Consider the following 72,089-nt stretch of genomic DNA (forward strand, 5'->3'; position numbering starts at 1 on the left):
CTTTTAAGGTCCTTATTACTATTTAAAAAATAGAAATCCCTTCATCAAATTCTGGTTCTAAATATAAATTTAGGAAAGTACAAAAACAATGATCATGATGTTCTTACAGAGGTAGCCAAATCCTTAGAGGGTATATTCAGTAGGGTATCTGTAGTCATCTCAGTAAAACATTCAAAAACATTGAAACAAAGCAAGTAGATCAATCTTTACATGATGGTAAACCTTATGCTAGGTGTGCTGACTGAAGTACACTTGCAAGAAACCTCACAAATATTTATATTTTGAATTCATAGGCGATTTTTGAAATTTTATTTAAAAATTTTTTCTCTTATTCTTTCTTTCTTTTTTTTCTTTCTTTTATGCTTTGTTTTGAGATAGGGTTCTGCTATGCAGTTCAGGCTAGACTTGATCTTCCCTTGTAGTCCAAGATGACCTCAAATTCCCAACAATCCATCTGCCTTCAGAGTACCGGAATGACAGGTGTGCACCAACAACCCTGACTGTGTTTTCCTTTTTAAATTTTCTCCAAAACAAAACTACAGAGTTATGTGATATTCTTTTATTTTCTCAAGTTGATTATACAAAATTAAATCAGAAAGCACTGAAAATACACTGAGGGTGTTTCAAAATCCTCACCAAAAAATAACATAATGTAACATAAAATAGCATAGCATAGTATAGCATAAGAAAACAAAACAAAACAAAAAGCAACCACCTAACTCTGCTTTAAACAACTGCTTCAAAGACACTTTAAGAATTTCTGAGTTGGCCATACACCAGCAATATGATTCAGTAATTTCATATTTAAGTACTTTTTCTTGAAAATAAAAGCCTGTATCCACTCAAGCCTGTGTTAAAAAATGGCTGTGGCAGGTGAATTTCAAGTGCCGACCATGGAATAGAACAAAGGGCCAACAGCAGATGGGTGACAAGTCACGAAGAAGTCACATGTGGTTGGTTCAGCCCCATATTAGTGGTTTGTGGCATCAGAGGGTGAGTCCAGGACTGAGACACTGCTTGAATGAGACCAACCAAAGAGCATCATAACTGAACAGGCACAGTGCCATTACCTCTAGGAAAGGCAAACTACCCAGCAGGGACACAAAGCCAATGGTCTGTTTGGGATGCGAGGACAGGAAGTGATAGCTGTAGGTAGGAGACAAGTTTGCCAGGAGTGATACACATATGTCCTTCATCAGCATGGAGTGATGATGTCCACAGCCTGGCAAAGCCTCCCCTTGCACTCACCACCTGCTGTTTCCCCTCACAGGATGTCAGAGTACAGAGCACTACAGTGTGTGGTTGAGGTAAACATCTAAGGATGAGTAAGTAATCATTCATAGGCACGTGAGAGTAAAACTTGCTATGAATCCTCCTTCCCTGGACAGACAGGGGTTATAACATGAAACATTCACATCCTTAAAAAAATTATTATGGGTGTTCTAGGAGCATCTCCATGCTCACTATTGGAATTGAAATGAAACTATCATAAGCCCAGAAAAGAAAGTCCTCGGAAAATGTGACAGATCTGTCAGTGAAGACAGTGAACAACTCATACTCAGAGAGAATGGACACTTTGGATGGAAATGTGTGCTTGGCACAATGCCTGCCACATCTGAAGCATCTACATGTTTGCTGCATTAAAAACTTCAAAGTGTAAAACCACACACAGTTTTCTAGTTTTTCACTTTGCTGTTTCTAAGGTGAACACAGATTTGTTCCACAATAAAAAGACAAGGGTCATCAGAGGGGGAGGCCCAGCTATGGACACCAGCCTGTGACCTCATTTCTTTGGCAACAGGCCTTAACAGAACTCTGAAGGCTCTGGTCACGAGGCACCTTGGTGTGGCGACAGCCTTCACAGGCGCATAGCTCAATAGAGTGACCAGTGTATATGCTGTGCTGCTTTCCCATGCCTAGAAGCCTCAGCCGGACCCCACATGAGAAAATCACCTGGGAATAAGTGAAAGGATGGTTCACTTGGCCCAGATGCTTCAGGATGCTCTCAGAGAACTGCCCAACAGACAAGTCAGCACTGGGCAGGGCTCACTGGCCCAAGGCCCCTGGTGCCCAGACACAAGAGGGACCCCAGGACAGATGTCCCTAGGCTTGGCCACCAGCCACTCAGATATACTGAATCCAGACATGTCTCTTTAGGCCTGGCCACCACTGTGAGTCCCCCTAAACAATTCCTGCCTAGGTCATCAGTCTGAGGGAGGTTGAGGAGAGGCACTGAGGGCAGATTCTCCTGGGTAGGGGCAGGTACTGGGAATCTCTGAGCATGGGTCACTGTCATGTTCTTACCCATAGAACAAGGCTGGCAGGAGGAAAAGGGCAGTGCCCATGTTTATCCACAGCCTCCATAAACATCTCCTATGGTTCTGGGTAGAAGTCTGGGACAGAGCTGTCTGTCTTTGAGGAACATAAGATTATCTAGATTAACAACATAAAACCTGTGGTGTCTCAGAGCCTCAGGCTTCCTCCAGGCTGCTGGGCACTGCTGCTACAGTGCTGCACACAGACCATTGGCCTGGAGCTCTTCCCTGGGCCCTGTGTGCCATGTCCCTGCTCCAGATACTGGGACCCACAATTACAATAGGTATGGGCTCCGGTGCAGGGTGTGTGAGCAGAAGGGACTGTAAGGAGGCCCACAGATGACTGAGAGGAACTTTGGGCACATCGCTCCAGGGCTTGTCAAACACTGGGTCCATAGTCCTGCTACCAAGGAAGCTGGACTCCCAGTGCTCAGCTACCATATCCTCTCTACTCAGTCTCTACCTTGTCACAGACAAGATCACTCTCCACATGTTGGTAGAAGCAGGAGAAAGGGACATAGAAACAAAGTCACTTCATTTATTGTCATGATTGAATTCTACCATTGCACCTCATTGTCAGTCCTGGGCCTGGTGTCCATGGACCATTAGCTGGCTGTCTTTCCACCCTGTCTCAAGCTCTTACATATCATCACCTCATCAGAGACGTGTTCACCTCAAACGTCAGTCCACTCTGTTGATTTATCTGGCACTTGTGTCACAGAATTTTTTTCAGGCACCGCAGTTCCTATTGCAGGAGCCTCTGGGCTAAATGAGAACAAGAGAGCAGTGAACACAGCTGCTCATCTTCCATGGCTATGGAAGAGGAACTTAATTCCTTCATGGGACATTTCATCAGAAACCTGAGGAGCATTCTGTGGGCCTCATTAGTGAACTTGGACATCCAGAATGAGCCTCTGTTTTCTCATGTCTAAAATGGGGACCATCTTATTACTCATAGTTTTGTTCATGCATAGAGTTCTATTCAGCCTCTCCTCTATCAAGGTGAACTGAGCATGCTAGTATTCCTAAGTGTCCCTCATGAAAGGTAACTTTCAATATGAAATTCCCCTTTCTGTTGGGGTCCTCCTGTGAGCCTTGTACCATGAAGCCCTGTGGACCATTTAGAGTGTGGGCTTTGCTTCAGCCGCAAACCCCCGAGATGCCATGTGCAGGACATCAATTCCATGTCTCCCCACTATCTCACCACAGATGGGAACTCAGTCACCAGAGAACCTGGCAGAGGTCTGTATGGCAAGCCTGGTGCAGGCAGATGGGCCTCACAGCCTGAGGAAGCCTCTGGAGCCAGCTTTCCTGGACAGCTGGCCCAGCTCCAGCCACTTCTCTCTGGACTTTTCTAGGGCTGAATTCTCAGCCCCAGAGGCACCAAAGCTGAGGTGAGTTCTTACCTTAGCAGCCCAGAGAGACTTGACCACCTGCGGATTCAGGTCCTGGCCATGTACAAGGGACTCACTCAACCCCAGTTTTCAATACTGAATGGTGGTGTGCTGAGTGGATCAAGACATCAGGGTTCACTGAGGATGAAATGGGGGTTCCACAGTAAGTGCTTAGCTGTGGCCTTGGCTATTGTAGAGGCTGTGCTGAAGACCTATTTTAGAGGCTGTGCTGATTCCCATGGATGATCTTCTATCCCTCTCACTGACCAACACTTGGGGGAAGCAGTTCTTTTCATTGGAAAGGAGACTGGAGATTCACTGTCTGGGCTTCAGGGATTGTTCAAAGCAGGAAATCTTGAGTATAGCAAAGCATCCATGGTTATCAGATGTCATGAAAGACAAGTGTAATCAACCCACAAATGTACATGAAGACACACTGTGTGCAGACGTTTTTCTGGGTATTGACCATAATCCTGTAATCAGAGCAGGTGCAACAACTGCCTTTTGAGTTTTGATGTTCTTTGGAGTCCAGAGTCACCCTTGGCAACAGAACAGATACTGCTCACCTCAAGGCCATTGTTTTGGTCCCCACGTCTCCCAGATGAGGGTATAGACCATGCTCAAGGAGTTATACAGAGGCAAAGAGAACTGGACAATAGATCACTGCCTGAGCTAGAGATGGCAGAGAGGCAGGAGAGACACCAACTTACTCCTCACTTATCAGATATTCATGGAGTGGCAGCCCTGAGCCCTTGAGTGCAAAGACAGGGAAGGTTCCAGTTCTCACCTTCACCAAGCTGACCTGCACTGGGGAAGGGCAGGGAAGCACTGTCAGGCTTCCCTGAAGAAAGTAGACATGTGATACAACTAAGCAAGGGCTCCCTCCCATGGAGATTTCTTTCAGCCACTAAGGTCTCCTTAGGCCTATACTGCCTCACTGTGGGTGGGAGAGGGTGTGGCTGGATCCTGTACAGCCTGGGCAGGAGGCTCATACAACCTCCCTACAGGTGAGTTATGCATGTAGTGCTGGAGGAAAGACCAGGCCTCTCACTCTGCTCCTTTCTTCCCTGTACCAGGTCCACCTCTTCTGTGCTTGACTCTGCATTGGAACTCTACTCACATGTGGATCCCCAGGCTGAGCTTCTCCTAGACCAGCTAGAGACTCCTGAACCCCCCAAGGCTGAGACCCTAGGGTAAGTAACCCTGGGATGTGGGATGTGGGCTTGTGGGAGGGGATGGGCCTTGGAACTCAGCAAAGCACACAGATGCTGGGGACCAAGGAGCATGAGACTCTCAGCAGTCAGTGGGGGGATGTAATCTACAACTGTGTTGCTTGGGCTATGTTGGTGCACATGGCTCCCTCTGACAGCCAGTGGGAAGGTTTTGCCCCAAGAAACCCATCGACAGTTGGTCATCTTTTCTCTTCTTGGAACTGTTGAGCCAGTTTCAGGCCATGCAGAACTTGAACCTGCTGACCTTGTGCCAGCTCTACCTGCAGCTCCCTCACAAGCTCTGGCCCCACAGCAAGAGCAGGCACCTGGATTCCCTTGTCCACCAGCTACAGAGCTGGACCTCCTGGTGGCTCCACAGCAGGGCTTTTTTCTTGAACTCTACCTCCTTGCAGCTCTTGACCCAGACCTGCCATTCCCATCTCTTCCAGATTTATTTATCATTCTATTCACTGCTACTCTTATTTCCCAGAGATATGTGTTAGAACAAATATAAATAAAATGTAAGATTTTAGTATGGTTTAAAGTAATCAGTGCATTCTCAATGTTGTGCAAATTTCACCACTGTTCAATTCCAGAATATATTCTTCAAATTTTTTTACCCAAAGATGTTTTCTTTTCTTTCCCCTTCTGCTCTGTCCGAACCCCAACTGATCTTACATCCTCATAATTAATCTATGTTACATTTCCCACAGGAAAGTGCCCCTTACCTCTGTATATCTGCTGTCTTGTCCCACATCAAGTTTTCTTTGGCCAGAGAATGTTGGCAGTGACTTTTTAGGCTTAGAGTTAGGATTACGGTTCAGGTTAGTGTAAGGGTTAGGGTTGGGCTAAGCTCCCAAATATTACATCATTGCCCATTGCATTGATATAAAGAAAAGAAAATCCAGACAAAGCAGCACCTTGTGCTCACCATGTCTTGGCCCTGAGATGTATGCTCAGTGCAGGCAACTTTGAGAACAGTCACTGGTCGATGGATTGTACCATTATACACAAAGTAGGGCCTAATTTCCATTCTACATATCATATGAGCCATAGACCTATAACCAACATAAACAGTATACACTGTAAATAGGTACTAATAAAGTATACAATGATTTATAAACCAAACACAAAGCAAGAAAATCCACTTCTGACATGTGGGAAAAAAAGAGCAACAGATGAGAAGCCTGACACAGGAAAGATGCACTCTAGCTGGCAAGCAATGGGTGCTTCATGCAGATGCAAACCTGAAGAGCAAAGCATGAGCTTTAAGTCCTTGGTAATGGAGTCTCTGGCACCAATCTTACTATCATAGGAACATGTACTTTTATACTTTGCTCTATGCCCAACCTAACATAGACACATAGAAATCTAGATGTGTGCTGGCTGCCCGAGATCCCCAGAAGCAGTTCATTCTTGGGGAGACAAGTGAACCCACACTGCCAAAAGCTGGTGATGACTGAGTCATGGAACAGAAAGTGAAAACCAAATGCAGACAAATCTGGAGGAGCCCTCAGTGTGGCTCCCAAGCCCTGTCTCTGTAGCTCTGCTCAGACTCCTCATTTCTAGCAAAGCAATCAAAACTGCTGTCTCCTCTCTGGCCTCAGGATACAGGCTCAGAAGTGGGTCTAACAGTGACAGCTGAAAGTGCCCCTTACCTCTGTATATCTGCTGTCTTGGAGGAGAAAGCACCTTATCTTCCTCTACCTTTCTCTCCTGCCTCTCCCACCAAGTTTTGAAGGCTGAGCTAGTGCCAGGCAGTCTGGGTGGAGAAGATTAGCAGAGCCTTCAACATTCTTTTATCAGCATACTTTTTATATATGACATACTTTGTCATACACACACAGCTTGAGAACAGTCACTGGTTGACAGATTGTACCATTATGCACAAGGTAGGGCCTAATTTCCATTCCACCCATCACATGTGCCATGGACCTATCATCAAAATAATCAGTAAACACTGTAAACAGCTATTAATAAAAATATACTAATAAAAATAATTAAGGATCTCATGATGAGTTGTGAGACAGAAAGATTTAGCAAAAAGTGACAGTTACCTGGAAGGAACTTTGCACTGTACACCAAGACCCTAGCATCAATATGGTGGGGAAGGAAATATATGGGATTCTCACCCCACTCTGCAGCCACTCAGACCTCAGCCGGCCCATTGTGCATCTCAAGGATGTTTGCCTCCTCCCACTACACTTGGGTAAAGCCTCCCTGACACCTGGACCTGAACACTAGGTATTTGCCTCTGGAGTCAATGGCAGAAAAGTGAGAACACAGCAGCACCTGGCAACTAGCAGGCAAGACAGAAATGGCAATGGCCATGACCACCTTACCTGAGAGTCAGTCCCTGAGACAGTGGCACGTTATACACATGTAAGCCTTGGGCCATCTCCTGTCTGGGTGCTGTTCACTCCTGAAAGAACCAGAGACATACTAGTAGCAGAGTGATGACACTACCAGGCCTTATAACACAGTCAGTTGGTCTTGGGAAAGGACAGAGACTCATGGTAACAGTGGGGTGGAATTTGTCCCCAGACACAGTTGGGCTTGGGCACCCTTATTTCCCTCCCTTCCAATGTGTGGTCCAGATCTTTGGTCCCTGCTTCAAAGTCTGGTGCACTAAGCCTTTAGTCCCTGGCCAGATCCAATTCTGCCCACCCCACAGGAGCCATTTCAAAGTTACTGTTTCTACCTCGATTCGGCCAGATAGGAGTATCTGCATTTGTCTCCCCACATATCCAGATACGCATGCATCACATGGTAACCCAATGCTTAGGTCAGCTCCTTAGATGCTCCACAGATAGGGGTTTTCAGACTGACCTTGAGACCTAAATTCTAAGCACCATGTTCTAAGAAGAACTTCTAGATCTGGGAACCAACATTAGGGGCTCATAGTAACCTCAATCCTAGGCCCTGGACCAAGCACAACACAGGATGGATTAAGCTTGCTCTAAGTGATAACCCATCAGCCATACCTGTGGGTACAGGATTCTCTCTGGGACAAAAAGGGATGGAAGGGGCACAGAGCAGCCCCCAGGCCAACCAGGGTTAGCACAAGCCTAGCTGTGTGCTCTTAGGAGAATGATATATAACAGGAGGAGGGATGGATGCCTGAGGAATTAGGGAATAGAAGATGGAAGAGCAGAAAAAGGCCCCAAGTTTCTCAATGATGGACACCTGATTTTGTCAACCACCATACCTTTTGGGTGACAGCAGAGAACAGTGACATCTAGACTTTGGGCAGCTACACATGCAGTGCCTCCTCCTTTGATTCCATTCAAAGTTCCAAGGAAGATTGGAGTGGAAAAGGAGGGTAGAAAAAGTCTGGCAGGGGAACCACAAAAGAATTAGTGTGGAAGGATGTCTTGAGCAGGTGGCAGTGGTATACACTCTGCGTTGCCCCATTTGGCTGCCAGACACAGCCAGTGTCCACTGCCACCCTGACTCAATACCACCAGGCAGGGATCTCCCTAATTCATTCAAGAGGGCCATCCCGATGCCCTGACAGGCACTGAGGTCCACACACAGAGAAGGGCTGCCTACCTCTGTGGGATCCAGCACCTGCTCCTGCCCTTGTTCTGTGCACTTCCTCAGTGTGATCAGCTCCAAGATGGTACAATATGTTGAGAATAGATGGCTTGCAGAGTCCATGGGGAGCCACCTTCAGGAGGGGTTGTGCTAGACATGTGTTGTCACTACCATGCCTTAATGCTGTGCCTGGTTTTAACACACTATAACACATAGAAAAAGTGAGTCCCCACGGGTTCAGGGATCAAGGGAGGCTAAGATATTCTGGTAAGAAGCTCCATTGTGTGAGAGTGGGGCCAACAGACACTATTGTCCTTGGCCTCCAGCCTGGGACTGACTCACCTGAGACCATGCTCCAACCAGTCTGCTGGAGAACTGCATGTCTGCTCTTTGGGGAGCTACGTTCCAGGTCCAGGTCAGAACATTTGAGAACTTTAATGCCTTGTGGGGTACAGAGTAGGTATGGAAGTGGGGCAAATGTCTATCACATAGATCAAGAAATGATCTCCAAGGCACAGGCATGAAACTCGATCTCTTTCTAAAGTTGTACCCCACAGAGATTTGCGCCTCAGGATGTGATGAATGCCTTGGAACAGGGCACAGGGGCTGTTAATCACACACAACTTTAGTATTGTGGGGTATTAAAGTTCCCTGTGTCTGTGGTATGGGATTTTCTCAGAGTTAGGGAGGTGAATGGGTATTTTAGTGGGTAAGATGCCCAGAGAAAATAAACCACCTGAGCCAACATTAGCAATAGCAGTAAGCAAGTGTCTCTCTATATATATATCTCCATCCGTATCAGGGAATGCATTCTTGTGTACTGTTACAAGCTTCAGCATATCCATGGCTGTCTATGATAAGTCATGCTTATAGAATTGTGTTCATGCTGTTCATATGCTAATTAGTTAGGTGAGGTCCATACATGTCCTCAAAGTCTTTGGGGCTGAAGCACTGTGAAGTGGTTTCCCATATTCCACCAATTGAAAGATGAGGGAAAATGTGTTTATTGTAAGTGACCCCTAGGGTGGACTCATGCACACAAAGACCACGACAACAATAAATGTAAAGCATAATACCACTAATCCCACCACAGTGCAGCTTATGGCCATGCAGAGTCAGGTGGATCCCAAGGATTCCCATCACTGCATGAGCAGATCCTGCTGCAAGGCCTGGAGGGTAGAGAATACCAGATTCATTTCTTTTTTAAAAAATTTTTTATTTAAAGAAAATGAAAAGAAACAAAATAGAAAAAAAAGTAGAATAGAGAAATTTTTAAAATTTAACATCATAAAACCATTGGATGATACATTATATATTGTCACCTTAAAAATAGTTGTTAAAGTTACAAAAACAAAGTGTAAAAAGTGGCTAACTACTTAAACATAGGCAGTACAAACCCTTCTTTTCAATATCTCACAGAAATGTAGTAATATGGGCATCTATCTTACACATTATACATATCATTATTTCCTTTAGAACACTATTTTCCCTTTCTCCTTTGCAATATTTTATACTTTTTGGATCTCATTACTTGGTCAGTTTTTTTTATTACTTTTAACACCATAGAGATAATGTGATATTTACTAATGTGAGTCTTTTAATTTCACTAATGAGCACATTGTCAACTTGCCTACATTTACCAATAAAGGCCTCAAGATCATCCTTTTCTATAGCTGAGTAGTTATCAATTGTGTAAAAATACATTCTTTTCATCCACTCTGCAGTTAATGAGCATTTTGGTTGTTTACAAGATTTACCTATCACAAATTGTGCAATGAACATGAGTGCACATATATCACTGTGACATGACATTTTCAATTTTTCTTTGAAAATTCCTAGAAGAAAAGCAGGATTGAATGGAACTTCAAATCCTAGGTTTTTGAGGAATCTCCATACTGATTTCCACAGTGGCTGCAACAGTCGGCACTTACACCAACAGTGGAGAAGTGCAGTGGTGCACTTCACCAAGATTTGTTATCAGTTGATTTCTCGATGGCGGCCATTCTTTCCAGAGTGAGATGAAATCTCAATGCTGTCTTAATTTGGAATTCTTGAACAACCAATGATGGTGAACATTTCTTTATATATTTATTTGCCATTTGTATACCTTCATCTGAAAACTGTATATTCATCTCTGATGCCCATTTTTGGAGAGGGTCTTGGAATCTGGGGGATTTGATGTTTTTCAATTCTTTATATGTTCTGGATATGAATCCCTTGTCTGAAGGATAGTTAGTTAAAATTATTTCCCATTCTGTGGGATTTCTGTTCACTTTGTTGGTGATTTCCTTTGAAGTTCAAAAACATTTTAATAATATGAGATCCTGGTTGTTGATTTTTTGAAGTATTTCCCATACAGCTTGTGTTTTATTCATGAATTCTCTGCCTAGCCCTATGTCTCCAAGATTTCTACCTAACTTGTCCTCCAGTAGATTTAGTGTTTCTTTTTTAACTTTTAGATCCTTGATCCATTTTGACTTTAGTTAAATGTATAGTGATAGGCATGGGTCTAGTTTTAGTCTTCAGCATGTGGAAAGCCAATTTTTCCCACACCATTTATTAAAAAGGCTATCTTTCTTGCAGTGAACATGTTTAGCTCCTTTGTCAAATATAAGGTGGCTGAGTGTCTCTGTGGCAGTGTTTATATCTTCTATCTGTTCCACTGATCCTATGGTCTATTTCCTTGCCAACAGCATGCTGATTTTATCACCATGGCTTTGCAATATAGTTTCAAGTCAGGAATTGAGATGCCTCCTTCTTTGTCTTTGTTGTCCAGTATTGCCTTTGCTATTCTAGGTTTCTTCTGTTTCCAGATGAATTTGGGGGAATATTTCCTCTAGATCTGTAAGGTGTGTTAATGATATTTTGATTGGGATTGCATTGAATATATATAACAGTTTGGAGAGTTTCACCATTTTCACAATGTTGGTTGTTCCTAACTATGATCAAGGAATATCCTTTCATTTTCTAATATCCTCTTCAATCTCCTTTTTTAGAGTAGTATAATTTTCATCATATAGGTCTTTTACATTCTTGGATAGGTTGATTCCTAAGTATTTCATTTTTTTGATGCTATTGTGAAAGGCGATATTTCATAATTTCTCTCTCTTGGAGATTTTGTGTACAGGAATACTATTGATTTTTGAGTATTGACTTTCTATCCAGGTATGCTGCTGTTTATCATCTTAATAGGCTTTTAATAGATTTTTGGGGGTCTTCTATGCAAAGTATCATGTCATCTGCAAATAATAACTTAACTTCTTCTTTTCCTATTTTTATTCCCTTTATTTCTCCATCTTGTCTGATTGCTCTGCTAATAGTTCCAGAACTATATTGAATAGGAGTGGTGATAGTGCACATCATTTTTTTGTTCCTGATTTTAGTGTGAAGGCTTTCAGTTTTTGTCCACTTAGCATAACATTGGCTGTAGGTTTGTCATAAATGGTCTTTATGAGACTGAGGTAGATACCATCTATTCTGACTTTCTGTAGGGTTTTCATCATGAACAAGTGTTGGATTTTATCAAAAGATTTTTCTGCATCTATTGAGAAGTTCACGTGATTTTTATTTTTGGCTCTGTTGATGTGGAGTATTACATTTATTGATTAGCATATTTTGAACCATGCCTGCCATCTTGGAATCAATCCCAGTTGGTCATGCTACATAATCCTCTCAATGATTTGCTGCATTCTATTTGCCAATATTTTATAGAGAATCTTTGAATCAGTGTTCATTAGTGAGATTGGTCTGTATTTTTCCGCTTTGGTTGTGTCTTTCTCTAATGGTATCATAGTGATACTTGACTCCAAGAATGAGTTAGGGAGGACTGCTTCTCTTTCAATTTCATTGAAGAGTTTAAGAAATATTGGAGTCAGGTATTCTCTAAATTCTTTATGAAATTCAGCCGTGAATATATCAGGACCTAGATATTCCTTTGTTGGTAAGTTGATAAATCATTTTCAATTTCAGTAGCTGATACTGATTTACTCAGAATTGTTATATCTTCTTGATTGAGCCTCAATAATTCATGTTTCTAGAAATCTGTCCATTTCCTCTGTGTTTTTGACTCTATGTGAGTAGAGATTTTCAAAGTATGTGTTCATGATCTTTTGAATTTCCATGGCATCTGTACTAATTTCCATCTTTTCAGTCCTTATTGTGTGGATTTGAATTTTTTCTTTTTCTTAATAAGAAGGTTATTAGTTTTGTTTATTCTCTCTCTCAAAAAAAAAACCAACTCATTGATTCGTTAATTTTCTGCATTTTTTTTAGTTTCAATTGCATTAATTTCTGCTCTAATCTTTACAATTGTCTCTCTTGTATGAGCTTTGGGTTTGACTTGCTCCTCCTTTTCTAGAAACTTGAGATGTAGCATTAGGTTATTTATTTGTTGTAGGGAGTGGTGTAACTGCCCCACTGCTGTCTCTCTGCCTCTCCCTCCTATGGGCACATAATGCACCTGCCTACATTAACCATAGTCCTCTCCTACTTACGTCACATACACAGACATGATGATGACCCATCAGAGATTACCCCATAGCCTCTTCGTGTCCCACCAGCCCACCCCTGCCATATAAAACCAGTGACCACTTTATTAATAAATGAGACTTAATTGGACTCCCTTGACTTGTCTCTGACACTCTGTGTCTGGCCCTGTCTGTGTTAATCCCCATCCCTTCTCCAGGAAACTGCCCCACAGATCTGAATTGACCTGCAGGCCGGGTCAAGTGGCGCCTGTCATGGGGCTCTTGGCATGAAGGGCTCAATGAGGGAGCCATCCTGAGACACACGCATTGAAGTGAAACTAAAAGTTTTGTGACCAACGCTACGCAGGAGCCTGTTGCACCGCTAGAGTCATGGTAAGTGGACAGCAATCCTTTTCCCTTTTCTCTGGCATGGGTCAGGCATTAAGCGACCATAAATGCTTTGTATCAAGTTTAAGTAAAGCTTTAAAGACAAGAGGGATAAAGGCTAAAGAAAAAGACTTATTGCAGTATTTTCAATTTATTCATAAGGTTTGCCCTTGGTTTCCTTTAGAGGGCTCTATTGATGCAAAAAGATGGGAAAGAGTAGGAGATGCATTAAAGGATTACTATCGGGTCTTTGGCCCTGAAAAGGTCCCAGTTACAGCCTTTGCCTACTGGAACCTAATCTTGGAGCTACTTACACAGCATTGCCAAGCCCCTCAAATTGATAAAACAACCACCCAAGGTGAAGTCACTTTACACGCTTCCACTTCGCCAACATCTCTCCCTTCAGGAGATGAATCTAAACCTTCTCCAGAGAAGCTGCAGAGCGAGCAGTGGCTTCCCCCAAGCCAGAGATCCAGAGAGGGAGAAAAATAAATACTGGAAAGGAGGAGAGAACATAAGAGGGAAAGAACAGGAGGTGGATCACAGTTATTTTATGTGTGAACCTTAATATTTGCATCACATGATGTCTACCATATTTGGTTATTTAAGAATGAGTCAGGAGCTGGTGAGACAGCTCAGTGTACAATACTTGCTGACAATGCATGCAGCCCTGGGCTCAATTTCAGTGCTAATGCAAAACAATAACACTAATAATAGTAAATAACTAAGTGAGGCCCATTAGGTAGGGAATGGATTACTCACGTTGTAGCCATCAGAAAGTTAGCTGTCACCTATTGAGTAGGACCAGTCATGGGTGTGGTGACTCACATAGGTGTGAATATAGAAGCACTGCCAGTAGATTTTGGGGTGCAACTCCATCCATAGTTCTTGCTTAGCCTGTGTGAGTTCCTAACTTGAGGGCATAACACCAATACGTAGAAGAAATTGCGATATTTAGGGAACATAAAGATGACTGAATCAATGAAATTCCGCCCCTTCACAATACTACCAGGGAATACGTCCAGAAGTTGTGTGTCATTTCTGCCACCAGGCAGTGGGGGCCAGGCCTATGTGCACTGTATTCCACATCCATTGCACCCCTTCCTGGATTTAACCTCTAATTCTGTACAGTATGTCTATGTGATATCAGCCCAAAGGCATTACAATTGTCATCTCACATTGCCAATAAGGTCCCTAGGAAGTAGATGCCAGGGTAACCTCTGTAGTGCAGGAGGACACTCTGTGAAGGTTCTGAGAGGCACGGTGTCTTGTCTTAGGAAGTCAGAAGGAGGAGTTGGGTCTAAACCCAGGTCTTTCCCCTCAGAGCTGTGACCCTGCCTGCACTGTCTTTTTTCTTAGCCTTAGGGAAGCTTTGCCTACTACCAAGGGCCTGTCACTTGATTGAAGCTGTTCTCTTCATTATAAAGGACACCAGAGTGTCATTCTATTGGCTACCATGGTATCCATAGCAGGAATCTCTGGGGAATACCAGGGGGCACAATTCCACACAGACATCATGGAGGGAGCTGGTGAGTGCCTTTAATCATCAATTTACTAAGCTGTGACCATGATGCAGTGACCAGAGCAAATGTAACCACTGCTCTCTTGTGATTCCATGTTATCCAGGACACAAGTCCCTCTGAAGAACAGATCAGGTACTATCCACATTACCGTAAATGTGCCTAACTTCCTGGCCTCTGTACATTTGAACACATATTAGGGGAAGGGGTGTCCCAAGAAGGTACACAGAATGGGATGATACATCACTATATGAACTGAAGATGATGGCAGGCAGAACACACTCCCTCTGTTCACTCACTTCACTGATATTTAAGTGCACCAGCCCTGTAGAGTAAGCATGAGTAGAGTAACACTGCAGATACCATTCTTTTTCTCACAGAGACAACACACCACGAGGGTGGGAAAGGAAGATGCATTTCGTGCTTTCCTCAAGAACAGAGGACAGGTGGTCTCAGCACTATTAGGGACTTCTTTCAGCAGGTGAAGGCTTCCTGAGCCAGCACTGCCCAATTCAAGGCAGAGAGAAGGTTGGGCTGGTCTCTCTGCAACTGGAGCAGGAGGCTGGTGTTCAACTCCACAAGATGCCCCAGCTGAATTGGACCAACCTGAGCTCACTGAAGCTGAGCCCTGCCTTCAGGAGGGATTGGCCTGGGTCTGTGGGCCTCTGGGGATTGCATAAGACACTTTACATGGAGAAAGACTGCCAGACTTGGGATCTCTGGCAAGCCTGAGGCATGTACAAGTGAGTGGGTCAAGGAAGAATGAGAAACTTTGCTGGGGTGGATTTGTGCACAGAGCTGTCTGTGACAGGCACTGTGAAGTTCTCGGGCCTGCAAGGAACAAGGACAGTTGGTGATTGTTCTCCTTCTGTTGATGCAAGGCTAGTACCTGATGACCTGAAGTCGGACTTGCAGAGTTTGTGCCAGCTGGACTCCAGTGACCTCGCCAGCTCTGGGATCAAAGTGAAAACTAAGGTTAGGCACCCTTTCTTAAGGAATTTCAGAACTGGCGCTTTTACTAGCTCCATGGCAAGAATCCTGAGCTCCACTTCCAGCCAAGTGCTGCAGAGAACCTCTGTTCCCTTCCCCTTCCTTCCTTTGTACCCCTTGTATTTCTTTCAGCTTTCATTTTAGTCTTATTATCTATAATTGTTCTCAACATTAAAGTCTAAGATAATTTTAATTAAAAGTTAAGATGTCATTAGTTTCAACATGTTCAATTCAGTAGCACATAAGGACATCATCAACTTGTACAATTTCTACATCTATTGATTTCTAGCTTTCTGTTCAGTGTTGGACTCATCCATATGCCTGTACTCTTCTACTAGTCCCAACCCACCTCTGATTTTTCTCTCACTGTGATTTGCTACTCTGGGTCGTTAATATTCAAGCATCAGATTATGTTTGGCCAAACATTACTGGAGGAGACTGGCTACCATTGCTTTTTCATAGAAGAGAAAATCCCAAATAACCAAAATCTACAGCGAAAATGTAAGAAATCTACTGATCTTTTCATGTTGGAAAAGCTTTCCCATGATAGAAGGGAGAGAGAAAGATCTGATTCACTGCATTTGAAAAACAGAAAAAGAATAATGTAGAATCCACAATAAGAAATCTTTCCTTACAAGCAATAGGCAGAGAGTTTGTATTAGAGGTGTCAAAGAGGTGTCTATGAGTCCATTCTGTGAGAGATGAAAAATTCTTCTAACTCAAAAGAGAACCACCAAGTGTGGCCAACGAATGGAGAAGACGCTGGGCCCCACAAGGGTGATTCATTCAGGAATACATCCCTGACATGTGCTGTGATCCCATCTGATGGCAGACTTTAAGGCAAGTGCTGAACAGTACTGAGAAGAACATGGTGGGTGGGGCAGAGCCCTGTCCAGAAGCTCCCATCACAGCTCTCACAGGTGTCCCCAGACTTTGAGGTCTAAAAATAGAGATTTATCCTACACAGAGATCTGTATAACTTTTCAAGCTTTCTTTTCAAGACTGTTGTTCACAACACTGCTTGAAGCAGGAGGAAAATGTGATCCTTGCTACCCTCAACGTAGAAGGTGCGGGGCATCAGTGTGGGTCAGGAGAACCAGGAAAAGCTGTGCAGATGCTGAGCTTGATCTCTCTGGGCCACAGGGTAAGAGGACAAGGAATCTGATCATGAAATAATACATGGATGAGAGAAGGATGTGTGTTCAAAGTCAGAGGATACTGACTTTGAAAATGCAATGTCTCTGACATCAATGTGCGTCCACACACAGACATGTAAGAATCTATGTTCAAGAATGGTGTCTCAGCAGTGTAGCTACTTATGGAAACCCTGGCTCAATATAAAAAAGAATTTTAAAACAGAATTTAGTGTAGTTCAGTGCATGGCCATGCGCTATAATTCACAGAATTATGTTAAGGAAAAAACACAGACAAACTGGGAGCGATGTGAGGGGCTGTAGAGCACCATCACCTGGTCTTCTGGAGAGCAGTGTGCCCCAACTATCTTGAGCCTCCACACCTTTCTTGGGCACATTGATTTAAAAAAATGATCAATTCCATGAAGGAGGGGGAAAGGAGGATATTCACCCAAGAATACAAAGTCTCAGTCACAATGGAGAAGAAATGTTCAATTTTACAATAAACTGAATGGTGACCACAGTTAATAAGAAGTATAGCTTTCAAAACTGCTAAACAATGAGATTGGCAGTCCCATTCACTGTGAAACAATCTGTAGGTAAGGTGGTAGACACATTAACTTGATTGATTCTTTCTACAAAGGAGCCATAGATCACAAGTGCATGTCATCCCACAAACATACATAATTATTGTGAATTGCCAAGTGAAGATACCTTATACCTGCACTCTCAGCATTCTGGGAGGCTAAGGTAGGAGGACCACAAGTTTAAACCCAATCTGGGGAATTGAGTAAATTATTTAAAGTCTGTCTCAAAAATTAAAAAAAAAAACTAAAGTATATGGGCATACAGCTCATGGAGAATTCCCTGGGATCACTGAACACAGTATAAGAATCATTATTGTATAACTATTCTGTTATGAAAATTTTAATCTATAAATGTTTTCATATTTTCTGTTTTACCATCTACTTGTGCTATATAAAATAAGAAAAGAGGAAAAAAGTACTTATTAGTTTGTTTTGTTTTGAGACAACATCTTGCTACGTACTGCAGGCTGACCCTGAACTCACCATGTATTTCAGGCTAGCCTGGAACTCTCTGTGATCCTCTTGTGTAACCCTTGAGAGTGCTGAGATTACAGGCATGCGCCACCATGCATAGCAAGAAAATTTTTTTAAAAATTTATTTTAAAGGGAATAAAACCAAATAAAAAAAATAGTCAATCAAAACAAAAGGATGAACATGATACATGACTTAAAAACAAAATCAAACAGTAGGTTGTGTGGCCTGTTTCTTAGCCAGCACAGAAAAGAACTCAACACCTTGCTGAACACCAAATTTGTCCAGATAACTGGACAAATACCTAGATTTTGAAAGTCGTCTATTTAAACATGTCTTGTTTAGGAAGCAATTCATATCAAGCGCCAGGGAAAGAACACAGAACTTTGATTTACTATTTCCAATTTCCGGAATTTATCCCAAGAAAAAAGATACATGCTCAACACCAATTTTTCTAAGAGGAACTAGATTTGTATACATGGTCAGTAACAGGATAACTAAGTGCAACTCTACCTATGCATATAATATAAATATTCAACACTATGCAAATACATAAATGCTGTGAGCAGAACAGGGGAGTAATGGTTAGAGACAGCCGAATATGGACAAGATGGGTATCCTGCAGCAGGTTCAACAATGTTGGTGAATTAGTTTTATTTGTGGATTTAAATTTTTGAACTGCTGATCACACTGGCTCATCCCTCAAAGCCCCATGCCACATTCAGACTCCTCACAAAGCCTAAACACCCAAGTGGCGCCAATTTGAAAAGAAGCAGAAACCCCCCTATCAATGGAAGGGACTTGAGCCAAAGCATGTCCAGGTAGAATAATAACTGCTACCTTTCTGTAACATCTAGGTCCTCTCTGTCTCTGCAGGGAGGAGCTCCGAGTGGAATAAAATCGTCATTTTGGGGGTAAATATCAGTGGCTCAGCATGGCCTGGCTCACTGACAGCAGAGGCCATGTGAGACCTGAGCTGCCTGCCTCAGTTCCCACAGCTAGGCTGGGCTCCCAACAGCGCCTGGCTGGGCCAAGATCCCGGGGCTGCACGCGAGGCCTGGCCATTCTAACCCTGACGGAGAGGAGGGAGAAAGGAAGCTAGGGGCCCTTCAGGACCCAGGCTGGGTCGCCCCGAGCGCCGGTCCCGCTGCCGCCCCGGCCCGCGAACCCGCCGGCAGGACTCACTGCGCCGCTAACGTCGGGGCCACCAGGCCGCACCGCCGCTCGCCGCCGGCTCACGCCCGCCTACCTGGCCCAGGCCCCAGGCCCCATCCCCCGCCCCACAGCAGCCTAGGCCGAGGAAAGAGGAGCGCTGCGGTCTCCAGATGGCATCTCTACCAGCAAAATGGCGACTCCACACACAAGACCAGCAATAGCTGCGAGGGCGAGGCTGGGGGATGGGCGAGACAGAGCGGGATGTGGAGGTGCACGGATCCGGGCGTCCAGGGCGCGGCCCCCTGGGGGAGGGGCGGGGGCAGCGGAACCTTCACTCAAGGCTGGGGGGTAGGGCGAAGCGGTGTGAGGGGCGGGGCCAGAAGCTGGGGCCAAGTAGGTGCAAGCCTGCCAGTGGGACTAGAATGAGGCAGTGGACCTGGCAGTGGGGGTTAGGTCCCCACTGAAGCAGGGTTTGGCTGCAGGTGGAGGTCTCTGATGAGGCTTCTGGGAGACCCTGAACCCCAGGCCCACTGTGAGACAAAGCAGAGGAGTGGACTGAGTCTGAGGCTTGGAATTTATAGATGTCTGGACTCAAAACTTCTGGCCCTGATACATTAGGCACACTGCTATGCTTCTCACAGCCTCAATTTCCACTATTGTTATTCTCCTATTATTTTGTTGTGAAATATTGTGGGGTTTACTTTATTCAAAAAACGAACCGTGATGAATGGCAGTAGTCATTCCTTGGCACTGCTGTAAAGATCCAATGAAACCCTGCAGAGATCTTCCCATGGTTCCTAGCATATAGCAAGTGCTCAGATGCCATTGTTATTTGCTTTGTTGCCTTTCTTTTATTGCAGAGAAAGGAGTGCTTTCGGTATCTGTCGTCTAATGTCTTCATAACTTAAAAGTATGTTTACATGTTAATATAACATAATAACAAGCATATGTACCAGTTATTGTGTCAGGCCAGGGCCTCTCTGAGGCACTTTACATATGTTAATTCTTACAAGAGTGTGAGTTAGCAATTATCTTCATTTTCATAGCTGTGTGAGCCTAGACACCAATATTTAATACCTTTTCCAATGACAAAGCAGTGGATAGAATTTTAACCCAAGAGACCTCACACCAACCCCTCCATTAACTAACCCATAGTTAGCACAGCACCACTACAGTTCTGCCTTGTATTTTTCACATGAGTGAGGCAGCAAATTGTTCATGGGAGGTTGCACAGGTAGTAGAGGCAGTTTTTGTCAGGGTTCACTAGAGGGTCAGATTTAATTTGTGTGTGTGTGACACTTAAAGGATTTACAGAGGAGTCTGAGGAAGGCCATCTGCAGAGTCAGGTGGAGAACACAAAAGGGCCATGTTCTCCTTGGAGATGCAAAAGATCCAGTCAATAGTCTGAGTCCTGGACCTCACTGCAGAGTCCTGGAAGAGTCCCTGGCAGGAAGCAAAAGAATCTGTGCTAGGAGACTGGAAATGACACCTAAGGTGATGGCAAGCACTCGAACTCTTCTGAAGTGGCAGAGCCAGACATTTTACTTTCTCTTTTTACTGCATCCAGGATGCAGGCCTATTGGTTGCCCACCATACACAGGGAAGGTCTTCCATCTTTAGTAAGTCAGTAATCTAAACACAAACACAAAACTGTGCTAAACCAATCAGCTAGGTGTTCTTTTTTGTTGTTTTTTGGTTTTTTGAGACAGGATTTTGCTATGCAGCTCAGGCTGTCCTTGAACTCACTGTGTTGCCCAAGCTAGTCTCAAACTCAGATTTTGCTGCCTCAGCCTCCCAAGTGCTGAGTTTACAGGTGTGCACCACCACACCCAGTTCCTCCTTCATTTGAATGCACTTATTCCATCATTCTTGCCTTTTTCTTCTGAATCAATTCTGGATGTCCTCTTATAAGGATCTTAGCTTTGCTGTTGTGGCTGCTTCAATGTCTTGAATCAATTCAAACTATTTACTTTTCATGGTCATTTTGATTTTGCAGAAAAGTCAGAAGTCACAAGGGTCCAGATCTGATGAATCAGGTGGGTGAGGACACACCAAAATATATTTATGAGCTGTCCTTTCCATTGGATGGCACTCAGCAGCATCAGTCACTATATTATTTATCTCAATTTGTAGACAATTGTATAAGTGGACTTCCAAAACTGCTTCAAAAAAGCAAGAACAAATGAAGAAGTGTCTTTGAAGCAAGGAGGTGTATTTTATTTATTTTAAGGAGGTATTTTTTAAAGGAGAATTAATGGGCACATATCTTTTATTGTAGTAAATTTAAAAATTTTTAATATTAGCTGTTTATTTGTTTTATTTTTATAATTAGTATATCTTGATCAGCCCTTGTACTTCTTCCATAAGATTGTTAATTAAACATCTGCATATTCACTGTCCCTAATACAAAATGATTGGGACCAGATGTGTTTGGAATTTGTGAATTTTTGGTTTATTGGAGAATTTGCATATATATAATAAGTTATCTTGAGGATGGGATCCAAGTCTAAACATGAAATTTATTTATAGATCATATATACTTCATATTCATAGCTTGAAGATAATTTTACATTATATTTTTAATAATGTCGTGTTTAACATGTGTACTGAGTTGTTTTCCTGTTGTGGGAAATTGAAAATGTAGATAAGAACCAAAATAAAATACATATTGTGAATGTTATCTAATGAGATGGGGAATTAGGGATGGAGGAGGGCGAAAGGAAGGAAGGCAAAAAAAATTAATGAGAAAAGAAAGAAACAAACCTTTCATAAATAAGGAGGGGAAGAGACTTGAAGGAAAGGTAGGGGAATGGAGAAAAAAGATTCATATCATGTATGCTACAAATTTCCCGTGGTTAACATGATCATAATTTACACCTAAAATGTGCCAATAATCTTAATTAAAAAACATTTTGTGTTTGAAAACAAAATTTCTTGCTGTGGAATTTTCTACTTTTGGCACTGTATCAGTAGTAAAAAGTTTTGGACTTTGAAGCATTTCAGACTTCAGATTTCATATTAGGAATGCTCAGCCCATATTTGGATAGTGATTTGATAAATATCAATAGACTGTAAGCTTTGTGGTGAGAGTATGAGAGCAGGCTCTTTGTCTCTACTGGTGTCATGGTTTATGTCAGTGACCATTCAAGCCTCATGCAATCATGGATGTGGCCAAATCTAGCATTTCTGAATGGTTCATTGTCTAACACTTAGATTGGTGGTATGAGTGCTACATCTACACAGCGGTGGAGCGAACATACAGTGTACCTGTGGGAAGAAGGCCTGCCTTTCTCTTTTGCTGTTCATGCTTGCTGTTTGTATCCACCACAAACTGCTGCCTCTCAGCCATGTCATTTTGCCTTGGAGCCAACTGAGGATGGACTGAAACCTCCAATCTGTAAGAAATAAACCCTTCATTCTTTCATGTTGGGCATCAGGTATTTTGTCTCAACAACCAGTGAAAAGTAACTAAAACAACAGGTAATCATTGTTTCTCAGTACTCACCTCAATGTCTGACACAAAAATGGTGCACTTTTGTTGACAGAAAGAAAACAAGCAGTAGCACACAATTTTAGATTTGTATCACACAGAATTTCACTACTTATAAGGCTCTATAGTGAAATGAGGTCTCATCAGATTTCCTTAGTGTAGGCACTAAGCTTGTCATTTCTTTTGCTTTACTATAGCAAATAGTGTTCCTCTGTCCAGTTTTCATTCTCCCTCTGGTCTTAAAAATCACTTGTAAGCAGTTATACAATCTCATGCTGGGCATGGAACTCAAGACCTTCTACCTGCTAGGCAAGTCTCTACCTCAAGATACATTCCAGCCCTCCCTTTCTTATCCTGGAATTTAAGCTATGGGAATGTACTATGGTGGATGTTCAGTCCAAATGACTGACCAGGGAACTGTAGTTTTAGGTCCAAGCTAATTGAAGATATTTTCAAGGCTCAGACTCTTGCATGTGGAATATGAATCAAGAGGTCCAAGGCTAAGAATCTTGCTATTATTTGATGGAAGTTTTTTTGTCCCCAAGCAATGTACTGTAGCGGAATGATCCCTTGCCTCAGGTGGCAGGAGCTGACTGTCAAATACCAGGAACAGGGTCTGCATGCTGACTCTACAATTGCAGAAATGACCTTAAACAGATCCAGTCACTTTTCCATGCTTAATTTTCTCACTTAAAAGCAATCACTTATTTTAGCAGCTGTACAGAGACTGGAGGTGAGAAACAGCATTTCCATGGTGTTCTTGAGTCAGAGGTGGCCAGGAGAAACTGTTTGCAGCTGATTCTTCAGCCATGCATCCCTGGCCATCAAGGAAGAAGAACAAGGCTGTTGTGTTTCCCTAAGAAAAACAAGAGGACAATGGCTTGTCCTGCAGTGGGAGGGAGCAGAGGCCTAAATCAGGTCACCACGCAATGGGGCTTTGAAAGTTTCACCATTGAATCCTCTCCCCATCCTCTAATTTTTCTTTTTCTGTTTGCCCCTTAATCATTGTTTTGATAATTATGATAATATTCACACATTTCAAAAAGTCCAACAAACAAGGAGAAAAAATTAGAAATATTTGCACTTTTTCTGTGTAGAAAGGTAACTATTGTTTGTACATTTTTAGCGTCCCTTTTCCTATTAATGATTTATTGTAGACATGGTTCCAGGGTGACTGATTTAGGTTGACATCATTGTAACAGGAATTACTGAAATAGGAGTTAGGATTCTACTAGGCCTTAAGGCCAGCAGCCCCAAAACAGAATCTTGAAGTCCAAAATGGAGCCTGCTGAGTTGTGATCCTCCAGGGACCTTACCGAAACATCTGTTGACTGTCCTTCAGCTGTTCCAGACCTTTCCAGAGCATAATCTGGCAGGCCATTGGCTGGAGGGTACATGGCCTGTGCATGGGCACTGTGTGAACACTGGTTGGCCTGCTTCGGTGACTCAAGGAAGATGTTCATGCGTGAGGTCCCAAGATTAGAGAATGTACATGTTCAAGACATCAGCAACAAAGGTAGGCAGCGTGGAGCACAGCAGAGAACCACTGTGTTTTTTTATTGTATAATTCTTACCCAGGTTGTTATCTCATATTTACATTCTTGTGTAGAGTTCTATCCAGTGCATACAAGTTCACCTGTGCTAAGTCATGGTCACATAACTATATCCCACTGTGTGCCTATGCAGACAACCAGGGTCAGGTCCTCAGTTGTCTTTAGATATCCCTGAAATGTGAAGCATTCTGAGTGATTCCTCACAACACTGCATAGATTGAACCCTGAAAAGTAGGTAGTCTTCCATAGGGTAGCTCTTTTCTAAACCCATTAAAACTTCTAGACAAAGACTGCCTCGTGGGTATCCTACTCAGAACCCCCTCCTTGCTGGAGGGAACTTTACTCCCTTGCCTTTATAGCTATCAGAGTTGAGGAGGCTAAGGGGTAAATTGCTTGTGAGGTCCCCAGAGACAGCAGGAAGGCAGACATCGGCCCATCAGCAGCAGCAGGCAGCAAGCAGAGAGAACAATTGTATCTTTATCATCCAGGCTCTGTATATGTTGTTGTGTTTACATTCTTTCATGCTGGCTTCCCAGTAGTGCCACAGGCTGATGACCAAACCTCTACCACAAGGATCTCTGAGGGACAATTACAATCCAAACTATCACAGACACAAACAAAAAGCAATTTTCATGTGTGCATCTCTCATGGGCCAACAGTGGTGTCTAACTCACATTGCCTGCACTTCCTTCCCCTCAGTGGGACACTGCCGTTCTTAACAGCAGAGGGAAAAGAATGTTTACTAGTTATTCAGTGTCAGCTGTGAAAAATAGAAGTCTAAAAAAATAGTACATGGGAAACAGTGTTGCAATTCAGGTGCACTTCCTCAAGGCAGCCCCATAAGGCAGATGCAGTGAAGTTTGTTGCAGGGGATTCCCACAGAGTTATTTTCAGAGACAGCTCCCTGCCTAGGCAGACACCTGAGTCACACATGCATCTGACTGTTAGTTAACAAAGACATTCCTGGGTGAGGGGTGTTGGAGGAGGAGGTGAAGAGCTTCAGTTGTTCTCTAAATCTAGGAACATTCTGCAGTATCACCTTCAGCTGGTTTGCCTACTCTCCTACAGCTATTTCCTGACTTACCTCAGGAAGTCTTAATCTTAGCTTTCTGGTTTTGTTTTATTTTGTTTCACAGCCCTGACTTTTAAGAATTGTATTGGGTAGTGGCATGTGTCACTTGCATTTGTGTCTGACAAATATTCTCTCCTTGCCCAAACCCTAGTCAGGATCCTGACAGGGTCTGAGGAGTCTTCACAAAGAGGAGATGGGGACCTCTACTCATGCTGGGCCTTGTGTAGAGTTTCCTGTCTTGTCATGGAGGAGAATTGCTATGTACTCTGTGACAGGCTCAGGTATCTGCATTATCCAATCTTAGGAAGTGTCCTGCTAATTCAGCTGGCCATAAGCCTCCATCCCTGATTTCTGATCACCCTTAACATCTGATTGGGTCCTCATCCTCCACCATCTCGCAGCTCATGCCTGTTGAGCCTGGCCTGCCCTCTGCAAGCATCCTGTTAGCCTGGGTCAGGAAGCAGCTCCCTTCCATCTGCTGCTCACTCTTAGTGTTGCCAACGCCCTGACCTGACCCTGTTCTGCAGCTGTGCATCACTAATTTTCCAAGGTGCACGTGGAGTTCTTTCTCCTCCACTCTTAAACCCCTCACAGTGGCTCCTGCCTCTCTTACGATGGTCCCCATATTGTCAGAAAGTTCTTGAAAACACAAACAGGGCCCAAAGAGCGACCCAGAGGACTGTGGCAACTTCCTAAATGAACCAAGACAAGAAAAGCTCTGGGAGCAGCTGCACCACTGCTTTGGTGGTTGGTTGTTCTGTCCCCATCCCAGGAAAATTGTTGTTGAGATCAGGAGAATGTCAGGTACAGAGTTAAGGCTGCATACGTTTAGTGCATACAAAAATAGCAGGTGCTCTCTGTCACACAGTGTACATGTAAAGGTTAAGCAGCCGTTAAATATCTAGACATCTCTTTAAAGTTGGTCCTGGCACTTAAAGCTTGATCTACATCTACTGGGATTTATTAAATAAGCATTTTGCTACTACATGAATGAGATACAATTGTATTGGGTAATAAGTCTATATATATATATGGTCATTAACATAGTTTCCTATATTTACGAGATTTCTATAGACGTCCTTTAATCCTCAAATTCTGTATTTTATTAAAAAATCTAAACTTTGCCTTATGAGTAAAATCTAAGTAAATACATGTTAAAGTTTCTACATAGTGTTGCTATTAATTATTGCTAACCTCATAGTATATTAAATACATTTGTTTTCCCAAGAGTGTAGGGTGTTTTTAAGATGTAGAGTGCGATAAAGATATCTCCTCATATTTACGACCTGCAAACTGCACTTGTAAGTGAGATCTGTGGTGCCTAGGAGAGATGGCAATCAGAAGGAGGTGACTAGGTTGATGGATTTGTCCCACTCTATTTGAGTGCACATGTGGGTGTTGGGTCTGAGAGATGTTGTGTGCTTGAACAAAAGGCCCCTAAACTGGTTTTTGCACACTAGAAGGGCTTGGCTGATTGGCTGGCTTTGTCTTCTGCCCAAAGTATTAACCAGAATCCCTCTCACTCAGCCTGGCTGCGTCAGGAACTCTCTCTAGCAGAGCATTGTAGTTCACAGAATGGCCAGGAGGTGGAGACGGAGCAGCGAGTCAACTTTGACAAGTTTCGTAGGAAGGCAGCTAGGAAAGTGAAGCTTTGGTAACAAGGAATAAGAAAGGAAAATGTTGAATTCAATGAATGTTCATAAATGAAATTAACATCCACCTCTTATCCTCTTTTCTGGCTGCTTCTCCTCTCCTCCCCCAAGATAAATACTATCCAGAGAATAATTTGTCCTGTTTTTATCAGTTATACATATGCATGTGCATTTATATCCCTGTATGTGCTCTTACAGTTTGTGTTTTCTGAGGGTGTGTGTGACTTTTTCACTTATCTTTATGTTTGTGAGTTTTACACATTGATCCATCCACAAGCCATTACATCTATGACCTGTTTCATGTAGTTACAGATGTATTTGTTCTCACGACTCTGAGTCTCACCTTGATTTGTCCCTTCTCCTGGCCAGTCTCTTCTACTCACAGGTTGATGTATTTTTGGGTAATTGCTAGTTTGAGGGCAATTACAGTTCTGTGGCTATGAAACTCCTAACATCTCTTTAAGTGGATATATCTATCTATCTATCTATCTATCTATATATATAGATAGATAGATATATTCATAACCTCAGAGTGATCTGTTTTGCTTATTTGAGACTTGTTTTTTTTTTTTTTTTTTGAGAGGCAAGCCTTAAACTCATAAGGTCAAATGGTATTCCTGCCTAAGCTTTCTGAGCAGCTGGCTCTCCAGGCATGTAGTAGCATGCCAAGTTAGCTTTGTTCTTAACCTGTTTCTTTAGTAGTCTTTAGGCACTTGTGCCAGGCACTTTGCTAAATAATACAAGTGATGTTAAAAATCCCTGACAGTGTTGGGCACATCGCTCAGTGGTAGAGCTCTTGTCTAGCATGTGCAGGGCGCTAGACTTAGTAACCCATGACATCTGGTCCTCACAACCTAGAGGGAAGATAGGTGTGCAGGTGTGTAACTGACCACAGTGATCGTGATTCAGCATAGGCATTGATCACCATGGCCTGTGTGGTGACCCAAAAGATCTCAGGTTTTCCAAATCTAACTGCAAACCGGGTAGAGGGCTGTCAAAGTGTGAAAGCTGACAGAGAGATGAGCAAAGAGCCGAGCTATGATGCCTGACCAGGCACTGACTGGGAAAACAAGCTTTCACTTCACACCAAGGACAGAGGGGGACAGTCTGCCTCCCCCACTGAAGGGTCTTTGCTACTTTCCCACTGTCACCTGGAGTACTTGGTGCAGTGCCTCACACACAGTGAATTGTTATATTAGCTTCCCAGGGAAAGCTTAGAGTACCACACACCAAATGATTTAAAACAGCAGAAATGTGTTCTTTAAAGGCCTGGGAACTCAAAATCAGAAATCAAGGTGTTAACATGGTCATTCTCCCTTTGAGGTCACAAAGGGAGTCTTGTTCTTCAGCTCTTCTGGTGACTGCTGGTCTCCTTGGCACCTCTTGACATGTACCTGCCCCACATCTTTCTCTGCCTGTCAACACAGGGCACTTTACCCTTGGCCTTTGACTCTGCTCGTATTAAGTGTGAGTTTTAGTACATCTATTTTTACTAATGCAAGATTTTAGCTTTGAGTTTTCTTATGAAAATTTGAAACTTAATATCTAAGTTTTAATGAAGAGGTTGTAATTAAGAGACAGAGACACTTTTAATGTTATGCCGTCCCCCTGGCATATATAAACAGCATCATGTTTAGTTGTGTGTGACTAATTTATGAAAAAAAGTCAAGGATATATTTGCTTGGCCTGGGTGTGATGCTAGCAAAAGCCCACAAGGTAGGCAACGCACTCAGATGCCTTTTTTAGGGCAGGCCAAAAGATGCTGGTCAGTAAAACATTGCTTCCTTGTGCTGATGGCCAGAAAATTCAAGAGGAACCCCAACTGAGAATCACTGATATAGATTGTGAATTCAGGTAACACCCAATTCTTTAGTGTTAACTAATAGTATTAGCTATTTTTGTTGTAGGGGTAGGTTTGTATTTGGTGCTTTACCTTTAAAAAACTTTTATGTTTTTCATAGACATGAAGTTTAAAAACCAAAAAATGACTAAGAGGAAAAAAAGCACAAAACTGAAAATACATGGCAGAGATCACCCCAGGAGGCCTGAAGAGAGTCATTGGAGTGACTGCACACAGTGGGACAGCACTGTGCACTCTGTGTGGTGAAACTGCTGGGTACTGTACATCAAGTGTCAGATGACGCTTTGACACCAACCACAAAAGTGTTGCTAAACTTGGTGAAACTGAAAGGTGAGAGTTTCTAGAAGGAAAACTGGAACTATTCCCAGTCTCTTAGTTCTTGTAATTATCATTCTAAAACAAATATTCCTGTAGATGCCTGATTTTAAATTTTATTGTGCATAGCAAAATATGGCTCAGTGTATTGATTTACTTAGGTACAATGGTGTCCCATGGCTGAGCAGCTGACGTGTCCGGGGAGATCTGCAGCTGCTTGGATGAAATAAGGCTGTTTAGGATGAAAAATGGCAGAAATATCCACAGGTCACTGATGTGGCCTCACATAAAAGTCTCACGGTTTTCATAGATTTTATGCTACACTTCTGTGTACTAAACAAAAAACTACAAAGTTTAGAAAAACAGGTGAAAAAATGTATCGTAATATCAACACATTTGATCCAACACTGCAGGTTTTTGAAAGAGATCTTGAAAGTAGGCAGCTGAATTATTTTCTAATTCTAAGTATGCATTTAGAAAATTCTACAACATTTGCTGACAATCCCACAAGCCATCAGGAAACCTACAAAGAATTTGCTACCATTGTAGTAGCTGCAAAGGAGAATCTTAGTACCAGACTTTCACAGTTCTGTGACATGGAGACAACACTGGAGTTTTTTGTTTGTTTGTTTGCTTTTGTTTTTTGAAACTGTGTCTTGCTGTGCAGCTCAGGCTGACCTTGTGCTCACTTTGTAGCCCAGGCTAGTTTTGAATTTGCAGAGATCCTCTTGCCTCACCTCCTCAGTGCAGGGATTATAGGCATGCGCCAACACAGCCAGCTCACCCTGTGTTTTCTTTCTTCTCCAGATAAAGCCAAATTTGAAGAACTTGATTGTTCATCGTAACACTGGTTAGATTTGGAAATATGGAAATACAATTATTGGAATTTCAAGAAAAACCTGTTGGACAAATAATTTCTATGACCAATGAGCAACACTTGAGAAGACAGAGTGTGAAAGAATGACAAAGGACAGCACAGTTGGCAGTTCTGAAAACGAAATCCTGAGGAAAAAACTCAGCTTCTCCCGAGAATGGGCCATAATGGGCCTAGGAGGAGCCCACCAAGAAAACAACCAGCCAGGCTGTCTGGCAAGCTTTAAAAGCCATGCGGGGTCCAGGAAGAGAAAAGTCAGCTCCTCCTGTGAGACCACAGGCACATGGGCTGAGAATCAGCATCGCTCTCTCCCATAAGCAACTGGCTGGTTCTGCGGACATGTTGAGCTGATAGCAACTGAGATCCAAAAAGCACCTGAATGCTTGTATTGCTTGCTTGACTTTGCAGGTCTGGGACCAAAGGTCTGAGCATCTATTGGGAGGATAACATAATGAAATATAGCAAATATGGGAGATTTTCTTCTATCTTATCTTTGAAATCCAATATTTTTCTCATTGTTTTGTTTCATTCTGATTGTTTTGCTTTTTTCAGTGTTCCAGTTTGATGGGTTTTATTGTTTTCTTTTGGTTTGATTTTGCTATATCTTGTGGAATGGACAGCAATTGTGAAGATAATGAGATGAACTGTGGTAGCCATTATTGTTTTCCTAATATCTTGCTTTGAAGTTCTGTGCCAATTTCACTGCTTTGTTTTTTGCTTTGTTTTGATTGAGTTTATTCTGTTTTGTTTGGTTTGTTTGATTTTTACTATCTTTAAAGTGAAAAACAAAATCCTTGAAGTGTGGAACTTTCTGCCAAATAATTTAAAATCGGCCATGCATGGTGGTGCATGCCTGTAATTCCAGGAATCAGGAAGTTGAGGCAGAAGGACTGGTGCAAGTTTGAGACCAGCCTGGGCTGTAAAGTGAGCTGGGGAGCAGTCTAAACTAAACTACATAGTGAGATCCTGTCTCAAAAAGAGCAAAAAAAAATTAAGTCAATGAAAGCACTGGTGAATTCTTGTGTTACTCTGGATCATCTTATGCTTGTGGGCCACTGTTTTCAGCTTATTAAATCTGATACATGAAACAGATTAACAGATGACTTGAGAATTGCATGTGTTCCTCTGAAACTAATGCAGAATGAGCCAACCTTTGACAAATTATCAGTATGCATACACCAGCAAAGATATCATTAATTTTGTGAAAGCATACCAAATGTTAACTGTCACTTTTAAGTAAAAACTTGTTTGTGTCATAGAAAACTTTGTGATTGTGTTTTTCTTTAAAGGCAAAATGTGTCAATGGATGAGTTCTTTTTCCTAACTAAAACCTCAGGTCAGTACTCAGGTCTAATTGCAGTGTTGGCACTATAATAAATGAGTGAGCTTTTGGTTGCATTTTGGGCCCTTGGTCTCTAAAAGGTTTCCTATCACTGATCCAGGAAAACTGAGGGGTGAGGATTACATCCCCAGCTCTCCCATCTAGCCTCTGGCACTCACTGGGGCCCCAGGCATGAACAGGGCATTTAAACACAGTCTAGTTCTTCCAGCTCACACAAGGCAGATCCCAGACTGAACATCAGTTCCCTGGGAACTGTGAAAGTCAGCAACTAAGTTCAGGACTCAGCCAAACATTGCTCCACTGGTCACGTAGGAGCAAGAGCTGATTCATCTAGCTCTTTCCCCTAAAACACAGAAAGTGGAGCATCCACACACTCACCCTGCAAAGGCCAGCTTTGTGGGGCATCTGGGCTTCATTGGGTAGTGGGGAGCTGCAAGGCGTGGGTCACTAGGTTACTGGTTTCCATGGTGTAGAAGGGGACAGTCTCTAAAGAGTTCTCATCACTGCAGAACTGACCCTAACCTGGGTGCAGGTTGGGTCCAGTCCCTCTCTGTTCATACTGCCCCATGTACCACACAAACCCATCAGGTGAAGTGTAGTCTGAGGCTTCCCAGATGCATGATCAGTGCCAGCAACTTGATTAAATTCTGTGCCCAGTCCCTGGTACAGAGGATCAAAGTGAGAAACTAAAACCTCATGACCTGTTTGTGTGGTTGTAAAATGGACTCAGTGCTGTAGGGAACAGCATAGCTGTCCTCTCCAAATTGTATAGAATTATCCTGTGATTCAACAATTCTACATCTACTTATAGACCTTAATAGAAATCAGGAGCTCAAGCAGATATTTGCATTCCCATGTTCACAATAGGATTATTCCCATGAAACAAAATATGGAAATAATCCCCAAAGGATGGATGAACAGGTACTATATATGTATCCTACAATATTGTGTTAAGTGAAATAAAACAGAAAGAAAAGGAAAATATTATCTGATTACATGTATGTGATTATCCAGCAGAGTCCAATTCATAAGACAGATAGTAGAATGGTGTTTCCAGGGGTTTAAAGAAGGGAAATGAAGTTATTGCTGGGAGGGTTCACAGTTGCAGTTTGGAAATAAAGTTCTGGAGCAGGATGGTGCTCATGACTGCACAAGGTAAATGCTCTTAATGACACTGAACTGGTCACTGGCTAAGGTAATGGATTTTGTATCGTGCATATTTTAACATATTTTAGATGGTAGATAAGAGGTGATAAAGGGGCCAGAAGGGATGGGTGGATTCAGGGACAATTCTGTAATTCTCTGTTCATTTTTTGATGAGTAATGCTCTCCCAGGTCCTGATCATAACATACATCCAATATATCACTCAAAGGACAGAATTTACAGATGAAGCCTCCTGTTTCCTGACTGCACATTTGATTCTTTACCTACACTCAGTAACAAGTCCCTGATCCCTTCATTCTGAGCAGAAGAGAGAGGAGAAGAAGCGTTTGGGAAAGTTCTCCATGACCAGTACTGTCCTCAGGGGGCTCCCACTCTGCATGTCTGTGGTGGGGGTAGGGAGACTCCTCTTCTGTGCTTCTTTCTTTATTAAGGCAAGATTCAAGTCTACAATTCAGCATCTGTCCTGGAGCACCCAGTTCAGTGGCATTTCATGACTCAGGCCTATGAGACCCTCATCATGCCTGGCAAAGAATACCTCCACCATCCCCAGTGGTAACCCAGGTTCCTTAAACTGTCATTCTCCATTCCCCATGCTCAGCCATGGACCACTATTGTGCTTTCTAAGGATTTGTGTGTTCTGGGTATTTATATAAAAGCAAACATAAAAAATAAGTAAATATTTACATTTTAGGATAATCTAATTCCATTAGTCACAAAAATTCTAAATCATGAAACAATACATTTAACAGTATGTTTGTAAACATTTCATTTAAAGGGGTAAAAAAATTGAAAACAGTTCAAACATCTGACCTCAGAGTAAGGGTTAATTATGGTCAATTCTACAAAAGCTGCATAGGTTGAAGCATATATATGAAAATAAAAACAATTGTCCTGGTCAAGCTTTCCCATTAGTGGGACACAGAATCCAAGACCCACAACTAAGAAGAGGAGAAGTTTAATCTGGCTTATGGTTTCAGGGGATTCAGTCCTGGGTGGTTCCAAGGCAGGGACACTACAGCAGGAGGGTGTGCTGGAGCAAAGATGCTCAGTTCATGGTGGCCAGGAAGCAGAGTGGAGGGACAGTGCCAGGAAGGAAGGTACCAGAGACCAGATGTAGTACCTAGGGTCACTCCTCCATGACTCGTACAGATGAGCCCAGAAGTACACGTTACCAGTCACTTGGACAGCTCTCAAGCCCATCAAGTTGACAATGAAGATTAATCATCACATAGCAAAAGATTTGTGATGCTAAGATTATAGGTGATTTATATATGTGCGTATATACAGTATTTTGGGGGTTTTCCACCTTTAAAATTCTATCCAAAGTCAAAAAAGTGCTGAATTTTATGTTGAATAGAATTCTAGAATTAATAAATTCTTTTAGAAATAATAAAAAAAACCATTCCTTAGGTTAGTTTTATAAAATCCAGTCAAAAAGACTGAAAAATATACAAACAAAATACAGGAAGATCCAGAAATCTTAACTCTGCTTTGAACAACTACTTTGAAAGATAGATACACAATTTCTGAGCTGAACATGAAGAATTGTAAGATGCAACCTCACACCTAAGTACCTTCCCAGGGGAAATGAGTGCTATCTCCATCCAAACACAAGAATGACTGCAGCAACTTCATTTTTAAGGTCAAAGCTGGAAACACCACACAGGGCCTCAGCTGATGGACACATGAGGATTTGTGGTTCATCTACACAGTGTGATGTGATGGCTCAGCCACTGACAAGGATAAGCACACAGGAAACCTAACATGGTTATGAGGATTGAAAACCCTACCAGCTCCCCCCAAAACAAAAACAAAAACAAAATCAAATAACACCCCCCCCCCCGCAATCCTGGGTGGTTACAGACCTGGCACCTCTAAAAAAAAAAAAACTGGTTCCCAGAGACAAAAAGTAGATGCATTGCTTAGGATGGAAGGAAGCAATTACACTGAGCCACAAAGAAAATGTGAAAATGATGTATGCATCTCCACTGGGGTGAGGGGTTTCAAGGGGCTCATGAAGGTCAAGATTCTTAGGGTTTTTTTTTGTTTGTTTGTTTTTTTAGCTTTAGTTTTGTTTTGTTTTGTTTTGGGTACCAGGAACCAAACACAGGATCTTGTACTTGCCAGGGAGCCCTTTGCCACTGAGCTATATCCTTGTTCCATGTCAAGATTCATTGAGTTTTGTAGTTTAAACCAGTAAGTTAATTGTATGTCAATTATAGTGAAATAAAATTGCTTTTAAAAAACACTTCTCAGCCTCCCCATCCCGGCTGTGCTTGGAGAACTGTGGAGCTTCCAACAAGTAGGCGGGCACATGCTATCCCCTGAGCCCAGCCTATTTGGGACTCCTGCACCTCACCATTGGTGTGCAGAGGAGGAACTGGGCAGATCTGGGGTGCCTGCATCCGCCTCCCCATGTGTCTGGAGGACTGTGGATATCTCAGCAAGCAGGGGAGCATCACAGGTTCCAGAGGCCCCGCGGCCTGTGGTAAGCGCACTCTGCCCAAAGCCCAGTCTGTTCAGGACCCTCCAGGCTTCCGGGTGCAGTGAAGTAGATAAGTGGGTTTGAGGCATCTACATCCGCCTCCCCATCCTGGCAGCACTCAGAAAACTGTGGAGCTTCCAACAAATAGGCGGGCGCATGCTATCCCTGGAGCCCAGCCTATTTGGGACTCCTGCACCTCACCATCGGTGTGCACAGGAGTGGCTGGGCGGATCTGGGGCGCCTGCATCTGCCTCCCCATGTGTCTGGAGGAGTGTGGATATCTCAGCAAGCAGGGGAGCATCACAGGTTCCAGAGGCCCCGCGACCTGTGGTGAGTGCTAAGCGCACTCTGCCCAAAGCCCAGAATGTTGGGGACCCTCCAGGCTTCTGGGTGCAGTGAAGTAGATAAGTGGGTTTGAGGCATCTACATCCGCCTCCCCATCCATGTTGCGCTTGGAGAACTGTGGAGCTTCCAACAAGCAGGTGGGCGCACAGTGTCCCTGAAGCCCAACTTATCTGGAACTATGGAGTTCTAAACAGGCAGAAGAGGGCCATTGGTTCTACAGGCCGAGTGACTTAGGGTAATGGGGTGCCAGAGTCTCAGGAGCTGCGAACATAGAAGGGGATTTCCAACAGACCTTGAGTAAGCTTTCAAATAACACATGAAACACAGAAATATAGGAAAATGAAAAAACAAAAGACCAAATTACAACCTCAAACCTGCAGCCCATCTCAAGAAATCCTAGGAGCAATGTATATAGAAGAAAATGTATGCCATTCACCTCAAATATCGGACACAATAGCTACTGAAATTAACAAATAACTCCAGGAAGCTTTAAAGAAATTCAAACTCGAAATAATCTTCCAGGTAAAATGATAAAAGAAATGATAAAAGAAATGAAAGAGATTCTGAATATATCTAAAGAAAACACAGTTAAAAAATTGGAGGAACTAAACAAAAAGATAGAGTCCCTAGATGAGCAATATAAGAAACAAAGAGAATACATAATGCAGATGCACAGAGATATACAGGAAATAAAAAACTCCACTGAAAGTTGTAAACCGCCTCAATGAAAGTGAAGATAGAATTTCAGACCTTGAAGACAGGATTGCAGCTAGTGAATAGGAAAGGAAAGATCTTTTAAAAATAACAAGGAATCAGGAAACAACAATTCAACAACTGCAAGATGATGCAAAGAAAAATAACATAAAAATGATAGGGATTAATGAAAAAGAAGGAGACAACATAAAGGATGGCAAGAGGATATTTAGAGAAGTAATAGCTGAAAATTTCCCAAGCATGCGATCAGAAACCGACATCAGGATCAGTGAAGCATATAGAACTCCAAATAGTCATAACCAAAATAAAACTACACCCAGACATATAATAATCACCGTCCCAGAAATCCAACACTAGAATAGATTATTAAAAGCTGTCAGAGGGAAAAGACAGATCACTTATAAAGGAAAACCTATCAGAATCACAGCAGACTTCTCAGCACAAACAATAAAGTCAAGAAGAGCATGGAGTGAAGTATTCCAGATCCTAAAGCAAAATGATTTCCAACCTAGACTGATGTATCCTGAAAAACTATCATTCAAAATTGATGGTGAAATATGATACTTCCATTACAAAGAACAGCTGAAGAACTTCATGAACACCAAACCAACCCTGCAAAAAATATTTAAAGACAGTTTAGAAACAAAAAGGAAAAACCCACTAAGCAAAGCAGATAATTAAACAGAACAGAAAGATAAAGATGCAACAGCAGAAATAACATGTCAACAATAAACCAGCATTTAACAGTAATAACCATTAATTTAAATGGTCTCAATGCACCAATCAAAAGAAACTGACTAGCAGAATGGATCAAGAAACAAAATCCAACCATATGCTATTTACAGGAAACCAATCTAACCCAGAAGGATACTTACAGACTGAAAGTCAAAGGATGAAAATCAATACTTCATGCAGTAGGAATCCAAAAAAAAGCAGGAGTAGCCATTCTGTTTGCAGACAACGTGAACTTTAAACCAACAATGACCATAAAGGACAAAGAAGATCACTACATACTCCTTAGGGGAAAACTCCAAGAGGAAGAGATAACTATCTTAAATATATATGCACCAAACTCCAGAGCACCCAGTTATATAAAACAACTATTAACAGAAATGAAAACTCAAATTATCAGTAACACAATTGTAACAGGAGACCTTAATACACCATTGACACCAAGGGACAGATCAACCAGACAGAAAATGAGCAAAGAAATAACAGAACTGAATCACACCTGTGAACAAATGGATTTGATAGACATATACAGAATGTTCTACCCAACAACATCAGAATACACATTCTTCTCAGCAGTACATGGATCATTCTCTAAAATAGACCATATATTAGCTCAAAGAACATATTTAAACAAATGCAAAAGAGGTGAAATCATCTCTTGCATGTTATCGGATCATGGCGCTCTGAAATTAGAAATTAATGATAAAAGATACTGCAAAAATCCTGCAAACACATGGAAACTGAATAACACACTCTTGAGTAAACAGTAGGTCACAGAAGAAATTAAACAATACCTAAAAGAAAATGAAAATGCAGATACAACTTACCGGAATTTGTGGGATGCAATGAAAGCTGTCCTGAGAGGAAAATGTATTGCACTGAGTTCCCACATCAGGAAATCAGAACAAATACAAATAAATAACGTGATGCTACACCTCAAACAGCTAGAAAAAGAAGAGCAATTCAAGCCCAAAGCCAAAAGAAGAGAGGAAATTATAAAAATCAGAGCAGAAATCAATGCAATAGAGACTAAGAAAACAATCCAAAGAATCAACTTGTCAAAGAGTTGGTTCTTTGAAAGAATAAATAAAATCGATAAGCCCCTAGTCAACCTTATTTAAAAACGGGAGGAAAAAGCTCAATTTCATGCAATAAGAAATGAAAAAGGTGAAATCACTACAGACCCAATAGAAATACAGGAGATCATCAAAACCTATTTCAAAAACCTCTACTCTCAAAGGTTTGATAACACAGAAGAAATAGACAGATTTTTAGAAACATATGAGGTACTAAAGCTAGATGAAGAGGATGTAAAACTGTTGAATAATCCAATCTCTGTTACTGAAATTGAAAACGTAATTAAGTCCTTACCTACAAAGAAGAGCCCAGGCCCAGATGGATTCACTGCAGAATTCTACAAGAAATACAAAGAAGACCTAATACCGACACTCCTCAAACTATTCAATGAAATTTAAAGAGAAGCAATCCTTCCTAAGTCATTCCTGGAAGCAAATATTACTCTAGTACCAAAACCTGAGAAAGACCCAACTAAAAAGAGAACTATAGACCGATCTCCCAAATGAACACAGATGCAAAAATCCTCAATAAAATATTGGCAAATAGGATGCAGCAAATCATCAAGAAGATTATACATCATGGCCAAGTGCGATTCATCCCAGTAATGCAAGGATGGTTCAACATACGTAAATCAATAAATGTAATCCACCATATCAATAAAGCCAAAAGTAAGAATCACATGATCATTTCTATAGATGCAGAAAAAGCCTTTGATAAGGTCCAACATTCATTCATGATAAGAACTTCACAGAAAATTGGAAAAGATGGTCTTTACCTCAATATAATAAAGGCCATTTATGACAAACCAACAGCCAGCATCATACTAAATGGCCAAAAATTGAAAGCCTTTACTTTAAAATCAGGCACAAGACAAGGATGTCCTTTATCACCACTCCTGCTTAATATAGTACTGGAAGTACTAGCCACAGCAATTAGGCAAGAGCAAAAAATAAAAGGGGTAAAGATAGGATAAGAAGAAGTTAAATTATCATTGTTTTGCAGATGAAATGATACTCTACATAGAAGATACACTAAACTCCATTGAAAGATGCTTAAATATAATAAATAAATTCAGTAATGTAGCTGGATACAAAATCAATTCTGAAAAATCAATAGCATTTCTATACACCAACAACAAATTCACTGACAGAGCAATAAGAGAAGCCACATCCTTCACACTAATAACCAAAAAAATGAAATATTTAGGAATTAATCTTACAAAAGAAGTGAAAGAACTATACAGGGAAAATTATAATACACTAAAAAAAGAAACTGAAAATGTTCTCAGAAAATGGAAAGACATCCCTTGTTCATGGATAAGAAGAATAAATATTGTGAAAATGAACATTCTCCCAAAACTCTAATTCAGATTCAATACAACCTCAATAAAAATACCATCATCCTACCTCATAGATCTAGAGAAATCACTCCTAAAATTCATCTGGAACCAGAAGAGACCTAGAATAGCAAAGGCAATTCTAAGCAGCAAAGGAAAGGCAGGAGGCATCACAATCTCTGACTTGAAGTTATACTACAAAGCAACAGTAGTAAAATCAACATGGTATTGGAATCAAAACAGAGCCAAAGATCAATGGAATAGATTACAAGATACAACCACAACTACAAACACACTCAACCACCTTATCTTTGATAAAGGAGCCAAGCAGGTTCACTGGAAGAACGACAGTCTCTTTAATAAATCGTGCTGGAAAAACTGGCTCTCCATTTGCCGAAAACTAAAGCTAGACCCATGTCTATCACCATGTACTAACTTAAAATCTAAATTGTTCAAAGATCTGAATATTAAAACAGAAACACTAAATCTATTGGGAGACAAAATGGGTAGAAACATAGCGGTAGGTAGAGAATTCATGAACAGGACTCAAACCGCACGGGAAATACTTCCCAGAATCAATAACTGGGACACTTCTTATTAAAAAGTTTCTGCATGTCAAAAGAAATCTCCAGCACAATAAAAAGAAAACCCACAAACTGGGAAAAGATTTTAGTGAACTCTCTCTCAGACAAGGGACTCTTGTCTAAAACACATAAAGAATTAAAAAAACTCAGACCCCCAAAATTCAAAGATCCAGTCCAAAAATGGGCATCTGAGATGAATACTCACTTCTCAGATGAAGAAATACAAATGGCAAAGAAATACATGAAAAAATGTTCATCATCATTGGTCATTAGAGAAATGCAAATTAAAACCACACTGAGATATCATCTCACTCCTGAAAGAATGGCCAGGATCCAGAAAACCAACAACAACAAATGCTGGAGAGGCTGTGGGGAAAAAGGAACTCTCCTGCACTTTTGGTGGGAGTGTAGACTGGTACAGCCTTTGTGGAGGTCAGTCTGGAGATTTCTCAAAAAGCTGGTATTGGAAGTCTCTTTTATTCCAGCTATTCCACTTCTAGGCATATTCCCAGAAGAAGTGAAAGCATCATACAACAGTGATATATGTGCACCTATGTTTATAGCAGCACAATTTGTAATTGCCAGATCTTGGAAACAACCCAAGTGCCCATCAACTGAGGAATGGATAAAAAAGTTGTGGTATTTCTATACAATGGAGTATTACTCAGCTATAAACAAGGTCACATTGAGTTATTTATCAATAAATGGGTGCAGCTTGAGACCATACTCATAAGTGAAATAAATCAATCTCGCATGTGTGAATACTGAATAGTTTCCCTAATGTAATTAATGATTCAAATATATAATACGTGATAATCATGATTCCCCATTATGTGGCCTTGAAGCCTTATAAAGTTTTCACTTATTAATTGGAAAGGCTTTATTCTGGGCTTCTTGATATGGAAATATTTGAAGCTATAGTATGTGAAGTTTTATTCAAATGTTTCAAGGAAAAAGACAGACACTATGGTAACTACTATTAAGTTTGGTTATTTGGTGGTGAAGCACTAGGTTGCTGAAACTGTCATGCTTTGACCTGTATTGTTATATTGTTATGTCCTCTTTTATCTCAATCTCTCCCTTATTCATTAAAAAATTATTTAGATATTTTTATGGTTTTTTTAATTAAGGGGAAAAATTTAAAAAAAAATTAGCAGGATATATAATAGTAACTTTATTTGATTTCCTATTAACTTGTTTTGAAGTCCAGTAATACTCCCACTACCTTGTTTTGACTGGTTACACTCTGTTCCATTCTGTATGATAGTATCAAGTTTGAGGGTATAGGCAACTACTTTGAAGGCAATAAGATTCGCTAAGATACCCATTCTGGTTTGACTATTGTCTCCTTTGGAATTCCTGTAATGTTTACAATGCTTAAGTTTTATTGGTCTTGTTCTCTACTGTTTTGTTCAACTTTATAATACCTAATGAGACAGACAATTCCTTTTAAGGAAACAAGAGACATTATGGTAACCATTGTTGATAACCTTGTACTCTGTTTTACATCATGTGCTATGTCTATCCTTGATTTGAACTGACAGCTTTGTTTTGCCATATTTGACTTTATTCTTTCCCCCAAAAAGTAATAAGAATTAAGGAGTAATAAAACCCAAAATGTGTAAATTTTGTTGTAAAAAACAGAAGGAAAAAAAGTGCTCTAAAAGATACAACAGCAAGTGTGTTTAGGTTAGCAAATGTGTTAAATAGCTGACCATATTAATGTTTTTGGTTGGATCATTGAACACAACTGATTGTAGTCTCACTGTTTGAATGTCCACTCTGTATGCTATGATACTGTGACTTGAGCAACTATCTCTAAGATGATAATATGTAATCTATTACCTGGTGATTTCTTACTGTTTTTTTTTTTTTTATTACTTGTACCCTTACACCGCTTTGTTTTGTTTTGGTTTTTCTCTTTTTCCTTTTAAATAAAATTAAAAAAAAAACACTTCTCAACTGGGCTACCCACCATAGCTTTGGTTATTTATAGATTTATTTACAAGCAATTTTGTTTATTTACAGATTTATTTATTTTTTGCAGTGCTGGGGATTGAATCAAGACTCTTGATTCTTTTGTCATAATATATATTTCATAATAATACCATGACACTGGAATATAAGAATTAGTATTATTAAAATATCTGAAATCAACCAGAAAAATATCAATGGCATTGCTATTAAAATATCAGTGAAATTTTCCTAGAAATAAAAAAAAAATTCTAAGATTTCTATGAGGACACAAAAGACTATTAATAATCTCTCATCTTCAGAAAAAAGAAGAGAGCTAGAAACATCACTGTACCTGATTTCAAATTTTATTTTACAATGAAAGTAATTAAAATAGTATTATACTGCAACAATATGAGACCTTGATAACAAATGAGATACACCACAGAATAGTAACAGAATATGAGTCCAGATAGAAACCCATTCAGATGCATTTAATGAGACTGTTAAAGGGACCGACACACACACGAGAAAAACGACAGTCCCCTCAGTGTGTGCTGTAGGGACAATTGTGGATCCACACTCGAACAAAGGAAACCAAACCTTTTCCTTATCTCCCACACAAACATCAGCTAAAATGGATAAAAGCCTTAAGGGAAAGAATTGAAAGTGGAATATCTTTAAAATAATAGGAATGAGGGAGGTCAGGTGGAAAATTCCTTAACATTGGTTGGCTCCAAAACTACATACAAAAAAACACATACAAAACCACATTAAAAAAAAAAAAAAAAAAAACTGAAACAACACCTCCCCGAAACTAGAACAAATTATATTTCACAAAAATAAGAGTTTCTGCACACCAGGAAAAATAATCAACCACCCTGGCATGATGCACCACAGCATCAAATCTAGCCTGGGCAATTTCTTAACTGCCTTCAAACGAAAATGGCCGTGGAGCCAGGCATGGTGGTGCAGTCCTATAATCTCAGCACTCAGGAGGCAGAGACAGGAGGATCACTTCAAGTTCGAGATCAGCCTGAGCGACAAAGCGAGCCCAAGGCCAGCCTGAATGGTCTCAAAAGGTGGGGGGAAAATGCTGGTGATAGCACAGTATAAAGGCACTGAATTCAACACCCTCTGCCATACTACACACACACACACACATGCACACACACACGCACACACACACACACACACACACACACACACACACACACACACACACAGAACTACTATGTGACCCAATCCAACTTCCAGGTATTCAGCCAAAGGAATGGAATCACAGAAGTTCATGCTAACCAAGACACTGAGTCATCTCAGGAGTGGATTACAGATGAGTGGATAAAGAAAACGTTATGAGGCATAGCCAGACACCAGCCTTTTCCTGTGCATCAGTGGCATTTATGGACTGTGCGGGAAAAGAACAAGAAGTCATAAAGAAGCAAGTGCTCCCCACAAATCGGTGCCATGTGCAGGCTACTATGGAGACAGTGAGATGCCAGCCCTTCCAGTGCATGGGTTGGAAAGAATAGCCAACCTCCATCCTGCCACCTCATGCCATAAGTGACTGGCTGACCCATTGAAACACAGGCTTCAAAGATGGCTACTGAGGTAGAATACAGTTTAATGCTTGTAGTGTTTAGTGTTTCACTGACTGTGCAGGTCTAAAGCCGGCGGTGTGATCATCTATTCAGAAGATGGAAACGTGTAGTGTAGCATCTATGGGGTCTCTCTCTCTGAGGATGATGACCATTGCTGATTTACTATCATCCTGTTTTTAAGTCATGAATCATTTTTTCGTTTTGTTGGGTTGGGTTTTATTACATTTTATTTTGTTTGATAATGGCACTGGCAGCTGCCAATGGCACTGGCAGCTTCTTTGAAGATAGCAAGATATAGTCTGGTAGCCATTTTGGATTTACTATAGTCTTCTTTTGAGGTCCTTTATTGCATTCATTGTTTTGTTTTTATTGGTTCTATTTTGTCCTGTTTTGTTTGATTTTTCTATATCTGAAGGTATTTGCAGCCATTTTAAAGAGGCATTATGGTAACCAGTGCTGTTCCTATTTTTTGAATCCTGTGTCACACTTGTTTGTTTTGATTTGTTTTATTCTGTTTTATTTTGCTTGGTTCTATTCTCTTTAAAATAAAAATGTGAAGGATAAAGGGAATATTATTCAGACTGTAAAAATCAAGAAATCTATCCATATATGATAGCATGGTAGACCTGGAGGACACAATGCTCTCACTCAAGACAGACACAGAAAGAGATATACAACATGTTCTTGTTTATATACAGAAGACAAAGAAGGCAAAATCATAAAAATAGAGAGAATATCAGTAACTATGATATTAGCTATAATTAGTAAGAACCTATCATGGAACTAAAATCTGCTGAGTGAAATTTTCTGATATTTTCTCATCGCACATCCAAAAAATGTTAGCTATATGAGGGAATATTTAATTATACTAATTGTGGTAATCATTTCATAATATATGTATATGTCAGAAACTCAAGTGGCATACATCTATACCTATAATTTATTGTCAGGAAAAGAGATTGCAAAAAGCCAATGTTAATATTTTTCTTTAGGTTAGCAAAATAACAATTTTCAGAATTATCATGAATTAAGTTCACTTCTGCTATTTAGAATACAATTATATGAATCACATATGTTTTTATGAAAGATAGAATTTTAGATATCTCCAGAAAAAAGTGAGTAAGATTCTGCCTGTTTTCTGGAAGTTTCCAATGAGTTTGGCAACTATTAGAACACTTGTGAAGACACCATTACCTGGGCCTTAAAATTCACCACTATGCTAATTTATAAAAAAAAAAAATGCATGGTTGAAGCCATTTGACTTTCAAATCATGTCCTATCTTGTCCCATTTTTGTACATAATTATTATTTTTCAAATTACAGTTGATTGTTAAGCTTTAGTTCCATAAATTTTAATATTTCCCACATTGGAACTGACCAAGGAGGAGGCTCTCTGTGGTTTCTGTGGCAAAGCTGGCTGCATGCCTTCAAGTATCTGATGAACAGTAGCACAGTCTGGGCTGCTCAAAGCACCTCAGAGCTGTTATAGCTTTAGGGTCAGGGAGTCCCCTCGCTTACCTGAGTCCATGCAATTGCAGACACAGTGGTGAGAAAGGGCTCCCCATCTTCCTTAGCCCTCATTTTCCTCCCCAATACTTCTCATCTCCTACCCACTTCTTCTGCTGCTGCTCCTCCTCCATAAATTATAATTATGTACAAAAATTGGACATGATAGGACATGATTTGTAGGTCTGGGTACACTTGGATCTAAGCAGAAAGTCAGGCAAAGGGCTCAAGGAAATCTTTCTAGTCTGTACCAGGCTTAAGGAAGTCAACAGTTAGGCACTGAGGGCCATGGCATTCACTGAGCTGGGGCAGGAAAAGTCTGGCAAGGGTGGCCCCACCCAGCTGGCCAGGCCTCACCTTGCAGTTCCCGGGGGGCTGCACAACCCTCTTTGCTCAGGATGAATATACTCTGTCTCTATAGTTGGGACGCTCGGGCTGTGCTTCCCCACAGCCAGTACAGGCCTGGGGACAGAAGGGTAGGGATCCAAGGCAGAGAGGCCCTGAGGTAGGACCACTGACAGTGAAAGGGGTTTGTTTTTATTTACCAACACAAACATGTTAAAATGCACTTTTTGCTTTTGTAAAAGGTTAACTAGAGCTAATGTGTTTATGGGAAATAAGCCCTAAGGTTCTGGCAAAAGGAAGCTGCTTGAACTTAGTTTTGCAAATTGGCCCACTCCTCATCCCTGTATAGAGCAGCCATCCTGGCACCTATCAAGAAATGGCTATTTGTTTTCAACAAGTTCAGAGCCTATTCCTAAGAAAAGAGACACCAAGCCTTGCCCAGAAAGGAGAATCTAACTCTTTAGTAATATTCTCGTGCATCACTAAATGAAGGCACACATTCTAATAAATATGCAGATGGATGGCTTGATCATTGTGTGCATATAATAAAATGTACTTATACAAACTAATATATCAAGATGCAGGCACTGTCAGGAGGTGATGTAATTTCATGGGACTGTCATCATATATGCAGTCCAACATTGGCTGGCATGCAGCACATGACTGTAGAAGCAAAGCCACCATCATTTAGTGACCACCTGTTAAATACTAGGCACTGTGCAAAGAGCATGTTCTCCACAAATTGGATCTTCTACAGTGGAAAAATAATTAAGACTCAGGAAAGCGCGGTGACTTTCTCTAGACGACAAACAAGGTTAAAAGTAGGTCACCTCTCAAAGGAGCAGAATAACAAAAGTCTTTCTCCAAAATATCCCAAAAGAATTGAAACATATTTGTATTCTGTATTTGGTAATAGTTTAATAAATTCTTCTTACAAGCAAAAATAGTGCTGCGATTCTGCTTCTTACGTCTGGGTTAACTGTAACCACTGGACACCACAGGTGGGGCAGAAACGCTTGTTCTATGGACGTCCAGGGGTGGATCTCTATCCTCTGCATCCCACCCATCTCTCTTTTATGGACTGCCAAAAATTACTGCCCAGATGCCAGTTCTTGTCCACTGCTGTTGTATGGTCTACAAGTAAGAATGGCTTGTACATTTTGTTTTTGTTTTTGACAGAGTCTCACTATGTAGCCCAGGCTAGCCTCGAACTTGCAGTGACCCTCTTGCCTCAGCCTCCTAAATACTCAGATGAGAGATGTGTGCCATCACATCCAGCAGGTGCCACCATGCTCATCATTGCATATTTCTAAGTGGATAAAAGTTTTATGTTTCATATTAGATGACCATTGGATGACATTAAAATTTGGACATCCACAATTATATTTGTGTACATTATTTGCACATATGCACAGTCCTATAGGTGCTTTTCTCAGTACAGTGGCAGAGACGAGAGGTTGCAAGAAATCCTGTGGCCTTTATGGCCCATAAATTTTACTGTTTGGCACAGAGCATGCAAAGTGCTGACCTCTGGTGTAGTGGTTTATAGCCTAATCGTAACAGCCCCACACCACAAAGCCTCATGTGCACAGGGTAGGGCTTTACGGAGGTGTTGAACTAGGAGTTGTACAGCTGATTTGCTGTTAGGACATCTTGTCTGATAAGAAGAAGCTGGTCCTTGAGGTGTGGGGGTGTCTCCCTTACTGGCACCTCCCATTGTGCTTTGCTTCCTTGATGACTTAAAGTGAGCAGCTTTCATCTCCCCAGACCACCAAGTGGTTTGCGCTTTCAAACACTGACTGAAATTCTAGAGTGGGAGCCAAAATTAACCTCTCCTTTAAGCTGTGGGTGGCAGGTGTTTTGTCTCATGATAAGAAAAGTAACTAAGGCACCTGGCGTACACATCTGATATCTTGGCCCATCTTGCTCCTTTATCAAAGGAAACTTTATCCTTAACCAGTGTGCTGTGCACTTCCACCAAGATGTGCACTTGCTAAGAACTCTGTTCCTCAGTCTCCCTTCACCTGTCATTCTCTGAGCTGACATTCTCTTGTCACACGGCTGGCTCCTTTGTACCGAGTTAAGATCCATGCACTCAGGATCAACTTGTCAAAAATAAAATTTTCAGTGAAGAAAGGTTCATGTCTCAAAAACAAACAACAAAAACAGGTGACAGAGCAGCAGCACATAAGGGAAGAGAAAGTCACTGCTGACCCCAGGCTTGGTCCCAAGGGTTCAGGCACCCCTGCAGCTCCTCCTGACACCAGCTGTAGTGAGTCAGGGCTCCAACATTCACAGGACCACTGAGAGAGAGCTCTGTTCCTATCTTCTCCCTGTTAAGGAGAGGAAAAAGAAGCCTGGGAGGCCAAGGAAAGCCAGGCCAAAAAACAACACACAATACAAAATACTTAAGAAATTATTATAGTTACATATACAATAAACTTAACATCAGTACTATGGAATACAAAACCAAGTACTGAGATGGCTATCTCAGTAAACCCAGAGCAAACCCACCACAGAATCCAATCACCTAAACGTAATGGTTCAGCAGCTCTGGTTCCTGCTTGTTGCTGCTGCTGCTTGACAATTTCAAAGTTTTTGGTATCTGCACCAGACATTCTCACCTTGTTAGCTTGTGCATGCCAAGGTGTGGATCAGACTATGCATTTACCTAAAATCCCATCATAATTTCAGGGTGGCTGGCAGCCTCTTGTCTACTGGAAATCATTTTTCAAGTTTTGATATAATAAACCTGAGACAATGTGCTTAGTCTGTTGAGGGGAAATGAGATGAACTGAAATAAATGCAGGAAACTCATTTTGTCCTGGCAGATTCAGTTGCTACTGAAGCACATGTCATGGGGGTAAAAAGACATGAGTCATGGTTTGCTGTAAGAGATACTGAAAGGCACAGAAATGCCCCAAGGATCATTCCTGCATAGCTTCCGTCATGCTACCAAGCTGCAGAGTGGATTCTGAGCATCCAAGCACCTAGCGTTTGAACTGCAGTAGGAATCTGTAAATGCTTAGGTACCTGGGCAGGAAAAAGAGAAGAAAAGTTTTGTGGCAAAATGCAGGTTTAAATATATGGTTAAATAAACCAAGAAACACCTCAAAAAAAATAAACAACGAAAAGGAAAGGTAATGCTAATGTTGTGTTTCCTTCTAGTGCTGCAGCCTCAGAAAGGAGAGAAGCAAAATTTATAGAATGAAAGGGTCACAGTGGGAAATGGACTTGGCCTAGGAGGATGAGGGTGTGTAGATCCACTATTTGAGCCCCACCCAGGGCAGTATCAGGCACCTGGTGGAGGCTGAGGCCAGGACACAGGCACTGAGACTGAGGAGGCAGAATCTTTGCTGCATCCTGGCTGCTCTGTTTCCTGTGCCTGCAGGGCTACAGCATGGATGTGGTGGGGGAAAGTGGTGTAAGGCAGGCAGTGCTGGGCTTCTCTGCACACTTCACACTCCCTACTCTGTCTGGCAGCAGAAGATTCAGGTCCTCCGGGCTAGAAAAACACTCTAAAGAGAAACTCTTTTTGATCTCTGAGATCACTGGCACAGATGAGCATGACGGCTTCTAGGAGGGGCTCCGCATGGCCTCATGTGTTAGAGTTTTTAAAGTTAGTCATAAACGGTGTGTGGGCTGTCTGAGTACCAAGACTGCTTACTATATATACTATAAGGTGATGTTTCAATTTTCTACACTGTGCATTGCCTTCATTATACATAAATGAAAATTAAATCATCCAGTTTCTCTGATCTATTCAAGAAATGAAGCACTATTTATTTTTCCTAAGTTGAGTATAAGAGAAGAAACACTGAATGAAGCACTATCAATAATGGAATGGAAATGGAAAATAGAAAAACACACAAAGATTTCCCTCCTTTATGGGGTGTGGTTACACACTACACGCTGGACAGGAGAGGGCTGGAATGGCCCTGCTGCCAGAGCTCCTTGCTGCAGGCCTGAGTCCCCCTGTCTCACTCAGGGGAGCTCTGTACAAGAAGGTCAGCCTGTTACAGAGCCCACCCTGACTGAATGTCTTCCACCCAGGCACAGTTCTCAACTGCAGCATGTGGATTCAACACAGCTGTGGAGCAGGACAGGTGTTTACAGAGTACAGGGCAGGAGAATGGGACAATGCAGGCAGATCATGGTACAAAGCCTGAAATAAGTTACCAGGCCCTAATCGGCCCTACTTTCCCAGAGCCTTAACCACACCCCATAAGTGTGTGCATTAAAAGACTAAGTAACTGAAAGGAGTTACTCACAAAAATACATTCTGTAGGGATAATTTGAAGATACAGAAGTAAATGGAGACATCCCTAAGTAAAAAGAGATTTTGCCCTTAATGGGTATGTGGTGTCCTTTGGTGTGACTGACCCACACCCATCAGGAACAAACACACTGAGCCACAGAGCAATAACAAACACAGGCAATGGGTCAATATACAAAACTGCTTAATAACAACCATGAAAGCCAAGATAAGATAAATGCTCTGGTGAATTGAAACAAGTGTATAATAAAGAATAAATGTTTATCACTTTTCAATTTTTCCAGGACATTGAAGAGAAAGAACCACCATCTAATTCTTTTAGCTGAAAAAGTTACCCTGAGAAAAAATCCAGGCAATAATGTGGGAGAAAAATAAAACAAAATTTAAAAAATGATAACACCCTATTGACCACAATTCCTACATATTCAGGTAAATGCTCACCAGCTAAATTCACCAGCACATTCAAAAGTTAAGCACTGTGATCAACACTGGTCTCAATCTCAGTGGTGCAAAATGGTTCCACTTGCACAAACTTTCAGTGTCACTTGCCACTGAGAATGAGGCAAAGCTAACCCCTCAATAGATTTAGAAAAACACCTTTCAAAAATTCAAAATTTAACCATTCTGTGATGATAAGAACCATTCACACACCATGTATAGGAGGAATGGACCTCAGCACAGCATGACAAAATTATGCATGACATCTCCTAAATTGTGCTCAGAGGCTGATAGGCTGAAATCCTTGCTTCTCAGGTCAGGAACCATACAAGAGTTGCAACTCTTTTCAACAGAGTTTTTGAAGTAATAGCCCTTTTATAATCAACAATAAAAAATTAAAGGTTTCCAAATCAGAAAAGAAGAATTAAGGATTGTCTCTGATACCTGGGGACACATCCTTGCATAAAAGAAACTTAAAACTCCACTGAAAACCTTTTAGAACAAATTCTTTTAAATTGCAGGGTACACGATTCACATGTCCTAATCCATTCCTTTCTATGTACTTCAAACAAACTGCAACCCAAACAAGGAATACAATTCAATTCATAATTCATTGAAAAGAATTAATGCTTAGGTAAAATTTCAACAGACTCACCTGCTGTTTAAAAATTGTAGAAGTTGATGAAATGAAAGAAGTGGCACTAATAGAAGAAAAGACAGACTGTGATGGTGGATGGGAAGAATTCATGTTATTATAGTGTATTTGCTGCCCAGAGCAACCACCTGTTTCAATGCACTCCTGGTAAAATATCACTAATATTTTCCTAGAAATAGAAAAAAATAATATGAAAATTCACAAGAAATTACAGAGTCATCCTATAGCCATGGAAAGAGTATCAGAGATAGAGGCACCAAAATACCTGGTTTTCAGTTATGTTATAAAGGAACAGCTGTCAAAAGGTCTTATACTGAAAGAAAAGGACTGAAGATTAAAAGGGCCAGCCCATAGACAAACCAACTCACAGAATCACCAGAATCTGGTTTTCTTACTTCTTTCCTTTCCTATCCTTTCATATTATTTTGTTTTTCTTCTTCTTGTCAGAGTCTCCCTTTGTTGCACTGGCCTGAATGAATTCACAGTATGTTGCAGGCTTGTCTGGAACTGCCAGGAATCCTGCTGCGTCAGCCTCCTGAGCGCAGGCATTGCAGGCATTTTCACCATTTCTTGGTCAGACAATGAGTTTTTAACAACACTATCAGGAGACCAGGTCTGGTGGTGTGGCTTGTAATTCTAGCAGTCTGGATGGCTGAAGCAGGAACAAGACAAATTCAAGGAGAGCCCCAGAAATTTAGTCACTTATTAAGAACCTGCTGGGAGTTTAGCTCAGCGGCTTAAGCCCCTGCCTCGCAAGCCTGAGGTTGTGAGTTCAGTACCGGTTACCAAAAAAAAAAAAAAAGAAAAAAAGAGAGAGCCTGCTCAACACAAGAAGTTTTAAACGGGGAACTCAAAGGATCCAAGTACAAAGCTATATGTTTAATCCCTAGAAATGGAATAAAAAACAGAAGCAACAACATCAACAGCAAAAAACACAAATGCAAAATCTTGGAACATAGACCAGGAGGGTAAATAACATTTTACACTGGCCTGGCCTTCTGGAGGGCAGTGTGTCACAAGTAGCTTCAACCTTCACACCTTTCTTAGAATTTGACTTCAAAGACTCATCCATGAGTTGTCAGAGAAAAAGAGAATGTGCTTCAAGGCCACCAAGCTTCAGTCCAAGGGCAGAAGGCATTTGGAGTGATCTTCTGAAGTGCATGCTGACCACAGTCAAAAAGCAAAGAATCTACCTACAGGGTTAAGGGATTCTCAGTCCTACACACTGTGAAAGAAACTGCAGGTGAGGAAGGTGGTGGAGAGCTTAACTAGATCGACTGTTTCAGCAAAGGTTCTAAAGAGCAAAGCTGAATATTTTATTCCGTGAATACCCAACATTGTGACCAACTGCCAACTAAGGAGAATGTACACATGGAATCCCAGCTCTCTAGGAGTGTGAGGAAAAATGAGGAAAGGTTTATGCCCAAGCTGGGAAATTTATAAAATTAGTGAGAACATGTGTTAAAATTTGTAAAGAAAAAACCAAAAAATGTTACAAATGCAAGAATATATCAATCATTAAGAAATCCCTAAAGTCACTGTGCAAGGTGCATTAACCACTATTAGGCTTTAATTACTTTTCCAATTTGGGAGACTGAAATATTGCTATATGGTTCTTATTATTCTTTCAAACAATAGCAACCCTTTGAACAAATTCTTGTTCTAAATATAGATTCAGAGCAAAAAAAAAACAACAGAATGATCAAATTCTCTTAATACTGAGCTACCAAAATCTGAAGAAGGTATATTCAGTAGCATATCTGGAGGCATTCCAGTAAAAAGTTTTTAAAAAATGAAACAGTGCAAACCCAGGCAGTAGATCAATGTCTACATGATGGTAAACCTTGTTCAAGGTGTGCTGACTAAAGTACATATGCATGAGACCATCACAAAGATTTGATTTCTAAATAGGCAATTTTTGACTTTTCTCTTTAACCTTATTTCTTTTCTCTTTCATTCTCTCTCTCTCTCTCTCTCTCTCTCTCTCTCTCTTTCTTTCTTTCTTTCTTTCTTTCTTTCTTTCTTTCTTTCAACAGGGCTTTGCTACACAGGTCAGTCTGCCCTAGATATTACATTGTAGCCCAGGATGACCCCAAAAAGCAAGCCTCTTGCCTCAGCCTTCTGAATACTGGAATGACAGGTGTGCACCAACATCCCTGACTGTGTTTTTCTTCTTAAATTTTCTCCAAAACAAAACTACTTAGAGTTATCTGATATTCTTCTCATAGTTTCTAAGTTTGGTTATACACAATGAAATCAGAAAGCACTAAAAATACACTGAAAGAATTTCAAAATACTCACTGACATATAATATAATGTAACATAGCATAGCATAGCATAGTATAGCATAATAACACAATGCAAAACAAAAAGTAACCACCTAACTCTGTTTTAAACATCAGCTTCCAAAGATTCATTAAGAATTTCTAAGTTATCCATAACCCAGGAATATGATCCAGTATTTTCATATTTAAGAACATTTTCTTTCAAATAAAAGTCTCTATCCATTCAAGCACTTGTAAAGAATGGGTATAGCAGGTTGCTTTCCAGGCCCAACCTGGAAACACAACAAATGGCCATCAAAAGATGGGTGACAGGTACATGAGCAAGTCACACTTGCTTGGTTCAGCCCCATAATAGTGGGTGGTGACAGCAAAGGGGGAGCCCAGCATGGAGACAGTGCTTGAAGGAGACCAACCAAAAAGCATTGCAACTGAACAGGCTCAGCCCCATCACATCTAGGAAAGGCAAACTACCCATCAGAGACACAAAGCTCATGGTCTGTTTGAGATGGGAGCAACGGAAGTGATAGCAGTGAATAGGAGACAAGTTCCCCAAAATGAGGCTCATGTGTCTTTCATCAGCACAGGATGATGATGTCCATGGCCTGGCAAAGCCTCCACTTGCACTCACCACCTAATTTACCTCCTCATAGGATGTCAGAGTACAGAGCCCTACAGTGTGTGGCTGAGGTAAACATCTAAGCATGAAGAAGTAATCATTCATAAGCCCATGAGAGTAAAACTTGCTAGGAATCCTCATCCCCTGGACATGAGGAGGTTGTAACATGAAGCATTCACATTCTTCAGGAAAATTATTATAGGTATACTGGGAACATCTCCATGCTCCCTAATGGAATTGAAATAAAACTAACATAAACTCAGGAAAGAAAGTCACCATAAAATTTGACAGATCTCTAACAGAAGACAATGAGTGCTTCATCCTCAGAGAAAATGGACCCTTTGGATGGAAATGTGTGCTTAGCACACTGCCTGCCACATCTGAAGCATCTACATGTTTGTTGCATTAAAATTTTCAAAGAGCAGCAAAGTCTAAACCCACACAAAGGTTCTGGGGTTTTAACTTGCTGTTTCCAAGGAGGATACAGATTTGTTCCAGAATAAAAAGAAAGGGGACATTAAAGGCAGGCCCAACTGTGGACCCCAGTGCATGACCTCACTTCCTTGGCAACAGGTCCAAACAGAATTCTGAAGTCTCAGTTCACCTGACACCTTGGTCTGGTGACAGTTGGCCTTCAGAGACAGTTGGCTCAAGAGAGTGAACAGGGAGCATGTTATGCTGCTTTCCCAGGACTCGAGGCCCCAACCTCAGGACCCTGCATAGGGGGACCACGTGGGATCGACTGAAAAAATGGTTCACTCGTCCCAGAGGCTTCAGGATGATTGCCAGCACACATCCAAACAACAAGGGCAGCAAAGGAGAGGGCTCACTGTCCCCAGCCCTCAAGCGCCAAGAGACAAGAAGGAGCCCAGGACAGGTGTCGCTAGGCTCAGCCACCAACCACTCAGACACACGGAGACCAGGGCAGGTACATTAAGGCTTGGGTACCACTCTGAGTCCCCCTACACAACTTCAGCCCTAAGTCAACAGTGTGAGGGGGTCTGAGGACAGGCACTGAGGTCAGATCCTCCTGGGCAGGAGCAGGTGCTGGGAAGTTGTAGGACTGGGCTCTTGTCATGTGCCCAACCAGGACAGGGCTGGCAAGAGGAGAAGGGCAGCGCCCCTCATTATCCACAGTCTACAGAGTCATCTTCTGTCTTCCTGGGTAGAAATATGGGACAGAGCTGTCTGTCCTAGAGGAATATGTTATGTGGGTTCACAAAATGAAACCTGTGGTGTCTCAGAGCCTCAGAGCCTCTGGCTTCTTGCAAGAGCCTGGGCTCTACACCAACACAGTAGCACAGAGGAGACCAGTCTGAAGCTGGTCACTGGGCCCTGGGTGCCATGGCCTTGCTGCAGGCTCTGGGATCCACAAAAGGTGATAGCACAGGGGGAAGGTGTGTGGGCAGAAGGGACTGTAGAGGGCCACAGATGACAGAGAGGATCTTCAGGTCAGGACACCCTCTCAGCGCCTCCCTTCAGGGCTGGGCAAACACTGGGCCCATGTACTGCTCCCAAGGTACCTGGACTCCAGGTCCTCAACGACCACAGCATCTCTACTCAGCCCCTACCTAGTCACATGTAGGGTCACTGTCCACACATAGGTGGGAGCAAGAAAATGGGGACACAGACCCCAAATCACTACATTACCTGCCATGATTTAATTCTACCATTGCTCCTCATTGTAAATCCGGGGCTGGTTGTCCATGGAGCATTGGGTAGTGTCTTTCCACCCTGTCCCTAGCTCTTATACATCATCACATCACCAGAGATGTGCTCACTTCAAATATAAGGCGCATGCTACTCTGTCCATTCTCTGGTGCTTGTCTCACAGAATTTTTCCATGCACTTCAGTTCCTATTGCAGGAGACTCTGGGCTAAATGAATTCCAGAAGAGGGCAGTGAACACAGTTGCTCAGGCTTCCATGGCTGTGGAAGAGGAACTTAAATCCTTCCTGGGGACTTTTCATCAGAAACCTGGAGAACATTCTGTGGGGCCACACTAATCGGCCGGAGCATCCAGAATGAGCCTTCATTTTCTCATCTCTTAAATGGGAGGCCATTTTAGGATGCATACATTTGTTCCTGCATAGAGTTTTATTTAGTCTCTCATCCATGGAGCTCTTCTGAGCATGCTAGTATTCCTAAGTGTCCCCTGTGAAATATAACTTTGAATGTGAGATCCCTTTACTGCTGGGCCCCCTGCTACCCCTGTACCATGAGCCTCTGTGGACCATTTGGAGTATGGGCTTTGTTTCAGCCCCAAATATCTCTGAGAAGCCAGGTGCAGGTCACCAATTCCATGTCTCCCCAATGTCTCATCACAGTTTGGAAGTCAGCCAGAGAACCTGGCAGAGGGCTGTACAGCAAGCAGGGTACAGGCAGATGGGCCTCACAGCCTGAAGGAGCCTCAGGAGCTGGCCTTCCAGGAGAGTTGTGCCATGCCGAGCCCATCCTCTCTGGATTCCTCCAAGACCAACATCTCCATCCCACAGGCCCCAATGTTGGAAAGGTGAGTTCTTACCTTAGAAGCCCCATGGGACACAGACACCTGTGGATTCATTTCCTGGCCATGTGCAAGCACCTCTCTCAGCCCCAGGATACAGTGCTGAATGGAGGAGTACTGAGTGGATCGAGCCTGTATGGTCATTGTGGATGAAATTGGGGCTCCATGGCCAGTTGTTAGCTTTGGTCATGGCCCCATGCGAGACCTGCTTTAGAGGCTGCACTGATTCTCATGGATGACCTTCCACTCCCTCACTGACCTGCACTTACGGGAATCTGTTTTGTTCTTTGGAAAGGAAATAGGAGAGTCACCTTATGGGCTTCAGAATTTGTTCAAGGCAAGAAATACTTGTTATGGCAAAGGGTCCATGGCTGCCAGATGTCATGGAAGAGAATATAAATATCATCAACCTACAAATGTACATGATGACAGAAGTGTGCAGACACTTTCCTGGGTATTGACCATGATCCTGTAAGCAGAGCAGGTGCAACCACTGCCCTTTAGAGTTTCAATGTTCTTTGGAGACCACAAAGTCATTCTTGGCAGCAGAACAGATATTGCACACCTCCAGGCAGTTGTTCCAGACCCAGGGCCTCCCTACATGTGGGTAAAGACCATGCAAGAAGAGGTCTACAGAGTCTAGGAGAATTGGACAACAAATTGCTGCCTGAGCTCGAGACAACAAAAAGGCAGGACAGACACTGACTGACCCCTCATGTCTCAGATATTCATGGAGTGACAGCAATGGGCCCTTGAATGCAAAGACATGAAGATATCAGTCTCTGACTTCAACAGTCTGACCTGTACTGGGGACTGGCAGGGAGACACTGTGTCAGGCTTCCCTGAAGAAGGCAGAGGTGGGATACAATTAAGCAAAGACTCCTTCCCATGGAAACTTCTTTCAGCCTCTCAGGGATAGTTGGGCCCATAATGCCCCACTGTAGAGGGAAGATAATGGGACTGGACAATGTAGAGATTGGGTAAGAGGTCCACACCCTCCTTCCCACAGCTGACCTGCACATGTTTTGTGAGAGGAAAGTCCAGGCCTCTCACTTAGTTCCCTCTCTCATTGCCCCAGGTCCACCTCTTCTGTGCTTGACTCTGCATTGGAAGTCTACTCACATGTGGATCCCCAGGCTGAGCTTCTCCTGCACCATCTGGAGTCACTTGAGGCCACCGAGCATGAGTCCAATGGTAAGGGGCCCTGGGGTGTGGCCTGTGGTCTTCTGGGGAGCAGATGGGCCATGGAATTCAGTAAATATTCCAGATGCTGGGTGATCCAGGAGCATGAGACCCTCAGCAGTCAGTGTGGGGATGCAGTTTGGGAGGCTTTGCTGAGGCTGTGTTGGTGCACATGGCTGCCTCTGGCAGGCAGTGTGATATTTGCCCCAAGAAGTCCATGGACAGTTCATGATCTTTTCTTATCCTGCAACTATAGTGCCAGTTCCATGTCCAGATCCTTCATCTGCTCTGAACCCACAGCCAGAGCAAGCACCTGGATTCCCTTGCCCACTTGCTGCAGATCTGGACCTCCTGGCAGCTCCACAGGAATCTTCTCTTGAGCTCTACCTGCGGGCAGCTCTTGACCCACACCTGCCTTTCCCCTCTCTTCCAGATTTACTAATCATTGTAGTTAGTGCCACCATGATTTCCCAGAGATATGCCAGGGATGGAAGCAATATAAATAAAGTTTAAGATTTCAGTGTTGTTTAAAATATTCAGCTTGGTGTCATTCAGGGCATTCTCAGTGTTATGCAAATTTCACCACTGTCCATTTTCATCGCATTTTCCTCAATTTTGTGCATGAAGCAGTTTTGCTTTCTTCCCCTTCTTTCTCCAACCCAGCCAGCACTCATCTTATGGCCTCATAATTTACCTCTCCTATATTTTCTGCATCAATGCAATCAAGTTTCGCCTTTACCAGAGGATGCTGGAAGTGACTGTTTAATTTTGTTTTTGTCTTGAAACCCATAACGTTAGATAAATGTGCTTTATTATTCTTTCAAATATGCAATTACTTAATCAATTTTTATTCTTGAACAAGAAATACATCTTACACTTATATATGCAATACAATATGAGTGAATAATAAAGGAAACCACATAGTGACTGTTGTTTCATCCAGGAACAGTGGCCTCCCTCCCATGTGCTCTTCCTCCTGTCTCATCTTAGGGTCAGCCTGGGTGTTTAAGCCGGGGAGTGAAGAGTGTGTATTAGGGAAGCGGTCTTCAGGGATTGCATGTAGGACCTCGGGACACAGTCCCATCATCCTCTATCCCATAAGAAACAGCCAGGTTTGTAAATGTCATTTTTTGGGTAGAGTCTTAGAAGTGGAGTTTCTAGGTCACTCCTAGGAGCTGGGTGGGACCTTTTTCTGTCCATAGGATCTGAAGATACACTGTATCAGGACACAGAGCTCCATGGTGACCTCTGAGAAATGCACCCATCAAGCTCTGGTGTTCCCATGGGGACAGTTCATGCCCATGACATCTCAGCAGACAGCGCAACAGCATGGAACCACCTCGTCTCTTTTTCTTGAAGATGGATGAACATTCTCTATATTTTGATTGAGCTTCTGTTACAAATGCAAAATTTCAGAACATTCTGGACAGTGGGGGAAATTTGGTTCAACATGTCCTCATGGAAGTTGTAGAATCCATTTGATTCAGTTTCTTTACAAGTGTGCTAATTTCATATATTTTTAGGAGGGTGCACCCAGAGCCTTCTCACACGGCCACATCACCAGTCTTTTTACCTTTTGATTTTTAAATTTGAACTGGGGTTCCTTGTGCAGCTAAACTGCTCAGTCTGGGCTCAAATGTGGGATCATCTTGCCCTCTTCTGGTAGAGTATGCAGATTACAGAGACTCCAAACTTTAACTGGTTTCAGTAGGCCATTTTTTAAAAACCAACTATAAATCTACTATGATTTGGGCAACCACCTTTAGAACACATTTGATTGATCTCTCTCTCCAGGTGTACCTGGAGTCATGCTATGAGAGGTCAATACCTTTCTGGACTTTGTGTGAATTGAGAGAAAGTTCTTTCAATGCCATCTAGCCTGTCTGTATGACACAGGCTCTGCATTGATCTTTCGACCTCACTGGACCCTGACAGTCATACACTCCACATGCTTTGCCACTTTTCATAAAGTTGAGCTTGGAAGGGGAGGCACAGTGAGCCCTGCCCCCATGCATTCCCAAATATCATGCAGTGGGGGTAGTGTCTTCAGACAGCTCCCTGTGCTGAGTCTGTGCCCATCAACACTGCAGGAACCATCTGCTAAATTTCCACACACATCCTGAGCTCATGACCTCCTCTAGGCTATTCTGGGTTCCCTCCATGACAACACACAAACACTCTCCCCTTGCCAAATTCTGCTAAGCTCTCTAACTGTGCATCAGGACATAGTGCATTGGCCATAAAGAAAGGATAAACCAGATGGAGCTGGGACTTGTGCTGTGAACAGCTGGTGACAAGAACTGGGTGATGGATGCAAACAATTTTGAAAACAGTCTCGGGTTGATGGGTGAACTATAATGCACCATATAGGGTATAATTTTTATTCTGCCTATTAAATAAACCATGTGCTATCATCAATGTAATCAATATACACTGCAAATTAGTTCTAAAAAATACATCATAAATTACAAACAAAATAAACAAAAAGTAAATCCACTTCTTACTTTTGGAGAAAAAAAAAGAAAAACTAATGATAAATCTCACACAGGAAGGACACCTTCCAGGCACCAATCAAGGAGTCCATCAGGGAGATGCAGGCTCAAGAGCAAAGCATCAGCTGTCCTCAAACTAACGCCTCCCTAATGGAGTTTCTGGGACCAATCATTTGATCATAGGAACATGTATTTCATACTTTGCTCTATACACAACCTAACAGAGACATGTAGAGACCTCACTGTGTGCTGACTGCTTGAGATCACCAGAATCAGCTCACTCTTAGGTAGACAAGTGAACCCACACTGTCAATAGCTGGTGATGACTGAGTCATGGAACAGAAAATGAAAACCAAACACAGGCAAATCTTCTGGAGGACCCCACAGTCTAGCTCTCAAGCCCTGCCTGTGTAGCTCTGCTCAGACCCCTGATTTCTAGCAAAGTGATCAAAACTGCTGTCTCCTCTCTGGCCTCTGGATACAGGCTCAGAAATGGGTATAACAGTGACAGCTGAAGTTTCCCCCTCCCCCCGTTGCTGCTTTGTTTGAGGAAAAAATCCCTTGTCTTCCTTCACCTCCCTCCCCCCACTCCCATCCAACTTTGAAGGCTGAGTTGTTGCCAGGCACTCTGGGTGGAGATGCTTAGCAGGGCCTTCAACATTCATTTATCTGGCACAGTCACATCTACACAGCTTCCCAGTAACTGGTCATGGGAAGGAAAGCTGCAGTAAAAAAGTGACACCTGAGTCACAGGAATCCTGCTATGTACATCATGACCCCAGCATCCATGTATGGGGATAAAAACACATGGGGTTCTCGCCACACTCTACAGCCTCTCAAAAAACAGCAGTCCCATTGATGATGGCACAGGTCTATGCCTCAACCCAGCACACTGGCCTACAACCTCACTGAGCAGCTGGAATTGGGCAATCGATTCTGCTCTGATTCTGGACACAGTGGGCAGGAACAGTGAGAACACAATGGCAGCCTGGCAACCAGGTGGCCAAAACGAGAAAAGAGATGACAGTGGCCATAATCTGAGGCTGGTCACTGGGATAGTGTCACGTTGTACACAAGCAAGCCTTGGGCCTGTCCCCTTTCCAGGTGCTGTCCAGCTCCTGAGGGGCCCAGAGTCATGCCATTAGAAGGCTGGCTACACTGCACACCTTATAATATCTTCCATTTCTCTTAGGACAGGACCGAAATACATGACCGCAGGGGCACGAATCTGAACCCAGACATAGTTGGGCTAGGGCACACTTATTTGCCTTTATTACTAAGTGTGCTTCAGATCTGAGGGCCCTGCTTCATGATCTGGTGCACCCAGCCTTTGTTCTCTGGCCTGATTAATATCTGCCCATCCCACATCAGCCATTTCAAAGTTACTGTGTCTTCCTGTGTTCTGCCAGACAGCAGCACCTGCATTTGTCTCCCCACGTATCCAGGTACAGGGACCCACAACTTAGGTAATGTACTGGGATGCTCCACAGTCAGGGGTTTCCAGATTAACATTGAACTCCAGTTCTTACCACCATGTCCTGAGATCTTCTAGACTTTGGAACCATGGACCAAGGGCAACACATTTTGGTTGTAGCTTATTCTGGGTAACAACAAATCAGTCATACCTGTGAGCATGGGGTTCTCTACTTGTCAAAAGAGTCCAGGGCAGTGCAGAGCAGCTCAAAGGCCGGCCAGGGCTACAACAAGGCCAGGTGAGTTCTCTTTGGAGGAGAAGGAAGTATAAGAGGAAGAGGGAGGGATGCCAGGGAAAGAGAAAATGGATGGAAGAAGAAGAGTAGGATAACACCCTGAGTTACACAATGACGGGAACCTGATTTTGTCATATACCATACCATTTGGGTGATAGCACAAAACAGCTCTCGTTGGATTGTGGGTAGCTACAATTTTGTGGTTCCACTCAAAGGTCAAGGGAAGATTGGGTTGGATAAGGAAGGGCCTGGGTAGGTGAATTTAGGCAGTCACACAGTCTGTGTTGTGCAAATTCACGGCCAGACAGAGTCAGTGCCCACTGCCACCCCGACCCAGCAACACCAGGCAGGGCTCTCCCTATCTGAAGACAAGAGAGACATCGTGATGCCATCACAGGTACTGGGGCCCACACATCAGAGAAGGGCTACCCACCTTTGGGGGTTCCACAGCACCTGCTCCAGCCCTTGTTCTGCACTCTCCCTCATGGTGCTCAGCTCCCACATGGTGCCACACTCAGGGGCCTGGATTTTTCCATGCTGCCTGGCTCAGATCCTGTGCTTCAGCTTGCTGTGCCACGGTACCAGTTCAAGTGGCCTCCCTCAGGTTCAGGGAGTAAGCGAACCCACATTCACAGTTACTTGGCTTCTTTGTGCAAGTGGGTCCAAGAGATGTTAGGGCCTTAAGCCCAGAATGACTCCCCTCAATCCATGGTCAGAGCAGCAAGCTGGGGAACCACACATTGGCTGCTTGGAGAACCATGTTCCAGTCCAGGTCAGAACAGCTGAGAACCTCAGTGACCTGCAGGGCACAGGAGCAGGATAGATATGTGGCAAATGTTCACAGGGCTTAGGAAATGACACCAGGGCAGTAGACTGAAACTCACCCTCCTCTCTAAACCTGTGCCCACCAGGGATTTGTTCTTAAGAAGTCATCAGTGCCATGGGTCAGGGCACAGGGCCTTTGGGCTTGTTTACTGTGTCTGAGGTATGATAGTTCTTGCATGCACTTAGTAACAACAGCCAAAGCGGATGAAGTTGCCTCAATGGATAATTCAGTTAAGAACAACTGTTTAGCCCTCCCAGCTTACTGTTGGCCCAGCAGGAGACTTTCCCAAAAGTAGTTACCTGCCAAGCAAGAGGTGATAGGGTTAAGCATTTGTTTTTTAGGAAGGGGTTGGTTAAGGAAAATACCACTACTAATTGCAAACACACCTTCAAATTATTTATTTCAGATGACATCCTCAAGGTAATGAGAACCACAAGAAATTGCATTAGGCTGCCACTTAGCTCAGCAGCATAAACACCTGCCTATCAAATGCAAGGTTGTGACTTCAATCCATGATACCAAAAAAACAAAAACAAAAATGAGGAGTTACTTTAAACCAGCCAAAAGAGCACACACACACACACACACACACACACACACACACACACACTCACCTTGTAAGTCTTCCAGAATAAACAGTGCTTGTTGAAATCACTTTGTGAAACTGGCACAGTTTTGCACAACTGCAATTCTCATACTGTGGGAATCTGAGACAGAAATATCAGAAGTTCAAGCCTAGGATGCAGAATACAGAGACTCAGAGAGAGAGAGAGAGAGAGAGAGAGAGAGAGAGAGAGAGAGAGAGAGAGAGAGAGAGAGAGAAGCAAGGGGTGGATAAAGAAAGGAAACAAAAAGAAGCTATGCACACATTATAATGCCAAATTCTACACTCTACTGGGAAGTGTTTTCATCTACCATTTTTATTCGTTCAGTTTAGTTTTGACTTTTTCAAACCAGGCCTCACTGTGCAGTTCATGCTGGACTTTAGCTCACTTTGTAGACTAGGTTGGTCTCAAACTTGCAAGGATCCTGTCTCAGCCTCCTAAGATCTAGGATTGCAGGTGTGTGCCAGGAGGCCTGGCTTCCAAGATTTTTTTAAAAGTCAAGCATCAGAAAGATTTATTAGAAGGAAACACAGAATGCACAAATGTGCTAAAAGAGATGAGGCACCTAACCCACCAGTTCTGACCACACAGTGCACAATGCAGCCTGATCTGCAGTGTGATTCCAGGAGAGCAGGAAAGTGTCTCCCTCTAGAGGTGAGGACCAGTCCTCCCAATATGGCTGTAATAGTTCTCTCCAGCTGAGGGCTCTGTCAGTCCTTATAACACAGTCAGCTGGTCTTGGCAAAGGATGGAGAAGCATGGCCCCAGTAGGAAGGAATTTGTGCCCAGATGCAATTGCCATGCGATACTCTTACTTGGCCTTCCTTTCAATGTGTGGTCCAGATCTGAGCACAATGCTTGCCACTTCCCACTTTGATATACCAGCCTGTGTTCCCTAGCCCGATTCCATTCTGTGCATCCCACTTGGGACTTCAAAGTTACTGTGTCTACCTAGAACCAGACAGGAGCAAAAGTATTTGTCTTCTCACTTATCCAGGTATGCATGCGTCACACATGGACCCACACCTTAGGTCAGCTCCTGGGTTCTCCACAGTCAGGAATCCCCAGACTGACCTGGACCCTGAAATTGTGACCATCATGTTCTTAGGAGGAAAGCTAGTGCTGGGAGCAAAGATTTGGGTTTCTGATAACCTCAATCCTAGGCCCTGGAGCATGGGCAACACATGTTGAGTTTAGTTTGTTCTACTTGATAACTAAGCAGCTGTAACTGTGGGTACTGGAATTTCTCTGGCCCAAAAAGAAATGAGAGTGTCACAGAGCACTCTCTAATCCAGCCAGGGCTATCAGAAACCAAGCTGTGTACTCTTGGGAGGAGATTAGAGTATAGGAGGAGGAGGGAGGGATGCCTGGGGAAAAAGGGAATGGAAGATGGAAGAAGATGAGTAGAAAAAGGCCCTGAGTCACCCAATGTCTGAAACCTGATTGTGTCACGCACAGTACTTTTGGGTGACAGCAGAGAGCAGTGACACCTGGACTTTGGTCAGCTACTCATGCAGTGTCTCCTCCTGTGAATCCATCCAAAGGTCCAGGGAAGATTGGGGTGGACAATGAGGGCCCTGGCTACACAAAGTTAGGCCAGGGAACCACAAAAGAATGATAGTGTGGGAGGATGTCCCAGGCAGGTTCCAGTAAGACATAGTCTGTGTTGGCCACTTGGCTTCCACACACAGCCAGTGTCCATTGTCACCCTGACCCAGCAACACCAGGCAGGGATGTTTGTTGTTCAATGCAGGGGGGCCAACACCATGCCCACACAGGCACTGGGGCCCACACATCAGAGAAGGACTGCCCACCTCTAGGGGTTCCACAGCACCTGCTCCTTGTTCTCTGTACCACCTCATAGTGCTCAGGTCCCACATGGTGCCACACAAGGGGTCTGGATTTTTCTCTGCTGCCTGGCACTGATCCTGTGCTTCAGCTTGCCATGCCATGATACCAGTTCAAGTGACCTCCCTCAGGTTCAAGGAGTAAGGGAGGCCACACTCCCAGTTACTTGGCCTCCATGTCTGAAAGTGGGGTCAAGAGATGCTATTGGCCTTTGCCTTCAGCCTGGGAATGACACCTCTCAAATCATGTTCAGAATAGCAAGCTGTAGAACTGCACATCTGCTGCTCAGTGAACCATGTTCCAGTCCAGGTTGGAACAGTTGAGACCCTCAATGACCTGCAGGGACAGGGGAAATATGTAAGTGAGGCAAATTTCCTTCACAGGGCTTAGGAAAGGACATCATGGCAAAACAATGAAGCTCAGTCTCCTCTCTAAAGTTGTGCCCACCAGGGATTTGGGCTTTAGGAAGTCATCAGTGCCACAGGTCAGGGCACATGGCCTTTGGTTTTGTTCACTGTATCTGAGGTGTGACAGTTCTTGCAGGCACTCCATAACAACTACCAAAGTGGATGAAGTCACCTCAATGGACATTTCAGTCAAGAACAACTGTCCAGGGCTCCCAACCTACTGGTGGCCCAGCAGGAGACGTTCCCCAAGTAGTTAGCTGTTATGCAGGAGGAGACAGAGTAAGCAGTACTTCTTTGAAAGTTGTTGATTAAGGAAAATAATACTACTAACTGCTAACACTACTTCCAATTGTTTATTTATTTCAGATGACATCCTCAAGGTAATTAAAACCACAAGAAGTTGCTTTAGGCAACTTAACTCAGCAGCATAAGCTCATGACTAGCAAGCACAAGATTGTGAATTTGATCCCAGATACAAAAGACAAAAACCAAAAAAATTGCTTTAAACCAACCAAAAGAGCACATGCCCACACACACTCTTCCCCCTAAGTCATCTAGTGTGAACAGTGCTTGTTATAATCACCTTGTGAAACTGGCAGAGTTGTGCACAACTGTAATGCCTGCAGTCTAGGAATCTGAGACAGAAACATATGAAATTCAAGCCTAGGTTGAAGACTACAGAGACTCAGAGAAACAGAAAGAAAAAAAGGAAGGAAGGAAGGAAGGAAGGAAGGAAGGAAGGAAGGAAGGAAGGAAGGAAGGAAGGAAGGAAAGAAGGAAGGAAGGAAGGAAGGAAGGAAGGAAAGAAGGAAGGAAGGAAGGAAGGAAAGAAAGAAGTAAGAAGAAAAGGAAAAGAGAGACAGACAGAGAGAGAGAGAGAGAGAGAGACCGAGAGAGACAGAGACATTGACAGAGACAGAGAGACATAGAGAGAGAGGAGCAAGGGAGGAAAAATGAAGGAACTCATAAAGAAGCTATGCATACATTATGATGCCAAAATTCTGTACTCTACTCAGAAGTGTTCTCATCCACCATTTGTTTAGTATAGTTTTGTCTTTTGAAAACAAGTTCTCCTTGTGCATTTCACGCTGGAGTTGAGCCCACTTTGTAACCTAGGTTGGTCTCAAATTTGCAATGATCCAGCCTCAGCCACCTGAGTGAGGCATTACAGGTGTGCACCGGCATGCCCAGTTTCCAACATTAAAAAAAAAAAAAAAAGAAAAGAAAAGAAACAAGCACCAGAAAGATTTATTAGAGGGAGATACAGAATGTATTGAAGCTTGGAGTACTGGTGCTCAAAGACCTCAGGCATCTAATCCACCAGTTTTGAAAACACTGCACAATGTAGCCTGATCTACAATGTGATGCCAGGAGATCAGAAATGTGTCTCCCTCCATAGGTGAGGAACAGTTTGCCCCATATGGGCATGATAGGTCTCTCTAGTACAATCCAGATGCCCTTATGATGGAGAGGCAGTTTTGACAGATTCCCCAGGAATTCTCTTCAATTGCCAATAGTCATGAAATTGTCTTCACTCTGCTATACTCTGGCAGTGTATATTACTGGCATTGAACTCTGGAGGGGGCACCCCCAACTCTGTTCCTTTAGTAGTTATGTAACAGTGTCAGGAAAACAAAGGGGCTAGAGATATGATAGGCTCCTGAGTTTATCAGGACTGTAAGACTCATCTGAGACACAAACCTGCCATAATCTTGCCTCTTAAAATGAGGAAAATGCACTAACCAGGTAGATGTTGGGGTGCTCAGCAGGCAACAGGCAGCCTGGATTTCTGAAGGCACAGTCATATTCTAGCAAAAGGTGACTCTGCTCACAGTCAAGTACTTATCAATCATGAGGACACTTGAGCACCAACCCAGGAAATCAGTGCCCTCTTTAAGAGCATGGAGCAGGAGATGCAGCTGTTTCCATTGTCTGTGGCCTGAGTCTCATGGAACATAAAGGCAGAATATCTGCCTGGCCACTCTGCCTGTCCATGTGAGCCTGGAAGGATGTGAGAGGGTGCAGAATGACCTCCCTGGATGGACACTCTACTTCCCATGAAAACCTTGACCACATGCTTGGATCCACAGTTCCTTGACCCTAACCCTAACCCATCACACCCTGGCTGACAAGAGGTTCAAGTTTCCTTGGGGCAAGGATCCCACACAGCACAGCGTCCACAGATGCTTCTGCCTTTTGGTACCTGGGCCAACCCCTTCCTTTTTGGAGACTTTATTACTGCTACTGATATCCTAAGGCTGGGACACAGCTTCAGCAAAGACAGCCATGGCCTTGGCCATGACCAAGTGCCAAGTCACAGATTTGAGCAGCTCTAGGTAGCATGAGTTGAGAGGATCACTTGCAGTGTTTGGGTTGCTGAACCCCAGCACTCAGTTCTATTCACCTAGTGCATCCCAACTCTGTTTGGCCAAGCATTATTGAAAGAGACTAAGGGATATTTCTATTTGATAATAGGGACAATCCAAGATAGACCACAGTTTATAAGTAAAAATTAAATGTACTCATCTTTGAGGTTGGAATAACCTTTCCATTTGTTTTGAGAGATGAGACAAACTCTTGCAATTTAAAAAGGGAATCAGCTCATCTAGTCAACAAGTGTATAAAATGTGCAGCATCCCACTGCAGATAAATTCAGGTTCACATTCCTGGGATGTGATGTGTCCTCATCTGACTGCAGGTTTTAAGGCTGGTGCTGAACAGCACTGAGGAGAACATGGGGTGGGGGGGGCAGAGCAGAGCCCCATCCTGCAGCTCCCATCAGAGCTCTACACAGGGTCCCTGGACCTCGCAGAGCTAAGCATGGAGGTTTCTCCCACACATAAATCTGCATAACAACAGCAACAAAAAGCCATACAAGTTTTTAAGCTTTCTTCTCAAGACTGTTGTTCACAGCACTGTTAGAATCAAGAAGGAACTGGGACCCTTCCTATCCTCCACATAGATGGTGTGGGCATCAGAGTGGGCTATGGAAACCAGGTAAAGCTGCAGGGATGCTGAGCTCGGTCTCTCTGGGCCCACAAGGAAAGAGGCCAAGGAATCTGGTCATGAAATAACACATGGATTAGAGAAGGATGTGTGTGTAGAGGATCTCAGTTTTCAAAATGAAGTATCTATGATGTCATCCTGAAAACATACAAGGTACACAAGAATATATGAGAACATGAGACAGATCAAATAAAAGAGACAGAGAAAGACAGAGCTTGAGAGAAGGACACAGCTTCTCATTAACAAACAGGAGCTCCAGAAGGCCAGGCAGGGAGAATTTTTTATCTGTCCCTGAAGTGAATTTGGAAGAATTTTATAATGTGAACATTTTTAACTGCATGTAGACCAATATTATATCTTATCCATTTTCACTCACATAATCAATGTTAGACACTTTTTATTCTTAACTGTGTTGAATATGAGAGAAGAAACATTTACTATCATAAATAAAGAATACAATATGCATGAAGAATGAAGAAAACTGTCACCCCATGCAGGAACCGCGGTCTCACCTCTCCCCTGTCCTCTTCGTGTGTAGGCCTGTGTCTCTGTGCTGCTGAGTGAGGTGCACTGAAGGCCATAAGCTCCAGTCATCTCTAGAACTAGAGATATGGCCTGGTGAAAGATTTCTTAAACATTTTCTGTGCTTGCAATTTTATAATTAACCCTTCAGCCTCTTTTGTGGAATATGTTATTGTTTCTCTGAACCTTGCAAACTCATAACAGATCAAGGACATGTAAGTCTGCAAATCTAGGCATTCATGGATGTAGAATTTCTAGATCAAATGTATGTAAGTTCTGAAATTGTGCCCACAGAATTCATATCCAATGCCTTTATGTAAAGTTGTAGCCTTCAGGGGAAGTCAGGGTTCCCAGGGTTCTGGTGCAGAGTCCTGAGGCAGTAGCTAAGTAGTAAGCTTCTTGTCTAGCATAGCATAAGTTAAATCTTTAGCTCCTCTTAAAGAAATTCAAACTCGAAATAATCTCCCAGATAAAAGAAGAAATGATAAAAAAAGAAAGAGATTCTAAATACATCTAAAGAAAACACAGATAAAAAATTGGAGGAACTAAACAAAAAGATAGAATACCTAGACGAGCAATATAAGAAATAAACAGAATACATAATGCAGATGTACAGAGAAATACAGGAAATAAAAAACTCCATTGAAAGTTGTAAAAACCACCTTAATGAAAGTGAAGATAGAATTTCAGACTTTGAAGACAGGATTGCAGCTAGTGAACAGGAAAGGAAAGATCTTTTGAAAATAACAAGGAATCAGGAAACAACAATTCAACAACTGCAAGACGATGGAAAGAAGAATAACATAAGAATGATAGGGATTAATGAAAGAGAGGGAGACAACATGAAGGATGTCAGGAGGATATTTAGAGAAGTAATAGCTGAAAATTTCCCAAGCATGCAATTAGAAACTGACATCAGGATCAGTGAAGCATATAGAACTCCAAACAGTCATAACCAAAATAAAACTACACCCAGACATATAATAATCACCATCCCAGAAATCCAACACAAGAATAGATTATTAAAAGCTGTCAGAGAGAAAAGACAGATCACTTATAAAGGAAAATCTATCAGAATCACAGCAGACTTCTCAGCACAAACGATAAAGTCAAGGAGAGCATGGAGTGAAATATTCCAGATCCTAAAGCAAAATGATTTCCAACCAAGACTGATACATCCTGCAAAACTATCATTCAAAATAGATGGTGCAATACGATACTTCCATGACAAAGAACAGCTGAAGAACTTCATGAACACCAAACCAACCCTGCAAAAAATATTGAAAGACAGTTTAGATACACAAAGGAAAAAACCACTAAGCAAAGCAAATAATTAAACAGAACAGAAAGATAAAGATGCAACAGCAGAGAGATAACATTCCTACAATTAACCAGCATTTAACAGTAATAACCATTAATGTAAATGGTCTCAATGCACCAATCAAAAGAAACAGACTAGCAGAATGGATCAAGAAACAAAATCCAACCATATGCTGTTTACAGGAAACCCATCTAACCCAGAAGGATACTCACAGACTGAAAGTCAAAGGATGGAAAACAATTCTTCATGCAGCAGGAATCCAAAAAAAGGCAGGAGTAGCCATTCTGTTTGCAGACAATGTGAACTTTAAACCAACAATGACCATAAAGGACAAAGAAGGTCACTACATACTCGTAAGGGGAAAACTCCAAGAGGAACAGATAACTATCTTAAATATATACGCACCAAACTCCAGAGCACCCAGTTATATAAAACAATTATTAACAGAAATGAAAATCAAATTATCAGTAACACACTTGTAACAGGAGACCTTAATACGCCATTGACACCAAGGGACAGATCAACCAGACAGAAAATGAGCAAAGAAATAACAGAACTGAATCACACCTGTGAACAAATGGGTTTGATAGACATACACAGAATGCTCCACCCAACAACATCAGAATACACATTATTCTCAGCAGTACATGGATTATTTTCTAAAATAGACCATATATTAGCTCACAGAACATATTTAAGCAAATGCAAAAGAGTTGAAATCATCCCTTGCATGTTATCGGATCATAGCGCTCTGAAATTAGAAATTAATGATAAAATATACTGCAAAAATCCCGCAAACACATGGAAACTGAATAACACACTCTTGAGCAATCAGTGGGTCACAGAAGAAATTAAAGAAGAAATTAAACAATACCTAAAAGAAAATGAAAATGCAGATACAATGTACCAGAATCTGTGGGATGCAATGAAAGCCGTCCTGAGAGGAAAATTTATTGCACTGAGTTCCCACATCAGGAAAACAGAACGAATACAAATAAATAACTTGATGCTACACTTCAAACAGCTAGAAAAAGAAGAGCAAGTCAAGCCCAAAGCCAAAAGAAGAGAGGAAATTATAAGAATCAGAGCAGAAATCAATGCAATAGAGACTAAGAAAACAATCCAAAGAATCAACGAATCAAAAAGTTGGTTCTTTGAAAGAATAAATAAAATCGATAAGCCCCTAGCCAACTCACTCCTGAAAGAGTGGCCAGGATCAAGAAAACCAACAACAAATGCTGGAGAGGCTGTGGGGAAAAAGGAACTCTCCTGCACTGTTGGTGGGAGTGTAGACTGGTACAGCCTTTGTGGAGATCTGTCTGGAGATTTCTCAAAAAGTTGGGACTGGAAATCCCATTTATTCCAGCTATTCCACTTCTAGGCATATTTCCAGAAGAACTGAAAGCATCATACCACAGTGATATATGTGCACCTATGTTTATAGCAGCACAATTTGTAATCGCCAGATCTTGGAAACAACCCAAGTGCCCATCAACTGAGGAATGGATAAAAAAGTTGTGGTATTTCTATACAATGGAGTATTATTCAGCTATAAAGAAGGATCACATTGAGATATTTATCAATAAATGGGCGCAGCTTGAGACCATACTCATAAGTGAAATAAATCAATCTCGCATGTGTGAATACCGAATAGTTTCCCTAATGTAAGTAATGATTCAAATATATAAAAATATGTGGTATTCATGATTCCCCATTAGGTGGCCTTGAAGCCTTATAAAGTTTTCACTCATTAATTAGAAAGGCTTTATTCTGGGCTTCTTGATATGGAAATATTTGAAGCTAGAGTATATGAAGTTTTATCCAAATATTTCAAGGAAAAAGACAGACACTATGGTAACTACTATTAAGTCGGGTTATATGGTGGTGAAGTACTAGGTTGCTGAAACAGTCATGCTTTGACCTCTATTGTTATATTGTTATGTCCTGTTTTATCTCAATCTCCCCTTTCTTCTTTTAAAAGAAATTATTTAGTCATTTCTTATGTTTGTCTTAATTAAAGAAAAAATTAAAAAATTAGGATATATAAATAGTAACTCTTTTTGATTTCCTATTAACTTGTTTTGAAGTCCTGTAATACTCCCATGATCTTGTTTTGACTGATTAGACTCTGTTCCATTCTGTGCGATAGTATCAAGTTTGAGGCTATAGGCAACTACTTTGAAGGCAATAAGATTCACTAAGATGCCCATTCTGGTTTGACTATTG

At 42.2% G+C, this 72,089-nt stretch overlaps 1 protein-coding gene and 2 long non-coding RNA genes across 3 annotated transcripts in view; 2 read left to right on the top strand and 1 right to left on the bottom strand.

Moving 5' to 3' along the window:
• Positions 1 to 662, bottom strand: part of LOC111756300 (uncharacterized) — an 11,738-nt gene extending 11,076 nt beyond the window's left edge. Inside the window, exon 1 of the long non-coding RNA XR_010045569.1 lies at positions 1 to 662. This exon is cut by the window's left edge and continues 564 nt beyond it. This is a non-coding gene — a long non-coding RNA (uncharacterized LOC111756300).
• Positions 663 to 12,752: 12,090 nt separating this feature from the next.
• LOC134474697 (uncharacterized) lies at positions 12,753 to 17,789 on the top strand. The gene is made up of 2 exons (XR_010045572.1): positions 12,753 to 13,316; positions 15,211 to 17,789. It is a non-coding gene; the product is annotated as an uncharacterized LOC134474697 (long non-coding RNA).
• Positions 17,790 to 18,554: 765 nt separating this feature from the next.
• Positions 18,555 to 31,247, top strand: LOC134470325 (uncharacterized). Its single transcript, XM_063243222.1, has 7 exons — positions 18,555 to 18,596; positions 19,015 to 19,436; positions 21,164 to 21,203; positions 22,381 to 22,564; positions 24,000 to 24,173; positions 28,896 to 29,125; positions 29,918 to 31,247. Exons 1-5 carry the CDS (start codon positions 18,555 to 18,557, stop codon positions 24,023 to 24,025), a joined length of 714 nt encoding a protein of 237 aa, XP_063099292.1. The 3' UTR covers positions 24,026 to 24,173; positions 28,896 to 29,125; positions 29,918 to 31,247.
• Positions 31,248 to 72,089: the final 40,842 nt, after the last annotated feature.

This window comes from Cavia porcellus, unplaced genomic scaffold, assembly GCF_034190915.1.
Source record: "Cavia porcellus strain 051 isolate PalLab524CR breed Dunkin Hartley unplaced genomic scaffold, mCavPor4.1 scaffold_35, whole genome shotgun sequence".
Classification (NCBI taxonomy): Eukaryota; Metazoa; Chordata; class Mammalia; order Rodentia; family Caviidae; genus Cavia; species Cavia porcellus.

What these genes read in the sequence shown, in the direction of transcription:
- LOC134470325 (XM_063243222.1), top strand. Translation starts at nt 18,555, where the DNA reads ATGCAAATACATAAATGCTGTGAGCAGAACAGGGGAGTAATG. An exon ending in AGCAGAACAGGGGAGTAATG is followed by an intron (nt 18,597 to 19,014) that starts GTTAGAGACAGC and finishes TCCCACAGCTAG; the next exon opens with GCTGGGCTCCCAACAGCGCC. An exon ending in GTCCAGATCTGATGAATCAG is followed by an intron (nt 21,204 to 22,380) that starts GTGGGTGAGGAC and finishes TCTAACACTTAG; the next exon opens with ATTGGTGGTATGAGTGCTAC.